This window comes from Cryptomeria japonica, chromosome 1 (genome assembly GCF_030272615.1).
Source record: "Cryptomeria japonica chromosome 1, Sugi_1.0, whole genome shotgun sequence".
In the NCBI taxonomy this organism is placed as follows: domain Eukaryota; kingdom Viridiplantae; phylum Streptophyta; class Pinopsida; order Cupressales; family Cupressaceae; genus Cryptomeria; species Cryptomeria japonica.
Window position 1 is genome coordinate 307763318 of NC_081405.1, and position 72089 is coordinate 307835406.

A 72089-nucleotide genomic window follows, 5' to 3' on the forward strand; every position below is an offset into this window, starting at 1 on the left:
CATTAAGAAATTTAGTTAGATATGTGCTCCTATGTTGGAGACAATCAAAGGTGGACAAAGATGTAAGTTTGCATGGATAGAGGTTGCAGGTGTGGCATTTGAACTCTTGAAGAAAAAGGTATCAGAACAACTTGTCCTTACTTTTCCCGATTTAAATAAGATATTCACCATTGAATGTGGTGCTTCTAACATGGATATAGGAGTAGTCAAGAGGGCAGGCCCATTGCCTTCTTTAGTGAGAAGTTGAATGAGGCTAAGAGGAAGTAATCCTCTTATGACTTGGAGTTGTATGCTCTTGTACAAGCACTCAAGAAGTAGAGGCACTATTTGCTACCCAAAGAGTTTGTGGTATACATTGATAATCAAGCCCTAAGTTATCTAAACAGTCAAGACAAACTGAACCATAGGCATATGAAGTGGGTGGAGTCACTTCAAGCCTATAGATTCACTATAAAGCATAATAAAGGACAGACCAACAAGGTGGTAGATGCGTTGAATTTTCTAAGTATCTGCTCCAAGATGGGTTATTGTTTAAGGGCAGTCAATTGTGTGTGCCCAAGTATTCCATGAGGGACAATATAGTGAAGGAGAAATACTATGGAAGTTTGAGTGGCCACTTTGGCCTAGACAAAACATTGGAGCAGGTGAGGAGATACTATTATTGGCCAAGAATGCAATCCGACATTAGGAGATTCGTTGAATCTTGTGTCATTTGTCAGAGGACTAAAGGGTAAACCACAAATGATGGCCTATACCAACCACCACATATTCCAACCAGACCTTGGGATTGTGTTAGCATGGACTTTGTGATGGGATTACCTAGGACGCAAAAGGGATATGATAGTATATTTGTCGTAGTAGATAGGTTCAATAAAATGGCCCATTTTTCTACCTTGTAAAAGCACCAATGATGTCTCACACATTGCAAGATTTTTCTTTAAAGAAATAGTAAGGATCCATGGGTTACCATCAAACATTGTATCAGACAAATATGTTAAGTTTGTAGGGCACTTTTGGAGGACTTTATGGATGAAATTGGGTACAAGTTTGTCATTTACTTCTTCCTACCATCCCCAAATAGATGGCTAAACTGAAGTAGTGAATAGGTCACTTGGTAATCTCCTAAGATGCCTTACCAAACAACATGGAGAGAAGTGGGATACAATTCTACCTCGGGCAGAATATGATTACAATGGCTCCATTAATAGGAGTACAAGAAAAATGCCTTTTAAAATAGTGTATGGCATACATCCTAGAAGAGTTTTAGAACTCAAAAATTTGCCTAATGATGGCCAGAATAGTGCACATGGTGAATAGTTTGCCGAGAGTATAAGGGAGATTCATGATAAGGTCAAGGCCACATTGCAACAATCAGTAGACAAATACAAAGAGCAGGAAGATAAAAGGAGAAGGGATGTACACTTTCACATTGGAGATTTGGTGTGGGCATGTCTAAAGAAGGAAAGACTTCCTAGGGGAAAGCATACCAAGTTTATGATGATAAATATTGGTCCTTGTAGGATCATCCAAAAGTTTGGTTTGAATGCATATACGATAGAATTACCTTCTAACATTGGAATCTCACCCATTTTCAATGTTGCAGACTTATCACCCTATAAAGGGGATGTTGTTGCAGGTGTGGAAGCAAGTATCCATCAAGAGGAAGATGAAGAATTGGTCAAGGAGTTCCCACCAAGCAAACCTTTGAAACTTGATTGCATTTTGGATACAAAGATTATCAAGAAGACCTGAAGAAAGATCTATAAACAATACTTGGTGAAGTGGCAGGGAATCCTTGAAGAAGAAGTGGTGTGGATGGATGAGGCAGACATCATCAAGCATGGTAGTATCCTAGAGGAACTCATCTCAAGAGAACTTGAGATCAACCCACTCGAGGAGTATGGTGGAGGAGCACCTTCAAACCAAACCACCACTCATGGTATGCCGTGAATATAAGGATGTAACTAGGTGTTTAGATGTCAAGGTACTATCACCACTCATGGTAGGCCATGAGTATGAGGATGCAACTAGGTGTTTAGATGTGTCAAGGTCCTATGGACAATTTTTGAACTTTTTGCTTTGTAATAACACCCACTTTGTAAGGCCATTGACATGTTTGGCACTTATAAGCCTACATGGTCAAATCTGGACAATAGGGTAAAAAATGAATAGGACTAGGAGTTTTGAGTCTTTTGAGTCACTTTGGACCATGTGGAATCCAAATTGGTTGGGTTGATAATGTGGATGATCAAAATTTTCAAGTTGGCAAGAATGTTGCTTGGCAACATTCTTGACAATACAATGTAACCTTTGTCTTTCGACCAACCACTCCTCCCAATGGTCATAAAATTTCAAAAATAACTTGGGGGATTTAGTTGATACTTATATAAGGCCCAGAAGACCGAAGACATGGTGGTGAGAGAAATTTGGGAGATTGAAGTTGAATGAAAACACACATTTTCCTGCAATTTCACGTTCTTTGTGCAATTCTTGTGGTGTTATCAGATTGAGGATACAATAATCTGTGTATAGAAACATATTAGGATGTGTTAGAGTCACTTTGTCTTTGATTGAATTCATTTTGGTGGAGTTTGTGATGTTCTAGAGATAGATCTCTGCTACAGGGTCTGAAACCCTCCCCTTACCTAGGGTTTTATGTTCAAATGCCTCTAACTTGACTCTCCCTTGTGGAAAAATTTCAGCCCTTGGGGAAGAAAATTTTAGAGGATGTATTTTAAGATTCTGAAATCCTTGTGCAAGAGAGTGTGGGTAGGTGTGAGAAAACATTGACCCTAACCGGACATGCTCATGTGACCGACCTGTGTTAAGGAGCAAATTGATGCATACAGTGCAGATTTGGGATGGATCAACCAAACCAATGCTTGAATTGGGGTTTTTAGAGTAAAAAATCAATTAAAAAACCATAACTTGACTTGGGTAAGTTATCAGTGGTGTACTTCCTTTGCAAACCTGTCCAATTAGGCCTATAGACCTAATAGGACTGATTTGGGATTCAGACATTTGCCTTGAGGTTTGGAACCTAAAATTTTGGAGTCTTGAAGAAATTCCAAAAGGGTATTTGAAACCTCCATGTGTTTTGGAATTCTTTTATGATTTTGGAGAATTAAGGTCCAAAAACCAATTAGGTCGACCTAATGCAATTAGGCCTTCCTCACTAGCCCATCTCAGACAGTCATGGTTATCGGACTCATGGGTTGTTAAAACCTATTGAATTGGTGTATTTGTGTGTTGAATAAACCCTCCTATCCATCCCAAAAGTTGGTGAGTTCATTTCATGTGTTTGGTGATACCCTAGCCTTGTAGGTGTTGGGCTTAAGGGGTTGATAGATGGATCTTGTTACACAAATTTGGTGTGATGTCTTTTTATTGCATTAAGAAACCTCAAATATTGTCTTGAGGGGTAAGTGGAGCCTAGTGTGTGGGCCTAGGCCTAATAACACCAAGTTTCCCTGTTGAATCTGCATCATTTGGGATTCGTGACATGCGCTTCCTCCCGCCTCCCGTGGTCCTTGTCTCTGGCCCCTCTCATGTTCATTGACAACCTGAGCTTTTGGCATAATGCCAATGGTGATTCCAACAAGTGGAATTAGAGTGTTGGGTTATGGGTTCGAATCCCAGGAGGCCTCCTTCATTTTGTCAGTGCGAAACCCTCAGTCTATGTTGAGGGGGAGATTGTTGACTTGGTCAGCACCTCCTGTGGGATTCGCAACATGTGCTTCCTCTCACCTCCCATGGATCCTTGTCTCTGGCCGCTCTCTCATCCATTGATAGATCAAGCTTTTGGCATAATGGAAACAATAATTTCAACACAGACATCCTCAAGTAACATATGGAGCATGTCACAAAAGATGAAATCAAACTAAAGACTTGCACAAAACAACCAATTAGATCTTCTTGCACATATGTGTCTTGCCATTGCTTGATTTGGTCCTACTAAAGGATGGATAGTGTTTAGGCAACAAGATTGTCATGCGAGATAAGTCTTGGTCTGGGTCAAAAAATGATTTGGTTAAAGCACAATATTGCATAGGTCTATCAAATATCTCAATCCTAAAAAAGGATGTTTTATTGCAAAGAAGGATGCAAATGTTTATTACAGATGGGTGGCGATTGTGAAATTTTATTGTGGATTGTGAATGAATGAGAAGGTGGGAAGAATTTTTCCTCTTAACATGTTGTGTCTCAAATTCAATTCCAACATTAGGTCGAGGAGATGTCCCTAGTTAGGGATAGGACCTATTTATTATGCATGAAGCAAAGGTGGCGAAATGTTTTATTATGGGTGGATGGAAAAGACCACAAAATGATGGGGGATGGCAGATTATTTATGAGATGAAGGATAGTGGATACGTAATGGAATGATTGGGTGAAATCCTAAAGGAGGGAGAAGAGAAGTCCCTACACATGGCGATAGTTAACAAATTTTCACCGTGGTACTTGCCAAAGCTTCCACCAAATGGTTTTCACCACAGGACAAATTATTTCTCTTTATTTTTTCCAATTTTTCATTTTTTTAATATATATATATATGTTAAATCTAGAAAGTTTGAGATTTAACTTTTTGATTGTAACCGCAACACATGGATTGTTGATATGCTCTAAGGTGATTGAAAGCATGTTGTCAACACTCATCCAATAGCTCTAGATCCTAAAGTTTGGAGACTTTATATTCTTTATCATCAATGAAATCATGATGTAGACACCTAAAATTAATATTTAATTAATTTAATCCTATCAACATAATTAATTAACTTAATTGTGGTATCCTTATTCCTCTCAGAATCAATTAAATCTAATTTAATTAATCCTGTCACTATAGTCCAATAATTAATTTATCAAATAAATTAATTTCCCCTATTCTTCTAAACCCACTCAGTTAATTAATTCTAATTAATTAACCTAGTCATGTGATTCCTACAAATCACTTTTCCTAATCCCACTCAACCTAATTAATCCTCTGTGAATCTCTCATAATCATGCTTATCATTATTCTCCAATTTTTAATTCCCACTCATGTCACATCAAACTTTGAATCTCTCAAAGAAATTCAAATTTCTTTGAATCCCTCAATGCATCTTTATTTTGGAATTTTTAATTCCTCAAGTTTGAAATTCAAATTTTTCCCCCCTTTTTCCAAAAGAATTTTATATTCCTGTTTATTTTCCCAAGGCACCCTTGATCCATGCCTTCTATCCAAAAACAATCTTGACCCTTTGTAATCAAATCAATCATGGCCCTCCATTGGCCTCCTCCAATCTATAAATTGGAGTATATTATCCTCACAAGAAGATCGACTTCTCATAGCATCCTCATGCTGCTCTATTCTCCTCTCTCTCTCTCTCTTCATAATCCTCTAATCAAATCCCTGCATCCTTAATCTTTCAATCCAATCCAATAATCCATTAGTATTGTTGAGAAAAGGAGAGCATTCCACATCAAGCAATCAAAGGAGAACATCAAGTGGAGCATCATCAAGGGGCGCCTTCACTTCATCAAGCTCAATCTGAAGGGGAAAGTAAAATAGAAAGGTGAAATGATCATTTGATGTTTTTAGCATTTTCATGTTTATTTCATCATGTTTTGATCATTTGACCTTCTAACCTGTTTTCCCCTCTTCACATGAAAAGAGACTCGTAGGGATGGTAACTCAACCTCAATGGGTTATATGGCTTCAAATCCATAGACAAGTGAATATGGAGTGGCACCTATAAGAGTTTAAATACTTGTATGATATGTCCACAAGGCAGGGTGAGTTAGATGTGCCAATTACAACCAACCTCATTGACTGTCTTCTTAAGGATTTCAAGAATAATTTTATTAGAGGCCTCTACTTGAACATTACCTTGGGGGTAGTATGGGGTGGAAAAGCGATGTTGGATATGAAATTTATCACAAAGTTCACAAACATCCTAATTTTTTAAGGAATGCCCCTTATCTATGGTGATGGAGATGAGAACACCATACTGCCATATGATGTAATTAACGATAAATATGGTGATCTGCTTACCGATAACTTGTGTGAGGGGAATGACTTTGATTCATTTTGTGAAATACTCAGTAGTGGTGATGATGAATATGTGGTCATTAGAGGACAAAGGTTTAATCTTACTCATGCGATCGAGTCCCCACTAGCAAAAAGGTCAAGGTGTTGCAATTAGTTGTAACTCTTGTGTAGATGCATGTATCAAGTCCCCATCAATCTGACACTTCTTACATTTATTGACACAGTGTTAGGTGTCATTTTCTATGGTGGGCCAATAGTATCCAATTCTCATTAGTTTCTTGGACAAGGTTGGGCCACTTGAGTGAGGCCCACATATACCCTCATGGACTTCTCACAATGTGGTTTGAACTTCCTCATACTGTAGACCTCTAGAGAGAGTACCATCAAGACCTCTTCAGTAAAGGATGTTTATAATGATTACATGAGAGGAGGTTTGGTGGATGAAGGTGTAAGGTACATAATCCAATTCATCACATAAATCCAAATAAATATAATAATACCATATTGACATAATTTATTTTCAATTACATGAATTTAAGAGAAATATCTCAATACATGCCATCATCATCACATGTCATAATATCCAAATCAAGAATCATAAGTGCATGATTAAATATGGTATGATAATTGACTTCAACAGTCCATCACCAAGTAGCCAAATGATACAAGTAAGAATACAAATAATGTATGCATCATTGAAATCTCTCATAGTCCCAATTCAATACTCTTTCAGAATCAAGACGAAAACATGGTCAAGGTGCTTTTACCACCCAACCATGAGGCTTACAATTCCCTAGAGAATTATTCATGACATGAAGAATCATCGACCCTACACGAGATGCTTAGCAAAAAAGGAATCTATGAACATGAGGGAATCTGGTGCATGCCTGATATTATCTACGTGCATAATCCTATCATTCGAGAACATTCTATGATTGAATATCAGGATATGGTAGTGAGCAATATAAATAAATAAATCCATATATTTCAATGGTCTAAAGTAGCTTGGCTAAGCATATACTGTATGATCAACCCAACAATAAGAATAATAACTCTAGTTGAAGTCTCAACCCGAAGTTTGGACATTCACTTGGTAAAGTCACTATTTCCATAGCTAGTGTTCATTTGATTGTCAACCTAGGGACGTAATACTTGAAATGGGTCTGCACTATATATGCACTAAGTTCCTGCAATAGCTACCCTGTAATACTGCAGCAACTAACATCTATGTAGAAGAGATAAAGACCTTTATTTAAAAAAAAACAATTATTTCCTATTACACAGATTGCGCCGAAAAGAAGAGGCGGATAACTAATCAAGAAAGGAAACGACTGGAGTTAAGTCGTTGGTAATGTGGATATAAACCAAACCATAGTCATAACACATCATGGTGGTATTTTCAACACTAATGTCTACTTGAGTAATACATCAGTAAACTTTGCGCAATTACTTTTCTTCTGTCGTTCCTTATGCTCATCAACATTTCTACTGATTCAATCTTTCAGTCTCCTCCTTGAATATCTCCTACTACAACTAGCGCAACAAGAGAGCCTTCCCAACAACATCAATTTATTCCTACAATCTCAAAAAGAAAGAACATACAAGAAAATCCACATCTATTTTAATTAATCAAAACATCTATTAATTTCACACATGATATTGCCTAAACAATCCGCATGGCAACAAGAATGAATAACATGGCTGCAGGAATAAACTGGCAAAGACAAAACATGTTTTAATAGGTTCAAGCTAACATCTGAAATACATATAGTAAACTTTTGATACATCATTACTATTATGTAAATTAAAATATGAGAAAAATTAAGAGTTCTGAGGATAAAAATTTGGTAATGTCTCAACTCATCATGCCCCCCAACTTTAAGGTCTTGTTGATCCTCCAGCAAGAGGAAAATTCTTGATTCTGGCACTAACTCTTAAGTCACCAATGGTTCCTTGACCTATTCCTCCTGAAGGAAAATTCCAATAAAACCCCTTCATCTATTCTAATATAGACCATTTGGCCTCCTCTATAGGTATGTCATATGGGTGATCTGTAACCTTACATCCCAACAATGGCCACATAAGTATAGGGGGCTGAAAGATCAAAGGTAACCAATTATTGGTTTTCATCCCGCCCAGTTGGATATATTTAGGGGCTCTTTGCATAGCTGCATGAAAATTTGGCAGTGAATGAGGTTCTCCTTGTTTCAATTCTTCTAGAAAATTATTCCAACATTGAGTTAGGCCTTCAATTGCAGCTGCACTTTCATTTTGAACTAAATGCTCATATGCTTGGAATATTTCTTCCCTCATTGGCAACACTTGATTCTTCACATCTTGCCTTACCAATAGCTTTTGCCATTCATAATAGAGAACTCTTGGCTCTTTTGCTTCTTTCCTCAGTGGTAATGGACAATCAAATTCAACATCCCTATGTGTTCTAGCCTGTGCTCCCATGCTGATCTCATTTTGAATCCATGACATTAAGGCTTTTATGTGGATATCCCCAATGTATAACAAGGGATTTCACTCACTATCAGAAGCTAAAAGATAGTTATGCAAGTAAAGCTCACACAATAAATTTTTCACAGTTGCTAGGGAAGTCTGATAGGCATCATAAAATTCCTCAGGGGTTTCTAAAGAAGGGATAAGGTCCTTGACAATGTAGTTTAATTTAAAATTTAAATACCACTCTTTCAAATGCAGAGCATAAACTCTTGGTGGTGCCCTACATTGCATTAACTCTAGGACCATAGTAGTGATTGTATCTAATTTGGCTTCTAATTCTTCAATTTTATTATCCCTTTTTTCAATTTCCTTCTATTCTTTGTCAATAATCCCTTGTAATCTAGCCCTTTCTATCTCCCACTGCCTATAAAATGTTAATGCAATAGATAAACTGCTGAGAGATGATGGAGGTCTAATAGCTGTTACCTTTGGACGTAGAATTTCTTCAATAGGTTCCTCAAGCTGTCCTGCCACATATGCTAGGCTTGAAAGTCTGTCTACATCATCCTCCTTTTGAATTTCAACCTTTGTTGGGCTCTCTTCTTTTGATGCTTCCACTGAAATAACCTCTATTGCATCACTTACTAGACAAACTTTTTGGGTAGTACTCCTAGTTCTTCTTGCATAAACCTTTGGAGTGGCTGCAGGAACAGTTTCTACCTGTGGCTTTGCTACAAAAGTATTTCTCTTCGGTCTACACCTCTTGGTTGTAGGAGAAACTTGAGTTTCCTGCGGCTGAACCATAGGTTCATCTTTTGCATTAATTCCTTCTAACTCCTTCCCTTTTCTTTTAGAAGATGTTGTTTCTCTTTGAAAAGAAGTGGAGGGCTACTCCATGTTTGTCTCAACCATCTCTTCCTCCATAATAGTCACAACTCCTTCAGCAATGAGCAATTCATTCTCTGCAAAAATTATGGGAGAAGAGGGTTCTCCAATTTCCCCCTTTTCAACTGCTAACTCATCTGCAACAGGAGCATCTTCAACCCTAAACTGCAATATGTCTTCAAATACCCCCCATTCCATCTATGAAGCATCCCTAAGGGAACATTCTACCAGCAATTTTATCAAACCATGATGGCTGATAGAATGATTTCCATTCTTCTGTGTTTCTTTGGCACTTGTGGAAATGAGGTGATACAAAAAATTAGGAACATTCACCCTCCAACCATGCTGTAAATGACTAAGCAATTTGAAATGGGGTGAATGTAAATTTGAATACCTCCCTTCGCAAGTAATGTACTTCATTACATATAAAGCCACCTGGGGCCACTCTGCTGGAAGGGAAACCCTCCTGGTTCCTTGCTTGTCTACTATTAGTGTTCCATCTATGGGGAGTGTAAATTCTGCTCTGGCGCTTCTAGCATCTTTTGGTTCTGGAAACAATTCTCCTTCCTACAACAACCCTGTAACTTTAGCTATCCACTGCTCTGTAGCAATGACCCTTAATCCTTTAACAGTACCCTCACCTTCATTGAATTAATGCATAAACTCAAAGGTAATTTCTTCATTATAATCCCTTATTTTCAGAAAGTAGACAATCCAACCATGCTGTCGGAAATAATGCTCACAAAGAGCATCCTGTAGAAACACATCATGGATTATTGGTTCATGGCTAATTGGATCTCCACCTATTTCTTAATCTGTTAATGTAGAAAACTTTGCAGCTGAGAGACGAAGAACCAAAATACTCTACAGACTGAAAATTGAAACTTCCTTACCTATTTCCAAATTTGGCGGCAGAGTTCATTACTTTCTTATGCCAAAGAATATCTCATGAAAGGAATGATGGCAAGCAATCAAATCAAGGTACCGAAAAGGATGAGTAATTACTAATTTTGGAAACTGAACCATAAAACACCCCCCAACTTTCTTTGGCATGTGTCCACACAGGCTGAAAGGATTTAGGGAAGTGTAAGCGGATTTATCAAAGGAAATAATCATAATGAAATCATAAATGCCTAATTAAAATAAAATAAAATATGTACATACCTACAGTCATGCGAAATGAAATGAAATGACAGATAAGGAAATGAGATGGGATGATGTGGATGGAAAAATTTATTTATGGAGAATAATATTTCCATAAGACATGGAAATATTGTTGTGAAATGATGCGCGAAGAATTATGAAGTGGCAAGCATGTTCACTGCAGAGGCTGCGGGAACCTTACCTCCAAAACTTTGCTCAAATGCAGAAGGAACTTGATTAGTTGTTGCAGGGACTTGATCAGTTGCTGCAGGAACTTGTGTTTGATCCTTTTTAGCAAATTGTTGTAGAAACTCCTCTTTGCTGGCAGGCTTATGATAAAGACACAATCTGTAACCATTTACCAAAATCTTGAACCGAACCGGGTCAATTGTGGTCAAACGAACAACTCCATTGTTGAAAACTTCCTCTATCTCATATGGACCTAACCATCTGGTTTGCATCTTTCCCATAGTATCTTTATATCTTGAGTCATATAGTAGTGCCCAGTCACCTACTTTGAACTTTTTCTCTTTGGTGTATTTATCATGCCACTTTGCTCTTTGATTTTGTATCAGTTCTATCTATTGGACAACCATTTTTCTCCATTCATCCAAAGCATTCAATTGTTGAATACATTCTTTTTGTGCTTTAGAAAGTGTCATATTTAATTGCAAAGTTGTCCTCAGAGTTTTGTGCTCAAACTCAATAGGCATTATTGCTGATTTTCCATACACCATCTCAAAAGGTGTAAAACCAATTGGTGTCTTCCAAGTTGTTCTGTATGCCCAAATTGCTTCTGAAAGTCTATGAGACTAGTCTTTTTTATGAACAACTATTATCTTGGTAAGAATAGCCTCAATCTCCCTATTTGTAACCTCTACTTGTCCATTAGCTTGTGGATGATATGGGGTAGATTTTATGTGCCTTATATTGTATTCATTGACCAAGGCTGCAATCAATGTTGAAGTAAATTGTGGGCCTTGGTCTGATACAATTTCCCTTGGTACTCCATATCTTGTAAATATCTCCTCATAAAGGAACTCAGCCACCTTATTATCTCTTGCATGTATCATGGCGCGAGATTCCACCCATTTGGTTACATAATCAATAGATACTAAAATGCAAGATTTTCCATTAGAAGGGGGATCAATTGGGCCAACAAAATTTAATCCCCATTTATCAAACGGTGCAACTAGTATTTGTGGATACAATGACATCTCATTAGATTTAGTAGGTCTCCCCATGCATTGGCATCTGTCACATTTTCTTGTATACTATGCTGCATCCTTATATAATGTGGGCCAATAATATCCTGTATTCAATATTTTGAGTGTTGTTCTTTTAGCAACAAAATGTCCTCCACACGGCTTATCATGACATGCATGCATGATATCATATGTTTCATCCTCTCTTACACATATTCTCATGACTTGGTCAGGTCTAGTATAAAACAAACAATCAACAATCCATGAGAAGTTAAAGCTTTTCTCAACTAACAACCTTCTTTCTTTAGGAGACAAATGAAGTGGCATTTTAGCAGCAGCTAAATAATTGGCAATATCAGCATACCAGGGAGTGTGGGCTTGTATAAGGAATAGATGTTCATCCAGAAAATAATCATCTATGGTTGTAGGATCTTCCTATAACTAGAGTCTTGAAAGATAATTTGCAACCACATTGGACTTTCCTGGTTTATCAATAACTGTGATATCAAATTCCTGCATCAATAATAACCAGCGAGCTAATCTACTGGTAATTGAAGGCTTATTCATGAGATATCTGATTGCAATATGATTAGTATGCACAAATATGGGATACCCTGTTATATAGTGCCTGAATTTGTTGAGTGCATATATAATTGCTAACATTTCTTTTTCAATGATTGTGTAATTTAACTCAAGCCCCTATAAGTTCTTGCTAATATAATATATTGCACTCTCCAAGTTATCAATCTTCTATCCTAAGACTGATCCTATTGCATAATCAAATGCATCTATATGAATTTGAAATTGTAAAGACCAATTCAGACATTTAAGAACTGGTGCTTGGGTCAAAGCGTGCTTAAGCTTCAAGAAAGCTTCATTGCATGAAGAAGTCCATTTAAATTCCATATCCTTGGTAAGTAGAGAATATAAGGGACTTGTAATTTTGCTGAAATCTTTGATAAACCTTCTATAATATCCAACATGACCAAGGAAACTTCTAACATCTTTTTGCTTTACTGGTGCATTGATATTTTGAATAACTTCAATTTTTGTTGGGTCAACCTGTATTCCTTTTATAGAGATATGATGACCAAGGACTATTCCTTCCTGCATCATTATGAAGCACTTCTCACTGTTTAATGACAAACTATAGTCTTCGCACCATTGCAAAACTTTCTTCAGGTTCCCTAATGCTTCTTCAAATTCAGAACCATAAGTTGTAAAGTCATCCATATAAATTTCCATGATGTCTTGGGAAATATCTGAAAATATGTTGATCACTGCTCTTTGAAAAGTGGTTGTAGCATTACACAATCCAAAAGGAAGAACAAAATATGCATATGTTCCCCAAGGACAAGTAAATGTAGTCTTCTCTTGGTCCTTTGGGGCTATCTGAATCTGGTTGTAGCCATTGAATCCATCAAGAAACAGAAAGTATCTCTTCCCAGCCAAAGAGTCTAATACCTAATCCACAAATGACAATGGAAAATGATCTTTTACTATTGCTAAGTTCAAAGATCTATAATCAACACATACCCTCCATTTTACCCCTTTCTTAGGAACTATTACCAAAGGTTATACCCATTCACTATCAGAGATAGGATAGATAAACCCAACCTTTAACAACTTCTGCAATTCCTCTTTAATTATTTCTTTGGATGCAGGATTGATTCTTCTTTGTGGCTGTCTAAGTGGGAAAAAATCTTCTTTTATATAGATACGGTGGGTACAAACTGTTGGATCTATTCCATGCATGTCCTTGTAGTCCCATGCAAAGGCATGTTTATGACATTTAAGCAAGTCCATGAGTGCTACTTTTTGAGTATCTGCAAGATCACTATTGATAGTCAAATATTTATTTAAATCAACTTCTATTTTGATAGTAAGATCAATCTGGAATATATTAGAAAAATGAGAAGTACAGACTTCCCGTGGCAACAAAGTATGCAATATATCAGTGGCTGCAAGAAAGTCTAAATCTGCAATATTTGGTACCAACTCCTACAATTGTTGTTCTTGTTTTAACTCATTTGTCAGAATTTTATAAAGAATTGAGTCTTCATCATGGAATTGCATGAATGGTCCTCTATTAATCATCATAAGGTGATTAATAGAGTCAACTCCCTCAGATTCTTCTCCCAAAGTAGGCCAAACGGCTTTTTGCTGATCAAACTGGTGCTGAGCAGGAGAATACAAAGCTAATGTTTTTGTAGAGTTCCCATATGAAATAGTCATATCCCCTGATCTACATCCAATATATGCACCAGCTGTGGCAAGCCAAGGTCTTCCCAAAATCACCGGATATCCTTCCAATGTCGCCTTTGGAGACAAAATCATAAAGTCTGCAGGGTATTCCCAGGAATCCAAAGTAACAACCACATCTTCAATCATACCATCAGGTGGAACTGTAGAGCTGTTAGCAAGCTGTAGGACTATAGGTGTAGGTATGAGACTATTGATTTCAAGCTGCTGCATTACTTCTCTTGTCATCACATTAATGGCTTCCCCTAAATCAACCAAAACATTCCTTATCTGAGTGTAATTAATGACTATATTCACAAAAGGACTACCAGGATCAAAATATTTAGGAATTGAAACCTTTCCTAGCATAATATCTGCCAGTTGACCCATCACATGCACTGTTTGTGGATCCTTCTTCTTCCTGCCAGGTTTTTTTAGACATGCCTCCCTAAGTGCCTTACTATATATAGGAACATCTTTTATTGCTTGCAACAATGGGATTTTAAGACATACATGTTTCAGTTGATCTATGATATCAAAACCTTGCTCCTGTTCTGTAAAAACTTTCTTTTCTTGCAATCTTTGGGGAAATGGGGGTAATCTTTGTTTCTTAGGTATTGTGGCCATTGGATTAGAGATTTATTGTTCTTCTTGCACCTCAGTTATAACTAGAGGAGATGGATTAGGTAGAGTTGTCCCAGATCTGAGGTGAGTATCACTTATAGATAGAGAATAGGTTGGGTATTGATTAGGATCAACTGAATAAACTTGTTGTTGTTGTTGAGATTTAATATTAGGATTTGGCAGTAGCTGAGTGGGCAACTGCATTGGTTTGGGTGGAACAATAGTGGTTGCAGTGGGAGGCATTATTACAGATGGTTGTGGTTGTTGAATAGGCTATTGATATCCAGAAGATTGGGTAGTCCATGGTTGACTCCCCCTCCATTGAGGAGTAGGCTACCAATTCCCTTGAAACTGGTTCCCTTGTGCCTAAGGTGGATACCAATTTCCTTGTGGCTGCTGCCACTATGAAATTTGACTAGAAAAATGTTGCCCTTGGCCTTGAGGACCATACAAGTTTGGATAATTACCAAAATTTTGAGCATATGGTGATTGCCATTGATTATTTGGTACATAAGAATTTCCACTATAACTATAAAAAAAAAGTGGATCCGGAGGCATACCTTGTCTTTGGAAATTTAGCCTTCTTTGAGAAACATAGAAAACTTGTTCATCCTCACCTTGTATTGGCTTGAAGTCAGGAACCTCAAGATTTACAACCATTTTACATCTGCAGTCCTTTTTTCTTTGTCTACAATAAGGGCAAAATTTTGCAAGAAATGCATCAGCTTCTTCATGCTTCTTCTTAGTTGAGAGTGTATCTAATTGAGTAGCCATATTATTTATGATGTCCTCCTTAAATTCCTTCAAAAAATGGCTAAGTTCCATTCTAGAAACTCCAATACTAGATGTTGATGAAGGAACTCCTAGCTTGAAACACCTATTTTTTTTAGAAGTTGATCTAGAATAAATCTTACAAATTTGTCCTATTTCATTCCATGTAGATTGTGTAATGTCACCTCCTCCCATAAGATCCAATGCATCAATGCATTCATCACTGATTCCTCTTAAAAATATCATCTTGAGGGAATCTTCATTTAGAGTGCTATGCTTGATCTTTCTGAGACTAAACAGAAACCTTTCCAAGTAATCTTCAAGACTCTCATCTTCTTTCTGTGTCATTCTAAAAATATCGTCCCCATGGCGATCGGTGCCTCTACAATAGTTTTTATACTTTGCAAGAAAAAATCGTTTCATCTCATCCCATGTATTGATTGTCCTACCACCCAAACTCATAAACCATCTTAAAGATGATTCTTTAAAAGTGGCAGGAAATATTTTGAGTCTATGGGAATCTGTAGTATAATAAAAACTCCTACAAAGAACATTAAACTCAAATAGAAATTTGTCTGGATCCTCTGTCACTAGTCCATAGAATTTAGGGAGGGAAGAAGCTGGAATGTTCTTGAGATTAGCATTATCATGCTGATTTGATATGGGAAACTCAAATGTTGGGTCCAAAGGTGGATTATTCCCACTAGGAGGTGGATTTCCTTGCATTGAACTTGTGGGGGGAGTTACCAAATGAAATTCTTCTTTTGGTGGTCCAAAAGGAAATGAAGGCCGCCTTCAGGAAATTCAGATTCAGGGTGGTTCAAGTTCTCTGGGGTTTAATAAAGTTTAGCAAAAGGATTTATATCCGGGGAATTAATTTCTGCATGATTAGGATGACTAGGTAGAAATCTACCTAGAACATCTCTTCTTCGCCTATGCATGCAGGTTCATAAATTTTTTCGAACAATCAGGTATGCCAGAAAAAAAACAATTAACTGAAAACTGAAGAGACAATAACCATAACAGGTTCTTAGTTTGACACCATCCCCAACAACGACGCCAAAAATGTTCAACCCAATAATAAGAATAATAACTCTAGTTGAAGTCTCAACCCAAAGTTTGGACATTCACTTGGTAAAGTCACTATTTCCATAGCTAGTGTTCATTTGATTGTCAACCCAGGGACATAATACTTGAAATGGGTCTGCACTATATATGCACTAAGTTCCTACAATAGCTACCCTACATTACTGCATCAACTAACATCTATACAGAAAAGATAAGAAAGAATTGAAACTATTGAAAGGCTATAGGAAAACTTCTGCATTAACATAAATTCATTCAAGCAATACTGGCTAAGTTCAATGCTGCTAAATAGAAATTATTCTGTTTTGGTTTGGCTGCAGAAATAGTCAATGGATCTGTTTCCAATGGCTGCAGGAACAATCAATGCAAGAATGTCTACTGCAGCTAAAGAAGAAAACTAATTTTAACAAAGGCACAGGAACACTCACCAAGTGGGCCCCCTTGGATGAGTGATTCCAGGCTTCCCAAAAACAACTCTAAGTGCTCAGAATAACATATTTTTATTCATTGTTCTTTGGAAGTCATTACATGATTCACCATCAAAAGAAACTCAAAACACTTGTAATTTTATTTCTAAAATCCTCTGCTCTACTTTCTCTCCTTTCTATCTAACCTCTGAAAGGAGATAAAGACCTTTATTTAAAAGAAAACAAGTGCTTCCTATTACACAGATCACGCCGAAAAGAAGAGGCGGATAACTAATCAAGAAAAGAAACAACCGGAGTTAAGTCGCTGGTAATGTGGATCTAAACCAAACCACATTCATAACACATCATGGTGGTATTTTCAACACTAATGTCTACTTGAGTAAGCCATCAGTAAACTTTGCGCAATTACTTTTCTTCTGCCGTTCCTTATGCTCATCAACATTTCTACTGATTTGATCTTTCAGTCTCCTCCTTGAATATCTCCTACTACAACTGGTGCGACAGGAGAGCCTTCCCAACAACATCAATTTATTCTTGCAATCTCAAAAAGAAAGAACATACAAGAACATACACATCTATTTTAATTAATCAAAACATCTAGTAATTTCACACATGATATTGCCTAAACAATCCGCATGGCAACATGAATGAATAACATGGCTGCAGGAATAAACTGGCAAAGACAAAACATGTTGTAATAGGTTCAGGCTAACATCTAAAATACATATAGTAAACTTCTGATACATCATTACTATTATGTAAATCAAAATCTGAGAAAACTCAAGAGTTCTGAGGATAAAAATATGTTAATGTCTCAACTCATCACCGTATACGGTAAAATAAAAGTAGAACTGGAAAAAACAGATTCTATGCTTCTATAAACCTATATTCGACACCCATCCCGAAAGGTAAACTTTCCACAAACACTCATAAATACAATCTTTTCAAACCCAACAATCACTCAAAATTGATGTATGCATGATATCAATAAATTTGCACATAAAATATAACTAATTGAACAAAATATAGCTAACACCTTTGAAAAATTAAAAAAAACTTAAAAAAACAACTTTATATAAGACTTTTAAATGTAAGAATTTGTATAAATTTGAGTATTTTGGTAATCAATTCCTCTTATCTATTATTGCACTATTGCCAAGGAAAATAATTATTACTCATTAATGAAATGGCATACCAAGATCATATTTAAGCATTATGTACAAAAGTGATTAAGAGGTCTATATTTATATAGTTATGTACCCAAAATCAATAATAAGAAGAGAGATTTCTTTAGGCATAATATGCCAATATTTTAAACTTTTAAATTTAAATTTGTATTATACTTGCTTAGAATGCAACTCATTTTTCCATTTTAATGGCATTCAAAATAGAAAGATATGTATAAATTATTTTCAGATTTCAATAATATTTTTAAAAAGAAACGAGAATATATATATTCATTTTTTAGATTGATATATTATTCAAACAATATTTAAATCCATTTATAATGTATATTTGCATACATACATACATACATACATACATATATACATACACTCACAAATTATTTGAAACAGAGATGAAGAGATCAACTTGGCTGAATCCATGTATGGAAGAGACTCTTAAACTCACAAATTATTTGAAATAGAGATGAAGAGATCAACTTGGTTGAATCCATGTATGGAAGAGACTCTTAAATTGTCTTAATGTCCATGCCCTACCCTATTTTTTTCTTTTTTGTTGTTCTTGTGATCTAAACAAAACCCCCTCTTTTAGTATCAACTTCATGTCCTCTCAATTTTACCTCCTCCTATGTATGCTTTTTCTTTTATTATTTTTTTGCCGTAAAATTAATAAGTTAATTCCCCTCTTAATTATCCAAACACGTTCTTTATGCATGGTTTCCCTTTTTTTCTTAACAGAAAAGATTACTAAGTTTAAAACTTCCCAAAAAAAACTTACCACACACATGCAAAATTTATCTTTCTAGGAAGTTTAGCCTTTAGTATGTTTTAATATTATTATTTTTTAACAAAAAGAACCTGACTTGGATCGAAAGTATTTTCCTAGGCAATATTATGGTATCCATGAAGTGCTTTAATCATTTAGTTTGCACCAATCAAAAGTGATTATTATTATTATTTTTAAAAGAAACTTGGATTTGGATTTTGTAAAGTTGAGATTTAAATAATTTTTCTACATTATGATTGGTTTAAAAAATTTGATGTTATAGGAGCAAATTTTTAGTGATAATAGATTTTTTAAGTTTTTTTCTTAATTTCTTTTTATTTAAAAAAATGAAATATCTATTTTAAATATTTTTTTCAATTTTTTATTATTTATAATATTGTAAATAATTTTTTTTTCTAAATAGACATATAAATTTTAATAATTTTTTTTGTTTGAAAATATAGATAATAAAACCAATTATAAGAACTTTGATTTAGTTTAAATTAAATTAAATATAAATATTTCTATTAAAAAATAAATATAATTATTATATGTATTCTTATAATTATATTTTATATATTTTTTAAAATCATTCTATTTTTAATACTTTTTGAAAATTATAATTTTCTAATCATTTTAATATATACAAAATAATTTAATAACTTTTAATCATAAATTTAAATATTTTCATTAAGTTATTCAAAAAATGTTTATTTTCACTTTTATAATTATTAATAGTTATTTTATTAAATTCAATTATAATTAATATTACATAAATATGAACATAATATAATATTACACTACAAATTAATAATTAAATTTAAGATTAATTTTATTATTACAATTATATTTATATAAAAAAATTAAATTAAATTAGGATTATACTTTTAAGAAAATAATATTTTTTCATTATAAATGTGTAATATATTATAATCATAATGCCAAAGCCATTCCCTATATGAAGTGAACTACCTACTTATTGAAATCAATGGTTCAAAATTGAGAAGATAGTCTCCTTAATTTTGAACCATTAATTTCAATAAGTAGGTGGTTCAATTCATATAGGAATGCCTTCAATATAAAAATATGCATTTTAATATTATTTATTAGAAAAGAATACTATATTTTATTATTATTACTTTAGTCGAAATATCTCTTAATATTATTTCTTTTGTTAGAATACTCTATCTTTTCTAAGTTTCTAAAAAAATAAAAGAAAAAATATTGAAAAAGAAAGAATTAGCTTTATTTAATTCTAATTTTTCATCTTCTTTTCTTTTTCTTTTTTCGTTAAGCTTAAAATTATTTTAATTATTTATGTATTTCTAAAATTATTAAAAATTATTATAACTAATTAAATATATAATTATTTGCCTTATTAAAATTTTAATTATGATAGAAGAATTATAATTTAAATTAAAATCTTTCTTTTATTACTATTTTCTTTTGATAAGAATATCTTTTAAAATTATCTTCTTTTATTAGATATTCTATTTTTTATTATTTATTCTAATTCTTCCACTTCTTTTAAGGATTAATTATTTTATTAAGTAAAAATTGTATTTAAATTATTTGTGTTTTTTTATGAAATTATAAATAATAATTAAAAGATATTAGAATTTGTACATTTTGTCTTATTAAAAATTTATTATTATAGAATAATAATAATTAAGTTTCATTCTAATTTATATAATAAAATAAATTTCAACTTAACACCTAAATTAAATGTTTAGAGCGAGAGAGCAAAAAGGAGAAACTAATTTTTTATTACTCATTTCATGCCAATAATTTAATGTTAGCATGTCATTTATTATTGTCTCCATCTCCATCTCTCTCCCTTATCTATATCTCCTTACCTCTCCCTATATCTCTCTCTTTCCCCCTTCTATCCTTCCCACTCTATCTATCTCTCCCTCTCCCTCTCTCTCCCCCTCTCGTTCCCTCTTTTTATATCTCTTGACTTCTATATCATCTCTCTCCCTCCCCCCCCTCTATCTATTTGTATATCTTTCTCCCTTGTTATATCTATCTCTATATCTCTTTTACTCACACACACATTCCCTCTTTCTCCCTCCTTATCTTTATATCTATATCTCTCTCACTCACAGAGACACACACTCCACCCTATTTCTCCCTCCCTATCTCTACTCTATCTCACTATCTCTCTCACTCTCTCTATATCCCTCTCTACCTCTCCATGTATCACTTCCTATATTTTTATCTTTCTATCTCTCTATCTCCCCCTCTTTAATTCTCACACTCTTTCTATCCCTATTTATCCCTCTCCCCCTTTCCCTCTCCTTCCATCTCTCCCTCTTTCTTACCCACTTTATATTTTACAAATTATATTCTCTCTCCCTCTCTCTCTCTCTCTCTATGTGTGTGTGTGTGTGTGTGTGTGTGTGTGTGTGTGTGTGTGTGTGTGTGTGTTATCTCTCCCTCTCCCCCCATCACTCCCTCTTTTTATATCTCTCTACTTCTGCTCTCTCTAATGTATATACACATACTCTCTTTCTCTCCCTCTCCCTCTCTAAATTCTAAAGCTTTCTCTCTATTACTTGTTTTTGTTAGCTCATCTCTCTCTCTCTCTCTCTCTCTCTCTTACACAATGTCTTTTTCTATATTTCATCTCCATCTCTCCCTAGCTAGTCTATCTATCTCTTTTTATACATATATCTCTATCTCTCTCCTTGTCCCTCTCTATCTATCTATTTTTTCCTCTATCTATATCAATACCCCCCAATCTCTCTCTTTGGGCCAATCCCTCTCTTTATTTTACCCTCCTTTCTATTTCTCCCATCTCTCCCTCCCTCATTCCCTCCCTATCCCCCCATCTATCTCTTTATCTCTACCTCTCTCTCCCTTTTTCTCCCTGTATATCTCTATATCTGTCTCTTTCTCTTCCAATCTATATCTATCTCCCCTATTCTCTCACCCTCTCACACTCTCTATTTGTCCATTTATTTATCTCTCTCCCTCTTCCCCTCTCTCTATATCTCTAACTCTCTAGCTCTATCTCACCATCTATATATATGTATATATATATATGTATGGATATGGATATGGATACATATTGTTAGAAAAAGACTATGCATAAAAAAAACTATATTTTATTATTATCCACTTTTAGTCAAAATATCTCTTAATATTATTTCTTTTATTAGACTACTCTTTTTTAAGTTTCTAAAAAAATAGAAGAAATAAGCATCTTTATTTAATTCTAATTTTTCTTCTTTTCTTTTTCTTTTTCTTTATTCGTTAAGTTTAAAATTATTTTAATTATTTATTCTTTTTTATAATAATTAAAAATTATTATAATTAATTTAATCTATATTTATTTGTCTTATTAAAATTTTAATTATGATAGAATAATTATATATTAAATTAAAATATTTCTTTTATTACTATTTTCTTTTGATAAGAATATATTTTAATATTATCTTCTTTTATTAGATATTCAATTTTTTATTATTTATTCTAATTCTTCCACTTCTTTTAAGGATTAATTATTTTATTAAGTTAAAATTGTATTTTAATTATTTGTGGTTTTTTATGGAATTACAAATAATAATTAAAAGTTATTAGAATTTATATATTTTGTCTTATTAAAAATTTATTATTATAGAATAATAATATTTAAATTTTATTCTAATTTATATAATAAAATAAATTTCAACTTAACACTTAAATTAAATGTTTAGAGCAAGAGAGCGAAAATGAGCAACTAATTTTTTATCACTCATTTCATGCCAATAATTTAAGGATAACATATGTCCTTGGGGATTTATGTTGATGTTAGCATATCATTTGATTACTGTCTCCATCTCCATCTCCATCTCTCTCCCTTATCTATATATCCTTATCTCTCCCTATATCTCTCTATATTCTCCTTCTATCCTTCCCACTCTATCTATCTCTCCCTCTCTCTCCCCCCCGCGTTCCATCTTTTTATATCTCTCAACTTCTATATCATCTCTCTCCCTCTCCCCACTCCCTATCTATTTTTATATCTTTCTCCCTCTTTATATCTATCTATATATCTCTTTTACTCACTCACACAAACACATGCCATGAGTTGCTGAATTTAATTTAAAAAATAAATGTATTTATTTTATTTGACATGTTCGTCCACCGCTTAAAACTCTTTCTTTTTCTAGATGTTATAATTAAAAAATGTTAATGAAAGATGACGTAGTTTCTAGTAAATCAATTTTTTTAATTTTTTTATTCATTCTTGTACACATTCTCTCTCTCTAAAGTCTAAAGCTTTCTCTCTATTACTTTTCTTTGTTAGCTCCTTTCTCTCACTCTTGCCACCCTCTCTCTCTCTCATTCACTCCATATCTCTTGCACAATATGTCTTTTTCTATATTTCATCATCTCTCTCTATCTAGTCTATCTATCTCTTTTTACACATATATCTCTATTTCTCTCCTTGTCTCTCTCTATCTATCTATATTTTCATCTATCTATATCAATACCCCCCACTCTCTCTCTTTGGGCCAATCCCTCTCTTTATCTTACCCTCCTCTCTATTTCTCCCCATCTCTCCCTCCCTCATTCCCTCCCTATCCCCCCATCTCTCTCTTTATCTCTACCTCTCTCTCCCTTTTTCTCCTTATACATCTCTATGTCTCTCTCTTTCTCTTCCAAATATATCTATCTCCCCTATTTCTCTCACCCTCTCTCCATCTCTATTTTTCCATTTATTTATCTTTCTCCCTCTTCCTTTATATATCTCTCTATCTCTTCCTCTTTGTCTCTCCCTCTCTATCTCCTCTCTTTCTATCTTTATCTCCCCCTCTCCCTTGCTCCATTTTTTCTCTCCTCTTTTTCTCTATCTTCATCTCTCTCCCTAATCTCTAGAAATGCCTCCTCCTATCCATCCATCTCTCTCTCATTCTCCCTCTTTTTGGACCTCTATATCCTTCTTGTTTTATCTCTATATCTGTATCTCCCTATCACTTCTTTCATCTATCCCTCTATCTCTTTCTCCCTCTATCTCTATATCACTTCCTATCTCTATCTTTATCTTTCTATATCTTCATCTCTCTCCAACTATTTATTTTTCTCTTCCATATCTATATATCCATCTCCCCTCTCTCTCTTACTCTTTCATCTCTTTCTCCTTCTCTATCTTTGATTCCATATATATCTCCATCTTCTTCTCTATCTATATATCTATCTCTATATCTATCTCTTTACCCATCTCTCTTACTCCTACCCCTCTACATATACCTCTTAACCTCTCTTGCACACTCACCCTATTGCAAACATAACATGAGCCTGTTTCTAATAAAACTTGATTATCTTCTCAATTCAAAGGTTTTATTTTAGTTATGATTGAGTCCTTGTAAGTGGATGCATAGTTGATTTTAAGCTATCACCTCTCAATTATGTCCTTTGTTGCACAAACAACATCATGACCACAAATTGAGCTCATGAACTACTCAAGTATATATAGTAAAAAGACCAAATTTTCCCTAATTAACCTTCCTCACCTCTTCAACATACCCATTGCAAACCAAAGTGCATTTGCTAGTTTACAATATTTTATTAAAATAAGACTTGTGGTTAATATTATGTAAATATAATTATTCTAATATAATTTTAAATTAAATGATTCAAAATTATAATGATTGAAAATTAAAACAAATATTTTTTTTACAATTTAAAATTATAATAATTAAAAATTAGAACAAATATTTTTATTACAACACTATGACGACAAGTACTCGCCACTACACGACACTTGTTTTATTTAGTTTATATAGTACATGCTTGATAATTATCTTTTAGAAACATTTACTTTTTTAATAAGTAAAAATTAAGATTATTATTATTTTTTTAACACACACACACACACACACAAATTATAATTTTAAATATATTAATTTAATAGTAAGATTAATAAATTAATTTTTTCATCTAATTTAATTTAATTTAATTTAAGAATTACTAATTAAATAATACAATTCAATTTAAATATATTAACTAAAGTAAATTATTATCTTATTTTCTACTAATAATAATCAACACAACAATTGCTTTTGTTTTTTTCTAAAATTTATCCAAGGTAGACATTTGAAAACATTTTTTATCAACAAAACAAACATCTAACCTTCTTAATTTAATTTTTTTGTAATATTCATTTTCTTTTAATTCAAACTAACATATTTAAATGCATAAAGACTAACTATTTTCTAAATTTGAATTAGACACAAAGCATATGAAGAGGGGAAAAACTAGCAAGGTGGATTAGTGGTGGTTAGCATACAAATCAAACACTAAAATCATAAGAAGATGAAATATGCATAAAACCACATAAAACTATGAAAATAATGCTTATACCTTGCAAACCTTTGTTGGCAATATAACAAGGATATTGAGAAGGTTGTTCATGATTATGGACATAACTGATTAAAGATGTTTTACTATCTTGATATTATTATTTTGTCATTGATGTCAAGAAATTGATTTTCTAATTCAGTATGATGTTGCCATATCTTAAGAAATATGATATGAAGATTATAAAGTAGTCGGTAAAGACACAGGAAAGAATATGATGAATAAAGGGATAAGTTATTCAATGGACAACTCTACCGAGTCAGACAATGATGAGATCTTGATGTTTTAGATTGTTTTAACATCATACATATGTTGTAAAATATAAAGGTTAATACTACACTATGTTATCAGGCAAAGAACCTAGTCGGTAAACCCTAAGGTTATCGCAGTCGGTTAATGAAGACAGAATGTCTACCGAGTAAAGTTTAGTATTCACTGAGTTGTAACCGAGCTATAACAGAATGCATTAAATGTTTACATGTGATATTTAATGAAAGAAGCTGATGAGCTAGAGCGGATCAATGATTGGCAAGCCGTGGAAGAAGTTTGTTAACAAATCTAAGGCAATGGAAAGTCGGCAAGAAGATCTACAACTCAGATTGAACCGCATTACCCTAACACAAGTTCCAATATGATTGTGCAAGTTCCGAGGCAGGGTAAAACATTTTTCAGATCGTAAGATACAATGAACCTAGACAAGATTGAAGATCTGATGGCTATGATTGATCATGGGAAATGTGATCAAGGAGATTAAGCGTTTAGATGATTGTTTATAAATAAGGAACTGTTGATAAACAGTGTATGCGGGCAAGTGTATGCACAGGGATGCTACATAGTGATCACTGAGAACATAAGCTTGAAGACCTATTGGAATAACAGAGTATTGATGCCCAACAGATAGACAAGAATAGTTCTATGTCTTGATTGTATTGAACAAATAAGAATCTGCTTTAGCATTTTAGATGTAAAGTTGCAGATAGATTGTATTATTATTAGCTTGTGAAAGTAACAGGAACTCTCTTAACCGAGTGGACTTAACAGTCTTATAAGTAAATCCCCTAACAAGGTGACATTCTAAATGAGTGTTTGAAATCCTTTGACAAGGTCACTTCTAACAAAGTGAAGATCCTAACAGATCTGAGGGAAATCCCTTAACCGGGTCACATCTAGCAATGTGTTTTGTAATCTTTAATAGGATTGGCTTTTAAACCGAGCATACTCTAGAAGAGTATATTTCTTAGTGGGTCCAAAATCCCACAGTGGTTTTTCCCTATTTGGGTTTCCACGTTAAATCTGGTGTTATGAGGTTTATATGGTTCATATGCTTTTGAGTTTGCATGTTTGACAATTTTTATTCTATGACTGATATATGTTACCGAGGTTGAATCTAATGTTTTTATTAATGATTAAGTTTGTATGATTCACCCCCCCCTCTCATCTTGTTGGGTATCAGATCTGTACTTATATTAAGTATCAGAACTATCAACCTTTACCTCTCCCTCAGATTGAGCCTTTGGTGAAGTTGAATAGCACCTCTCTCTTCAACTTGATTGGATGGGCTCCTCTTGCTTGCTTGATGTGGATGGCTCTCCAAATGTGCACAATATGATTGATAGGAGGATGAGATGGATGGATAAATGACTAAGTGATGGATGAGTATGGATTTGGCTATAGTTTGGATGCTTTGATGGCTTTTTTGAACTCAAATGGGCAGCATAAGATTGTTAAACTTGGAGATGATGAATGGAGGGATGAAGTCCTCAATTTATAGGAAGAGGAGAGGAAGAATGAATGGCTAGGATGGATTCAAGATGAAGGGCTAGGATTGCTTGTGATCTCACACAAGACCCAAGAGAGGGTGTGGAGTCCAAGAGATATGCATTAAAGCCATTTCTTGTCTCCACACTCCACAAGGTGCATTGGGAAGACTCCCAAGGTACCTTGGGAAGAGCAAAGTGCATTGGGAAGACTTCCCTGTGTACTTTGAGAGGAGCAAGGGATGTGACATTCCTTGGAGAATGGGGAGGAGGAATTAAAAATTCTCCAAAAAGGGGCGAGCATAGGGATTGGAGGAATAAGAAGGAATTAAAAATTCCTTGGGAGAGGGAATGCCTAGAGGAATGTGAGATCTTGAAAATCTCACATTCACCTAGGAAAAGAGCATTAAAAGCTAGTGGTTGGATGGAAGAGACAAGGGGTTGACTTTGTGACTAATCATGATGATTAGTCACTAGCAACTCATTATGAAGGGGATTAGAGGAAGTGTTAGGTGGGATTAAGATTTGTAGGAGGTTTTGACTAGGAGAGAGAATGAGTGGAGGGAATTAAAAATTGGAAGAATAAGGTTAAGTGAGTTTAAGAAGTTTCTAGAAGACTTTATTAGGTCAATGATGAATTAAGAAGATGATTTGTAGGAATCATGCAGGTTAACTAATTAATTGAAATTAATTAGCCAAGAGGAGGATTTGTGACAATTCAATTTTTAGAAGAATAAAGAAAGGGATTGATTTATTAAATAAATCAGTCACATACTATAGTGACAATATCAATTATATTTAATTAATATTGAGGAGAATTTGAATTAACATAATTAATTAATTAATTATGTGAGGAATTAAAAATAATTATTTTTAAGTGTCTACATTTTGCCCCTCTTTGAAGCGAGGTGTGATGACGTGTTGATTCAAAGAATAATCTTGTTTGATTCAATTGATAAGGTCTGGATTCAGTCCAGTTTCAGGAAGGATTCATCCTGTATAAGACAAAGATGATCAAAGCGTCTGGTTTCAGGAAGGATTCATCCTGTATAAGACAAAGATGATCAAAGCGTCTGGTTTCAGGAAGGATTCATCCTGTATAAGACATGATTGATCACAATGTCTGGTTTCAGGAATGATTCATCCTATATAAGACATGATTGATCATAACGTCTGGTTTCAGGAAGGATTTATCCTGTATAAGACATGATCAGAGCGCAACATCTGGTTTCAGGAAGGATTCATCCTATATAAGACATGACTGATCACAACATCTGGTTTTAGGGAGGATTCATCCTATATAAGACATGATCAGAATCAGAATTAATTATGTGAGGAATTATCAATAATTATTACAGAAAATAATTATAATATTTTTGGTGGTACGTAGAAGATAGAAGAAGAAAGGGATGCCCCAGCGTAAAGCATGAGGGAGTGTATGCCCCCTCGAGAATTTTTTCAGAAAAAAACTGGCGAAAAATTCTCGAAAAAAATAAAGAAAAAAAGAATTTAGGATGGACAAGATGATTGAGGAAGAAATATGAAGCATTGGTGAGGAAATGGAGGGAGAGAAAATAGGATATGCTAGACTGCGGAGGAAAATGGGCCCTCCTGGGGGCCCATATAAGCCACCATGGGCCCGATGAGGGGTCATCTTCACACACAAGCCTCGGAGCCACTCAGAGCGAAGAAGAAAAGAAGGAGAGATGGACTGCACTCTTGTTCGAGATCATCGCGCTGAGAGGATTTGACGATTCGATCGACCGACGAGCTATGGACCACTGGTGAGTAGGACCATCCCTCCTTTGGAATTTTGATTTTTTGCAATTGTTTAGGGCTAGAAATAGGGGGTAAAATTAGGCGAGGCGCACGCGCTGATCCCTTTTTCAACGTGCGCGCCCCTAGACTAGCGTGAGCGTTCACTATCAGCGTGAGCGCTTGCGAGAAGTTGGTCAAGTTAGGGGAAATTTGGGAGGGCTATGGTGAACCGGCATGGGTACTCGTGCTTCAGCGTGGGCGCTCACGCTTTGGCATGGGCGCTAGCACTTCGGTGCGGGCGCCCAAGGGATAACGTGGGTGCTTGCGCTAAAGCGCGAGCGCTCGCATTAACAAGGGGAAAAGAAGGAAATAGAAGAAGGGGGAGCTCTGTTGGCATGAGCACCTGTAGAATGGCCCATGCGTCATGGTTTTGGCATGAGCGCTGAGTAGATCAGCGTGTGCGCCTGGGAAAAAGAGGGAGGGATGCGTTTTTTTCTTATCATTTTTGGCACGAGAGAAAGCGAATGATTGGTTGGAGGGATGAGGAAAGAATTTTTGAAATAATGCTTTGGTTTAATGGATGTAGGTGGAGAGGGGGCCGCTGTCCTCGAGGGAGCATTGGCCTCCCATGATGGGTCTCTATCGCGAGTTAGGTCGTGATGAGCTGGAGATTCTGGATGCCTTGGGATTACATTATGTAGGTAGATGGCCGAGGATTCAGGCACATACTGCTATGATGACTGCGCTAGTGGAGAGGTGGGATAGTCGATATAACACCTTTCGTTTGCTGACTGGAGAGGCGACAGTCACCTTATTAGATGTTTGGAGGATCTTGAAGATCCCCATTCGTGGCATGATCCCAAAGTATCAGTTGGATGCAACTAATTTCTATTTGAGGGAGGTGTGCGAGTATGAGATGCCACCGATGCTGGATAGGAGCCGGATGCACTTGGGTCGAGCGATGGCCATTCGCCAGATTCCTCGACTAGTTTTGGTGATTTGCGATTTTTTGAGTGGGCAAATGTTACCGGACTTAAGTGGACACGGATTTCCTCTGGGGTGGAGCCGATGTTTATATTTCATGATTCATGATGGTATTCAGTATGCGTGGGGCTCAGCGATGCTATCCTAGCTCTATCATGACATGCACCTAGTGACTTACCGAGAGTATGCCAATTTGTCTGTGGGTGTTACACTGTTACACATCTAGGCGTGGGAGCATATTGCAGTGACTCGGCCAGTGGGTGTTCAGGACAAGCGGCCATGACAACCATTTATGGACAGGTACAGGGGGCTGCTGCACTATACATAGACAACATCCGTGTGGTTTTGGAGGTGGATTCTAGATGAGTTGGCGCAGTTTACATGGAGGCCATTTTTGGGGTGCGAGCGATAGAGGGATGATTGGCAGCTTCATTGGGCAGGAGTCAAGATGTGGATTTTTGGCAGGTCAGTGTATATTATGGAGTATTATGCTCCATTCAGGGTAGCCTGATAGCTTGGATAGGTACAGGACATAGTGGGGGATATTCCATTGTATCCCCGAATTACCCGAGAGGCGAGGTATTGGGGGCCTACAACGAGTCCCTTGGATGGGAGACGAGCTTTCAGACAACTTCTCACATAGTCTGGGATGAGCAGATGGGTGTAGGGGAGGACCCAGGGGTGATAGGTGGTTATCAAAGCTGGTGGGAGGGGCACTTGCCAGTGCGGCTTACTATTCCAGGAGTTTTGGATGATGAGGAGCTAGAGGCGGGGGTTGACCAGGTGGTAGGTGGGGAGGATGATGGTCTAGGGGAGAGAGTTGTAGTTTGGGCAGGTCGCGGTGTGGGCGGAGAGCAGAGGAGAGTCCGGGTTGTATGGTGGAGGGGGCTAGCAGAGGAGGAGGGAGATGGAGGGGGTGCCCCAGTGGGAGATGTTGCAGAGGCCGCAATTGGCGAGAGAGAGGAGGTTGCAGTTGGAGAGGGAGAGACTGTGCCCATGGATATTCCTGAGGCACAGGCAGGGGAGAGGGGAGGACCATCACAAACTGATTTTGATAGATTACAGCAGGAGCGGGATGACTATCGGACGAGGCTTCATTTTGTTGAGGATGAGCTGCAGGTAGAGAGGGCTCGAGGGGAGAGTCTAGAGGCAGAGGTGGCGCGACTGACTCAGGAGACATCTAATCTAATAGAGAGTCTGCATACTGCTAGGATGAAGGTGGATGCCTTGAGGGTGGAGGGGGAGGAGGCAGAGAGGATGCTAGAGGAGGCCCGAACAGGGACAACTATAGCAGGATTACAGGATGCTCTTTGTCAGCAGGATGCCGAGTTGATAACTCAATGATGAACCACTAGTACCAAACCGGTACTGAGAGGGGGGGGGTGAATCAATACAAACACCACATATCACACAAAACCGGTTTGACAGCAAATACTCTAAAAGACTAACAAACAAGAATACCGGTAAAATAGAGTGCAACCGGCAACATCCAGTATAGCTCAACCAGTCATGAACCGGTCACTCAATAAGCTTTCCTCTTGGCTCAATACCACAGTATCATTATATTCTCATGCATAAATAGGTAAACTTAACCATCAGATCTTCACAACAGTGAGTTCAATGTGTTTTATAGACAGACATAAAACATAGAACCTTCATATGCTTAACAAGTAAGACAAAGCATCACAAGACAAAAGCATTTCACATGACACACATATTTTTCACGTGGAAACCCAATTGGAAAAAACCACGGTGGGGATGAATACCCACAAGCTAATTTTTGAACTCTTTAGAAGTTTGCTCTGTTAGGAGCCTTGTCCGGTTAAGGACATTACAATAGGTTCTGGTAGGAACCGATCCTATTAGGGATCACCCGGTTAAGGGATACCCGGTTAAGGGTTAAACTTGGTAGGGTCACCTTGTTAGAGGATTTCAAGAACTCAATAGCTAAAAGGATCTCCTAAGCTTCTCAAGCTTCTCAGAACTCGTTAGCCTCGAGTTACCCAGTTAAGGGATTTGAAACAAGTCGGTTAAGACCACCCGATTTAAGGGATTTTGAATCAAGCCAGTTAAGGCTACCCTGTTAGGGGATTTTACAGCTGTTGAAGTGGTTAGAAATCAACAGGTATTACAATGATCTGTTAACAACACTTAATGCTAATGCAGATCCATTTAGGCTCCTCTTTTCCTTCTGAACATTCACTTTGCAGGTATCTCTTCTCTCCTATGGTCTGGCAAGAATCTCATATCACTTTCCTTGGATACACACTCACAACTTTTGCCAATAGCCTCAGATAGAAACCCAACATCGACCTTATAGGAAACATACAGGTTGGTAGCAAAAACCCTAAACCCTAAACCTGTTAGGTTAAGCAATTCAAACAGTTCGATCTTGACCATTGAATCATACTACATTAAATGCAACAATCTTGAATCGATCTCAAGACATTCTCCATCGTCCATTATCCACCGTTTTCATAGCGACTGATAACCCATCACGCATTATCACCATTTGATAGACTTCGCACTTTCCCGAGGTGGATAGGAATAGTCTTCTTCATGCAAGATCCTTCATGTGCATACAGCTTACATGGCAACACGATCTGTCCTCCATCATACTGCTAACTCATCACACGAAGATTACTGATTGAGTCACTTGAGTTGCTCCAACCGGAAACCTTGAAGTGGAAGCTACCTACAACCCAGTAACCATACAGTGCTTCCATGTGTCGATTCACATAACTACATGCTGGTTCACCTTGAACAAATGTGCCGCTTCACTTTGGCATATAAATTGGTTCATACATATGTCGGTTCCTCTCTCTTCACCTATCACATGTGTCGGTTCTTACCATGTCTCATATTGACATCAATGACAACATACAATATCATTATGTCTACATGCCAGTTTACATAAGGCTCATGCCGGTTCACATAATGCCAACATGAGTTAGGGGGGTTACGAGCCAGAGTACAGAGGGCAAAGGCAGATGCGACACGACTGCGGGGGGAGAGGGATGCAACCCGACAAGCATTGGTTCCGACAGGATTGGCATAGATATTTTTTGATAGTCTGCAGTAGCGGGAGAGGGCAGATAGATTAGCCCGAGAGGCATAGTATTATCGGGGGCTTTATCATGGGGTAGTGCCTACAGGGCAGTGAGCAGCCTCGTACACTGAGAGTGTATGGTCTCAGAGGACTCATAGTCAGCGACTGACTCAGAGTCAATAGATAGGGGGATCAGTGGGTTTTCGGCCACTAGGTCGGGAGGTAGGAGGATCAGGGGGAGGAGGTACAACAGAGGGAGGTACAATAAAGGGAGGTGGAGAGACAGGCAGGGAGAGCTAGCTCCCCGTTTTTGCTTGTGTATTATATATTGTCCCTTCAGGGCAATCATTGTATCGTGACAGACATATTTTCCTCTTTATATATATATATACATGATTTTATTGGTGGCAGATGACATGTGACATTTATTGTTATGGATTATTGTTATTTTTCTGATGATGTCATGAATGGATACAATCATGGATATGCTGACTTATTTTGTGATGCAGAGTGGATGCTTATATATGTATGTTTATGATGTGTTGCTGACATCATAAACATGAATATGCTGACTTATTTTGTGATGCAGAGTGGATGCTTATATATGTATGTTTATGATGTGTTGCTAACATAGTTTTTGGATGCAGGATGAGTGGTTTTATGCTTTATGTATGCATGTGTGATGGATTTACGGATGTAACATGATTTATAATGCAATCTAAATGTGATGTTATATGAATGAATAAATATCTTTTATTTATGTGATGCAATCTTATATGGTAAATGTTTTGTGGAAAAAAAATGACTGTCTAAGAAATGTATTCTACATGATGTGAATGAATTAATAAAAAGAGGGAATATGCCAATAATAACGCAATGATCTTAGATAGATGAATATGGAATAGATGGGAAGTGGGGGAAATTGAGAACTCCATGGGATTATTGAGTTTAGGATTTGATGGGATGATGGTGAGATTTTGTGCACAACAAATGTGGAGAGCCAACCTAGTTTGATGTTGCCCTGAGTGGCTTGCACCACTGATTATAGAAATTAGGATGCCATGAGAAACCCAGGGCGTGGACTAACTCTGCAGACAAGCGGGAATTTCTTGCACACAACAATACAAGTGTTAAGAAATACTAGTACAAAGTTGTGGGTTGGTGCAAGGAAACCCTCAAACACATTGATACCTCTTGTACACGAGAAGATAAGTGTTGATAAACACTAGTACCAGGTCTCCGGTTTATACAAGAGGGATCCAAAACATGCCATACTATAAAATATGCCTCAGTATGCACCTATCTTAATGTACCTGGATATGGAAGAACCCAGGCAGTCGTAAATAGTGGCAGTCGTAGGGAAAAATATGCAAGCCTATATGAAAAGATCTAACAAAATCTAACAAGTCCCTTCCTTGCGACCAAATGATACCTCTTGCCAAGAGTAGAACTAGGATGAAGGATTAGGTTTCCAGGCGAGGGAACGAGTCGTGCCTAGGTCAAAGTGGGCTTTTGGATTAGGCAAGTGATTCTATGGTTTTGGAGAGTGACTAGTGGATTTGGGATTGTTCCTCAAGACTTCTTAAAGTTTACAGACAGGCGTAGAAGCTCAGTTTAATGGGACATTCCTTGTTCATGACTCAGGCGAAGACTCATCATCATACGCGCATTTTATTAGGAGGTGAAAGAGAAGGAATGCTGTGAATGGGTGGAGTGGATGGCGGATGATTTGTAGTATCGACATGATAGATAGTGGATCCGGTTATTTACCTTGGTGCATGTGCAGAGGTTTTCACCAAGGTACTTGTCCATAGCACCACAAAGTGGTTTTCACTAATGGACGAATTGTTTTTCTTTTTTCTGATTTTTTAATTTTTTTGTGTCATAAGGTGCTTGTTTGCTAGGTTTTCACCAAAGTGATGATTTTTTTTAGGATCTTTTTCTCATTTTTTATTTTTATTAATTTTAAATTTTTTTCTTGATTTTTTTGACAATTTAAGACTTTTTGAGGACTAAGCATAAAATCTTTTGAGGTGCATGATATTCATTGGATCATCTAAAGGATCGCCTTCAGGAGTAGCCAACTAATAAGCTCTTGATCCATATTTTACTGTGATTACATATGGTCCAAGCCAATTAGGCTCGAACTTGCCTTTCTTTTCTCTTTCTTGTAGATTTTTTTGATTCTCCATGAGGACAAGATCACCAACTTGGAATTCCCAGGTTCTGACTCTTTTGTGATAACTCATTTGCAAGTGGTTCTGATATACCCAAAGATGGTTCAAGGCCTTGAGGCACCTTTCATCTAACAATTCTAGCTCTTGTAAGTAGGCAATTCTGTATTCTTCCTCTAGTAGGATGTCTTGCAGCGATACCCTTAGCGAGGGGATCTCGATCTCAAGGGGAAGGATGGATTCAGAGCCAAAGACCAGGGGATAAGGGGTGGCACCTGTGGGGGTGCGGATGGAGGTGTGGTAGGCCCACAAAGAGGGATGGAGTTGGAGGTGCCAATCACGACTAGCTTCATTGACTGTCTTTTTGAGGATTTTGATTAAGGTTTTATTAGAAGCCTCAGCTTGGCCATTGCCTTGGGGATAATATGGGGTGGAGAAGCGATGTTGGATGTTGAATTTTTGGCAGAGTTCTTTGACATCCTGGTTTTTAAATTGTTTGCCATTATCTGTTATAATAACTTTTTGAATGCCATATCGGCATATCAGGTAATTCAGGATGAATTTGGATATTTGCTTGCCAGTGGTGAAAGTAAGAGGGATAGCCTCTACCCACTTGGTGAAGTATTCGGTGGCAGTGATAATGAATTTATGTCCATTGGAAGATGAAGGGTGGATTTTCCCAATGAGATCGAGCCCCCACTGCGAGAAGGGCCATGGTGTAATGAATGGCTGCAATTCTTGTGACAGTGCATGAATCTTGTCGCCATGTTGCTAGCAAGGGATGCATTTCTTGACATAGTTATATGCATCTTCTTCCATTTTAGGCCAATAGTATCCTGTTCTCTGAATTTTTTTAGCCAATGTGAGCCCGCTTGAGTGTGCCCCACAAATACCTTCATGTAATACCCATTCTGCCTCTTGTTTATCTAAGCACCTTATGAGGGAACCATCAAAATGTCTTCTGAATAGAGTGTCTTCAAGGATGGTGTAACGGGCACATCGGCGAATGAATATTTTTTGTTGGGTTTTGGTGAGGTGTGGGGGAATGGTGTTGTTGTTGAGGAAAGTGAAGGTTTCTTGGTACCAAGGGGACTCGGGACCAATGAGAATACACACCATTTCAGAGTCTGGTAGGTCATATGCCGATACAAACAATTGCTTGACCAAGAACTTGCACTTCTGACTATGTGCTGGCATTTGAAGGAGGGAGCCAATAGTGGCCATTGCATCTGCAGCCCTGTTGTTTGTTCGTGGGATTTGATCAAACTTGATTGTCATGAAATGTTGCTTAAGATCTTCAACCATGGTACGATACGAAAGGAGTTTATCATCTTTTGTCTGGTATTCATCATTGACTTGTTTTATGACAAGCTGGGAATCGCCATAGACTTGTAATTCCTTTATTTTCCAATGGATAGCCAAGCATAAACCTGTGATGAGGGCCTCGTATTCTGCTATGTTGTTGGTACATGCAAAGGCTATCTTGTATGATTTTGGGATGCCATCTCCTTGAGGTGCGACCAATAATATTCCTGCCCCCGATCCATTTTGGGGTGCAAGAGCCATCAAAGTATAATTGCCATGTGGAGGATGTGGAAACAATCATAATAAACTCATCTAGTAATTCTGTGAGAATAGGATGGTCACCTGGAAGTGGAGATTCAGCCAACTAATCTGCAATGACTTGTCCCTTGATTGCCTTTCTGTCCACATATTTGATGTCAAACTCACTAAGGAGCATGACCCATTTGGCGGTTCTACCAGTGAGAGCGGCTTTTGACAAGAGATATTTAAGTGGATCAATTTTAGCAATTAATTTTGTCTTGTTGTTTAGCATATAGTGTCATAGTTTTTGTGTACTAAACACTAATGCCAAACATGCTCTTTCAATCGGGGTGTAATTGAGTTCATATCCTACCAATGTCCGACTGATGTAGTAAATGGCGTGTTCCTTCCCTTGATTATCTGTTTGCACCAGTAATGCCCCCAATGCCACTGTAGTAGCACATATGTACAAAATGAGGGGTTTTCCAGGGGTAGGTGGCATCAAAACTGGAGGTGATGCTAGATATTCTTTTAATTTCTCAAAGGCCTTTTGACATAAGCAATCTCATTTGAATTTTGTGTCTTTACGCAACAGGTGTGCAAATGGATGGCACTTGTTTGCTAGCTGTGAAATGAAACGCCTGACAGAATGGAGTTTTCCCTGGAGACTGCACAGTTGTCTAAGAGTTTTTGGCAGAGGCATTTCCATGATAGCTTTTACTTTTGTAGGATCAACCTCAATGCCTCTACGGGAAATAATGAATCCTAATAATTTTCCCGATGTGACTCCAAACACACACTTTTTGGGATTCAGGCGTAGTTTGTATTTTTCTAATCTTTCAAAGATCTGCTTTAGAATGGGAATGTGTTCTTGTCTTGTCTTAGATTTGCCTAGCAAATCATCCACATAGTCCTCCATAATTTTGTGTAAGAGGTCATGAAAAATTGTTGTCATGGCACGTTGGTATGTAGCTCCAACATTTTTGAGACCAAAAGGCATGACCCGATAACAGAAAGTACCCCATGGTGTTGTGAATGCAGTTTTATGCTGATCCTCATTTGCTATCCTAATTTGGTTGTATCCGAAAAATCCATCCATTAGCAATAGCATTTCATGTCCTGTTGTAAGGTCCACAATCATGTCTATATTGGGGAGCAGGAAATCATCTTTAGGACAAGCTCTATTTAGATCTCAGAAATCTGTGCAGATGCGGATGCCCCCGGTGGGTTTGCCGACAGGTAAAATGTTAGAGACCCATTCAGCGTAGTCTATTGGTTTGATAAATTCTACTTCTAACATCTTTTGGAGTTCCGCCTTGACCAGGAGTGCAATATGTGGGTGCATTTTGCGCAATTTTTGCTTTACAGGTTTTGCGTCTGGGCGGACGACGAGATTGTGAACCACCAAGGCAGGATCCAATCCTGGCATATCGGAATAGGACCATGCAAAATTGATTTTTACCTCTATAAGGAAGTTGATGAAGTCTTGTTTCTCTATTTCTGTGAGGGATTTGGCAATGAGCACATTTTTTGGAATGACTTCGGTGCCCATGTTGATGTTGTCTGTTTCTTCTATCAGCAAATTTGATTTGTCCTGTGGAAGATAACCAATGGTAGGGAGGTCAAGACCCTCATCGTCAAGTGCCTTTTCTGAGTTTTCACTTTCGGATACGCTCTTTGTTTTTATTTTTTGTTCATCCAAAGGTGCCTCTAGGAGGTTTTCACTTAGGGAATCATGTCTTTTCCTTTTATTATCTTTTTTGTGGCTAAGGGCATTGACCTGACTACCAAAGTATCCCTTTTCGTGTAGTTGAATACCTTCGATTCTGTTACAATCTTCCAGGTTTCGCATCATCAGGAGAGCAATGAGAGCATTATCGTTGACACAGATATCTAAAGTGGGTTTGTCTCATTGGCCCCAGTCAATGAGTTTAGGATGGACAAGATGTAGTTCGTGTGAAGTGGAAGGGGTTACGGGGGTGATGGTATTTATGTAAGTGTCAAAGAAGATATCTTTCTTGTATTCATAAGGCATTTCATGGAATTCCTCTTCATTAGCACTTTCGATATCCGAAGAAGGACTAGAAGGGGCACCAATGATAGTAATCTTAGGTACCAGGGTGTACCCCAAGCCTCTGTTGTATCTGTAGGAGATAGGATTTATGGGTTTTTTTCTTCCTTTCTCCTCTGGTCCCAAACCGTGTCCTTTGTAACCCATTCTTTCAACCATGGCAGATGCTTTTGGGTACATTTTTTTTGGATATTTTCTCTGGATCATCATCCTCTTCCTTGTACAACCAGGAAGAGACATCTGCTTCAAGCATCTCCTCATTAAGTGGGCCCCATCGCTGGAAGGTGGTATTTTGCATTGCATGATTGGTTTCGGGTCCTTTTTGAGCTCCTTCGATTTGCCAAATGACTTAGGAGAGAGAGGGAGGTTTCCTATTAATAAGACACCCTCCAATTTGTATTCTCCAGAGCCATTGTCCAAGATCTTGATTTGATTATCTGGTAGTGATGAAGTGGAGGCAATATTTGATGTGTCAGATGGAGGCGTTGGCGAGGGTATATTTAGTGGGCAATGATACGGATGCTTCCCCTCTAATAGTTTGCAATATTGAAAAGGTTGGGGATCACCTTTGATAGTGATCTCTCTTCCATTATAGGGGAATTTGATGCATTGGTGATAAGTGGAGGGTACGACCTGCAAGGAATGAATCCATGGCCGCCCGAGGAGAATGTTGTAAGGGAGATCAAGATCTAGTACTTGGCAAGGGGTTTCAATTGTAATGGGGCCCATTTGAAGAGGTAAGGTGATCGTGCCCTTTGAAATTCTTTCTGCATCATCATATGCCTTTATTGTGATCCTTCCTGATGTGTCTATCAAATCCTCATAAAGTCCCAATTGTTTTATTAATTTGTATGTACATAAATTAAGCCTGGATCCACCGTCTATCAGGATACATTTGACCTTATGCTTGTGGATAAGAGCTTCGATGTGCAAAGGTTTGTTATGGTCTTCCTCTGTGGGAGTTTCCTTGGAGGTAAATACAAGGTGCTGCTGGGCAGCAAGGTTTCCAATGAGGGCTTGGAATTGGGCGGCGTTGATGTTATCAAGAACACGTGATTCAAGAAAGGCTTGTTCCAAAATTTCCTTATGGACCGGGGAAGTCTTGAGAAGTTCTAGAATGGAAATCTATGCAGGGCTCTTCCCAAGTTGGTCCAGGAGGTCATATCGGCGGGTGGAAGACATGGGCGGGGGGTTTGGTGGGGGAGGGATTCCTTGGATGGTGACCTTACCTCGGCATGTAGTTACATTACAGTCATTCTGGAAATGGGAGGTGGAAGGCGTGGCGCCTTGAATGACTATCCTAGTAGGGTTTGGTTACTACTTTGGGAAGAAGGAGGATTAACTCCTTGGATGGTTATGACATTGACATTAGTGTCTGCGAGTTCAATGCGGCCTACTAAAAAATCAAAGCCAGTTATGTGATTAGCGTAGTCATAACCCATTGCGTTAGATGATGAGCCTTTTCCTTTATCATGCTTCAGGAATGGTTCCTGGTAGATTTTAAGTTTGTCATTGTTATTACCAGGTTTCGTGTTTGCTACTTCAATCTCACCCCTATCAATGAGATCTTGTATGTAGATTTTGAGTTTCATACACTTTCGTGTATCATGTCCCTTAATACGATGGTATTCACAATACTCATTTTCATTATACCATCTTCGTTTAGGTTGATTGGGGTCAAACGGACGAGTGATTGGAAAAACCACTGCACCTGCTTGGACAAGCTTTTGAAGCACCATTTCAATAGGCTCAGCCAGAGGAGTGAAGTCTCTTGGAGTCCTATTATTTGATCGGGGTGGTCGTCCCTGGATTGATATATTGTTATGAGGTTTTTGAGATTGATTTTGGTTGTTTTGATTATTGGTGGTGAATTTTTGGGGAGCAGACACTGTTTGAACCCACTTTGCATCAGTTACACCATCGTTAACCATATTTTTGTTTTTAGACCAAAATTTTGGTTTATCATTACCATAAGAACTTTGTGTCGATTTCTGGTAATGTTTGAAGGTCCCTTCCTCCAGCAAGACACGTTCGAGGGCGAGGCCCTTATCGGTCAATTTTTGGAAGGATTTGATACATTGAGATATTAGGGGTCTCGAAAGTTCAGGCACCAAGTTATTTTGAAATAGCTCAATCTGATGTTGTTCTGGCACATTAGTGTCTGCGAGTTCAATGCGGCCTACTAAAAAATCAAAGCTAGTTATGTGATTAGCGTAGTCATAACCCATTGCGTTAGATGATGAGCCTTTTCCTTTATCATGCTTCAGGAATGGTTCCTGGTAGATTTTAAGTTTGTCATTGTTATTACCAGGTTTCGTGTTTGCTACTTCAATCTCACCCCTATCAATGAGATCTTGTATGTAGATTTTGAGTTTCATACACTTTCGTGTATCATGTCCCTTAATACAATGGTATTCACAATACTCATTTTCATTATACCATCTTCGTTTAGGTTGATTGGGGTCAAACGGACGAGTGATTGGAAAAACCACTGCACCTGCTTGGACAAGCTTTTGAAGCACCATTTCAATAGGCTCAGCCAGAGGAGTGAAGTCTCTTGGAGTCCTATTATTTGATCGGGGTGGTCGTCCCTGGATTGATATATTGTTATGAGGTTTTTGAGATTGATTTTGGTTGTTTTGATTATTGGTGGTGAATTTTTGGGGAGCAGACACTGTTTGAACCCACTTTGCATCAGTTACACCATCGTTAACCATATTTTTGTTTTTAGACCAAAATTTTGGTTTATCGTTACCATAAGAACTTTGTGTCGATTTCTGGTAATGTTTGAAGGTCCCTTCCTCCAGCAAGACACGTTCGAGGGCGAGGCCCTTATCGGTCAATTTTTGGAAGGATTTGATACATTGAGATATTAGGGGTCTCGAAAGTTCAGGCACCAAGTTATTTTGAAATAGCTCAATCTGATGTTGTTCTGGCACATTAGTGTCTGCGAGTTCAATGCGGCCTACTAAAAAATCAAAGCCAGTTATGTGATTAGCGTAGTCATAACCCATTGCGTTAGATGATGAGCCTTTTCCTTTATCATGCTTCAGGAATGGTTCCTGGTAGATTTTAAGTTTGTCATTGTTATTACCAGGTTTCGCGTTTGCTACTTCAATCTCACCCCTATCAATGAGATCTTGTATGTAGATTTTGAGTTTCATACACTTTCGTGTATCATGTCCCTTAATACGATGGTATTCACAATACTCATTTTCATTATACCATCTTCGTTTAGGTTGATTGGGGTCAAACGGACGAGTGATTGGAAAAACCACTGCACCTGCTTGGACAAGCTTTTGAAGCACCATTTCAATAGGCTCAGCCAGAGGAGTGAAGTCTCTTGGAGTCCTATTATTTGATCGGGGTGGTCGTCCCTGGATTGATATATTGTTATGAGGTTTTTGAGATTGATTTTGGTTGTTTTGATTATTGGTGGTGAATTTTTGGGGAGCAGACACTGTTTGAACCCACTTTGCATCAGTTACACCATCGTTAACCATATTTTTGTTTTTAGACCAAAATTTTGGTTTATCGTTACCATAAGAACTTTGTGTCGATTTCTGGTAATGTTTGAAGGTCCCTTCCTCCAGCAAGACACGTTCGAGGGCGAGGCCCTTATCGGTCAATTTTTGGAAGGATTTGATACATTGAGATATTAGGGGTCTCGAAAGTTCAGGCACCAAGTTATTTTGAAATAGCTCAATCTAATGTTGTTCTGGCATGTCCCACTAGAATTTCTTGATAAGATGTCGCCATCTTTGCAGGAAATTGGTGAAGGTTTCTCCGGGCCTTTGTTTTGTATTGCATAGGTCCATCATAGAAACATCATTAACCATGTTGTAAGCATAGTGGGCCACAAATTTTTCTGCTAAGTCTAAAAAGGAGACAATGGAACCTCGTGGTAGGGATGAGAACCATGCTAGGGCGTCTCCCGTGAGACTCTTGGGAAAGAGTCTGCGAAGATAAAGGTCACTATAGGAGACTTCTTGGCATAGGATGTGGAATTCTCGGACATGATCGCGGGGGTCTCCTTTGTCTTCATACTTGGTGAATTTGGGGATCTCAAATCCTAGGGGGTAGGGTGCAACTGATATAGATGGGTCATAAGGACAAGGGAAAAACTCTTCGAATGAGTAAGTTTTTCTCTTATTAGTCCTTTCTTTCATGTCCTTAATGATATTCTTCATGTCTTGAATTTCTTTGATGAGGTCTTGCTGTGGACTTTGATAATGATGAATTGTATTTGTCCCAAGAATTGGATGAGCCAAAGAAGGTGTACCACCACCAATATATTGATATGAGGAAGAGGTGGGAATATGAGATGTGAGGACCAATGCCGCGGGTATTCGTGTGATAGATGGTTGTGATCCGTGAACTGTTGTGACAGGATGGAGTACGGCCTGGATAAAATTTGCTACATTGTTGGTAGGAATGGAAGTTAGTGGAATAGAAATGCACGATTGAACGGAAAGAGGTGGTACAAAAGCATGTTGGAGAATAGATGAGATTGGATTTGATAGTGGTATAGATGGTAAGGAGGAAAAAGGTGAAATGGGGACCACGGTGGGAGGTGCTATGGATGGTATTGATTGGGCTTGGATGATTGATGGGGTTGCATTTGATTGAGCTTGGATAATAGGTGCAGCACTTTGTGAGGGAACAAGATCTCCTTGTGGTTGTTGGGTGAGAGTGGATCTATTGAATTCGGGTGGAAGTTGAGCTCCATTTTCAAAGAGAGTTCTTAGAAGTGCGGTAGGATTGTGTTGAATAAATTTTTCCATCATCTCTTGGTTATAAGAATCTGCTATAAAAGTTTGCATTTATGGAGAAAGTTCATCCTGGCTAACCATGTTAAGATTTTGGCTTTGCTCTTGATCACTAGGTTTCCCACTTTGTGTAGGATCTTGTGTGGGGTCTTCATATAGGACACTAATGTCCGGCATGCCATATTGTTGTTCAGCCATCTTTCTCTTTTGGGATCGAGTTGTGACCATACACGAATAACTTTGGAAAAGTTTTGGAAGAGGAAATTTATGATGAAGGACTTAGCAAGATATTTGTGGAATTAGGATTTTGTCTCTTATGATAAGGATTTTGTTGGTGACCAAGTTGGGTAAAATTTAGACCTTGGATTGATGATTAAAAGCCTCTCTTATACCAAGGGTTGATTAATGACCCTAAGCAAACCAAAGACGTGGGTTAGGAGTCTTGGTTGTCTCACAAGGGGTTAGGCAAAGGGTACTTGGAGAGAATTCTCCTTCAAGCATGAGAGCCAATTGATTGATGATGAGGTCTAAATGGAATTTCATAAGGCATGCAACCTTAACGTGAGGTTAAATTGGATTAGAGGATGATTAGATTTGGATTTTGATAATTGATTTGATAGTGGAGGGAGATTGATTTGATGTGCTAAGTCCTTGGGAAATTTGAGGATGATTGATGGAGGAGGTATGGTAGTGATGGCTTAGAAGAAACTTTGATGACTAGGTTGTTCTTGGCATGAACATGACTCAATGGAGGGTCGATTCGAATAGCAAGTTGTATGAAGGGATACGACCACCCTGATTTGGACGATAGTAGGTGTTTCAAAGAACAAACTTGAATGTTGATGGAGAGGATGAACTCTTAGCTTCTCTCTTGGGCTTATGAAACACGGGACGGACGGAGTTTTGATGCAATTTTGGACTTTGTGTGGGTAATGACTTGGACAATTGTTTGTGTCTTGACAAGTGTTTTGCAAAGTGTTTTGGGGATAGTGATGTGTTTTTAGTCTTCTCTTGGCAAGTATGTATCAAACAAATTAAACAAAATGATCAAATGCATATTATCTCAAAGACACTCATGCTCATATACAACATTCTTAAGGCTGGCAAGGACAATAGTCATTGGATCCCAATTGGTTTCCCAGCTATGCTTACCCAAAGCGGACACTTCGATGCTTGACCCCACTAGCTCCCCTCCACGGTACTCACTTCTCAGGGCAGCCAAGCATCAATTCCCATGAAAACTCCTCATGGCAAACTTTGTGTCTCTACTAAGGGCCATAAAAATATGGGCGACTTCGGAGGTCTGACCTCCTGCACCAATGACTAGAAGGTTTTTGGCCACTATGAACAAGGTGTTTAATAAGTCTTCCCGTGAGGAGCTACCCTTTAAAGTTGTACAAGTGCAATGGAGGCCTATAGCCCAACGAAGCACCAAGAACTTAGTAGTCATGCAAGCGTGATTGAGATCTCTAGGATCCTACTAAGCACCCAATGTGAGAGTGAACTCTCATATAGCCCCAACCATTAACCCTTTCATAGTCAATGGCCTATTTATTATAGTGATTTGGGAACCCCAGGTCCAGGTGTACTCACTTGGGTCATTCCCCTCTTACCTTCTCAAAGAGAAAGTTGGGAGGGCAGGCCCGCTAAGGGTAAGCATGCAATCAAACAAGAAAAGGTTCGAGGGTTGGGATTTCTGATTGTCTATGTAGACAAGAGCATACTCTCCTACCTCTAGACTTTCCTCAAACACAAAAAGAAAGGGTTCTTTTACCTCTAATTAAGATCTAGGTGCCTAGAATAAAAGATTAAGAAAACACAATGTTTGGTCGGATTCCTTAGGCAACCTGCAAAACAGTGAGATTAGTAGTTTTTTTTTTTTTTTGAGTCTTGGACGATCGGATTAACTGCAAAAACTAAGAGATTGAAAATTAGTACTAACTGTACTGCACATGCAACGCACACGTTGAAGTGTAGTCAGCCGCCCCAAAATGCTTGCGCAAGCGCTAAAACGCCTACGTTAGCGCTGAACTATATAAAGCAATAAAAAAAATGCCAGAACCCACAAAAACCAGCAAGGATTTTTATACCTGTCTATCACGTTGTTTGGGATCGCTTGTGCTGAAACACCTTTAGTCACAGTGAGACGCTTGCGGTGGTGCTAAAACGCTTGTGGTCGCGCAGATAGGCGGCCACGCTGATGTGCCTTCAGTCGCGCTGATGCACCTGTGGTTGCGCTGATACGCCTGCGCCCGTGCTGAATTTTATTTTTTCTGTCGCGCTGAAATTGTGACGCTCGCGCTGGTTTGCAGTTGCTCACACTATTTCGAAGCCTGTGTCTCACAACTCACAAAAACTTGCAACAAACGTTAGTCTTTAGGGACGTGGGTCCCATCGGGTGTGCCAAAATGAAGAGGGGAAAAACCAGCAAGGTGGATTAGTGGTGGTTAGCATCAAATCAAACACTAAAATTATAAGAAGATGAAATATGCATAAAACCACATAAAACTATGAAAATAATGCTTATACCTTGCAAACCTTTACCTCTCCCTCGGATTGAGCCTTTGGTGAAGTTGAATAGCGCCTCTCTCTTCAACTTGATTGGATGGGCTCCTCTTGCTTGCTTGATGTGGATGGCTCTCCAAATGTGCACAATATGATTGATAGGAGGATGAGATGGATGGATAAATGACTAAGTGATAGATGAGTATGGATTTGGCTATAGTTTGGATGCTTTGATGGCTTTTTTGAACTCAAATAGGCAGCATAAGATTGTTAAACTTGGAGATGATGAATGGAGGGATGAAGTCCTCAATTTATAGGAAGAGGAGAGGAAGAATGAATGGCTAGGATGGATTCAAGATGAAGGGCTAGGATTGCTTGTGAGCTCACACAAGACCCAAGAGAGGGTGTGGAGTCCAAGAGATATGCATTAAAGCCATTTCTTGTCTCCACACTCCACAAGGTGCATTGGGAAGACTCCCAAGGTACCTTGGGAAGAACAAAGTGCATTGGGAAGACTTCCCCATGTGCTTTGAGAAGAGCAAGGGATGTGACATTCCTTGGAGAATGGGGAGGAGGAATTAAAAATTCTCCAAAAAGGGGTAAGCATAGGGATTGGAGGAATAAGAAGGAATTAAAAATTCCTTGGGAGAGGGAATGCCTAGAGGAATGTGAGATATTGAAAATCTCACATTCACTTAGGAAAAGAGCATTAAAAGCTAGTGGTTGGATGGAAGAGACAAGGGGTTGACTTTGTGACTAATCATGATGATTAGTCACTAGCAAATCATTATGAAGGGGATTAGAGGAAGTGTTAGGTGGGATTAAGATTTGTAGGAGGTTTTGACTAGGAGAGAGAATGAGTGGAGGGAATTAAAAATTGGAAGAATAAGGTTAAGTGAGTTTAAGAAGTTTCTAGAAGACTTTATTAGGTCAATGATGAATTAAGAAGATGATTTGTAGGAATCATGCAAGTTAACTAATTAATTGAAATTAATTATCCAAGAGGAGGATTTGTGAGAATTCAATTTTTAGAAGAATAAAGAAAGGGATTGATTTATTAAATAAATCAGTCACATACTATAGTGACAATATCAATTATATTTAATTAATATTGAGGAGAATTTGAATTAACATAATTAATTAATTAATTATGTGAGGAATTAAAAATAATTATTTTTAAGTGTGTACAACATACATTCACGATCATTCTTGGTCATCTATATACAATGGAAGAATGAATAAAATTACATGGTGTGTGCATGATTCCTTCATATTCAAATATGCCAATTGGCTAAACACCCCTACCTTGGCCATGTTTTCATGTTCAACATTTTACCTGCATTCATTCACACTCAATTTCACATCAATGGGATTAGTCCATAAACCAATAGACAAAATAATACAAATGCATCATATCATCATATAATCTAACATATGCATCAAAATCATATACATCTATCATCCATAACGTCACATGTAGATAAAAAAATGTTACTATTAAAGGTATAAACTAGTTTTCATCATCATATGATCTAACATATGCATCAAAATCAAATACATCTATCATCCATAATGCCACATGTAGATAAAAAAAATGTTACTATTAAAGGTCTAAACTAGTTTTCATATAATGTCATAACTATGAAAGAAAAAGGTTAGTATGTGATAGAAGGTACACCATTAGTTATTGGAGATGTTAGGGGAAAGTATGTTGTTGTGGAGGTAGTTATAAATATCGTCATACTAAGAGGAATCGAAACCAACAATTTGGCAGATGAGTTCAGACGGAGGGACCTCATAAGAAGGGACCAAGAGATTCTCTACCAAGAACTCACAACATGCAACATTTTTTAACATATCAATGAGTGAAGCAATGGTGGCCATAACATATGCAACTTTGTTTAGCCTCTAGGAATATGCTCAAATGTGATCCGTGTGAAGTATTTCTTGAAATAATCAGCCATGTGCTTGTAGTGTGTCAATTTTTCATACTTTTTTTTATGACCATCATTCACCTATCGAATGACCAACTAAGAATCACCATAGATATGTATCTTGTATTTTCTATGAAATGACCGATCTAAGTATAGTAACGAGTTCCTCATATGCTGTGCTATTGTTTGTGCAAAGGAACACTAACCAATATGATCTAGGTACACAATCCCCTTGAGGTGTGATAAACAAAATATCAACACCTACTATGTGTTGTGTGAATGACCCACCACAGTAAAGCTACTATGATTATGTATGAGTAACTACGAAGATGGACTCATCTAAAAAAAATTAAAAATAATGGGTAGTTGTCGATGATAGGTATGTTAGCTAGTTGATTAGCTATGACTTGTCTTTTGATGGATTTTCATTCAATATACTTAATATCAAACTCACAGAATCATGACCCATTTCACTAAGCATCCTATAAGAGTTGCCTTATTAAGTAGATACTTTAAAGGATCAATTTTTCCTATGAAATCTATTTTGTGACTGAGCATTGTCGTAGTTTCTACGAGGCAAAGACCATGACAAGACATGCATGCTCAATAGGAGTGTAATTAAACTCATATCTAATTAAAGTATGATTGATGCAATAGATGGACCTCTCATTTCCAACATATTCATGTTGTGCTAAGAGTTCCCCCAGTGTTGTGGTCATTGTTGATATGTACAAGAGTAGTGGTTCTCCATCAATAGGAAACAAGAGGACAGGAGGAGACACAAGGTAATCCTTAATTATTTGAAATCTTATTGACATTTAACATCCCACTTGAAAGATATTTTATGTAACAAGTGTTGTAAAGGATGGCACTTGTTGACCAATTGTGCTATGAATCTGTAGATAGATTATAACTTTCCTTATAGTGATCTCAGCTGATTAATATTCCTAGGTGTAGGCAATTCCAATATAGATTTAACCTTTGTGGGATCAACTTAGATGTATCTTTGTGAAACAATGTACCCCAAGATCTTCCTTGAACTTACTCCAAATACACATTTCTTAGGATTCAAGCACACCTTGTACTTCTTGAATAGTGTAATTTTTTTAACAAGGATGTTTAGGTTATTCTCTATTGTTACTGATTTTCCCAGTAGATCATTAACATATTATTCTATCAAAATGTGTACCATGTCATGGAATATAGTGGTTATTTCCCTTTTATATGTATCTCTTGTGTTTTTAAGTCCAAAAGGCATGGTGTTCCAATAGTAATTTCCCCAAGGCACATAAATATTGTCTTATGTTGATCCTCGAGTGCAATTTTGATTTGATTATAACCAAAGATGTCATCCATGAGTGATAACATCACATGTCCAGTTGTTAGATCAACAATCGAGTCTATTTTTGGTAAGGGAAAAACATATTTAGAAAAATCCTTGTTTAGATCCTTGAAGTCTGTGCATACTCTAATAGTTACATTAGGCTTTATGATTGGTACAAGATTGGAAACCCAATTTGGATAGTCCATAGGCTTGATAAAACCCACACCAAGTAGCATCTAAAGATCTACTTTAACTAGGAGGGTCACTTGTAGGAGCATTTTTTGTAAATTTTGTTTCACTGGTTTAGCGATGGGTGCCACTGTTAAGTGGTGCACAACAAGATTAGGGTCTAACCTAGGCATATCATCATACAACCACACAAAGTTAATCTGATTCTCTTTAAATAACTTGATGAAATTAGGACACTTTTCTTTTGTCAAGAAGGCAACCAAATGAACAATGTGAGGGTTATCATTATGCCCAATATTAGTTTCAGTGATTTCCTCTATTAGCATAGGAGATCTTTCACAATATGTTGTTAAGGGAAGAATATTAAGCCTTCCATCCTCAAGTGCCTCAAAAAGGTTTTCACCCTTAGATACATCATTTATTTTTATGTTTTCTAGGTCTAAAAGCATCACAATAAAACTTTCACTATAAGACCTTTGTTTATTTTTATATTTTTTGATTGAAAGGATTGGCATCCTCTCTGAAGTAAGTTGTGCTATTGAGTTCTATGAAAAAACCCACTCCATGGTCCTCTAGAGGATGGCCATCTCTAAGTTCTAGATATTAATAATAGCCTTGTCACTCTTAAATGTATCTAACTATGGAGGTCCTTATTGATCCCAGTCTATGACTTGAGGGTTAACAAGTGGAAGGCCATCAGCTTGGCAAAAATCAAAGGTTGTGATGTTGAATACAAATGAGTCTTAAAACATATCAATGAAATTGTTGAAGTCACTAGTACTCTCCATGTTAGTTTCGATGGCAAGGGAAGTCTATTACTTACTATGAGAAGCACAGTTGGTACCCGTGTTTGTCAACTCTTTTGGTTCATACCCTAAACCTTGAGATATAGAAGCATTGGGATCCCAAAACCTCTCTATCCAAGCTCAACCATCTTCATGTTTATCTTCCCAAGAAACTTATTTACATGTTTCTACCTATGTATGTGGTTTTTTTGGGTGTTTAATATTAGGACAATGCAACTTCAAAGGTACAAACCCCAATCCTTTGTTCCTTTGTTTCTTGGGTGCGAGTATAGGTTGAAGAGGTTCAAAAATGCCTGGTTTTTGTAAGCCAATGGGACCATGGCCATTATATCCCATTTTTTGTAAAAAATTGCATCCTTTACCATAGTTCTCAACAGGTAGTTTGACATCATGGTTTTCTTTCTTGGATTGTTCCTCTTCACTTTGCACAATCATTTAAAGAGATCCTCATCTTTGAGCTCACCCCGTTTTATAAAAGTGGTCGAATCCCATTTGGTAACAACTTTAGAAATATTGTGAGGTTTTTGTGATTTTCCATAAGTCTTAGGAGATTCCATGAGCTATTTGAGATATAAGGATTGTTGTATACTAGATTCTCCCATTCCTTGTTCCTTAACCTTAACCTTAACCTCGATCTCAAGTGGTTTGGAGGTGGATGGCTTTAGCAACTCAAGATTGATGTAAGATATAGAAGAAGTGGCTTCTCTATTAATGGGAATGGTGGATTCAGGTTTGGGTCAAATGTTATTGTAATAGAGATAGGGATTTGGGTCCCTAAGGATGGTGATCTCCACTTAGTTATGCAAATATTTGGTGCATTGGTGATAGGTGGAAGGTACTACTTGCATGACATGAATCCATTGTTGGCCTAGGAGAATATTGTGGGTAAGATCAAGATGTAAAACTTGGAAAACCACATCTTTGACTATTAGCCCAACTCTGATTGGCAACGTGATAGACCCTTTGGATGAGTTCTCTTCATCATCATAGGATTTAATTGTTATCTTCTTCTTTGCATCTAAAACCCCTTTAGAGAACCCTTATGTTGTAACCAATTTTAGAGTGCAAATATTTAGGTCCATTCCTCCATCTATCAAGACTCAATTTATGGGATGTTTGTGGATGAAGGATTTGATATTTAAGTGTGCAATATGAGGTTGTTGGGTAGATGTGTCATCAAGGTCGGTAAATGTGAGATAGTGTGGTGATGAAAGGTGTCCCACCATGAATTGAAACTAATCCACATGTAAGTGTTAAAATTTGAGAAACAAATTATAACCCAAAATCAAATTAAAGAGATAGATTAAATAAACTATAAATGAAAAATAAAATGAACAACATAATAGTGATACTGAAAGAAAACTGATGTGAAGTGCTCCAAGTCAAAATAACATCAGATTACTATCTCCAACTATTTGAAAATACAAGCAAGGTAGCATGTTTATATAGACTCAAGTGAGGGGTGGAGGTGACAATACTAACCAATGAGGAGAGACCACCATGATGGTCTAAACATAGTAAATGCACCCCCTCATAGCATGGTGACACCTCAATACCCACTTGTCTTAAGTAAACATGATTTATTAACCTAAGAAAGGTTAATTAAAGTGTAGGAAAAACCTAGGAAAAGGGAAAATAATAAACCCAACTAGGAAAATAAAAACCTACACTAACACCCCCCCTTAAGCGTAGCTTAGGTGGGTGAAAATATGGGTCCTGAAAAATGAAGCATGATGAGGTACCCATGTACATAGTATTCCCCCCCAACAAAAGAGAGTATGCTCCCCCCTGAAAAAAATAGAGAGAGAAGGAAAGAAGGAACTAAGAAGTCCCCCCAAAAGAGGACACCTGTTGCATCCCTAGCAAAACTCACAAATGAATGAACTTGCTCTCAGTGAAGGGTTTGGTGAAGACGTATGCAATCTGATCTGATGTCTGACAATACTGAAGATCAAGAACCTACTCATGAATTAGCTCTCGAATGTAGTGCATATGAATCTCAATGTGTTTGGTCCACTGATGATGGACCAGATTGCGAGAAATCTAAATGGCACTTTGGTTGTCACAAAAGATGACTGTAGGCTTTCAAAAGGAAATATCAAACTTAGTGAGAATGTTTTGAAGCCAAATGGCCTCAGTAGAAGCATTAATGGCTCCTCAATACTAATCCTCAGTGGAGGAAAGAGCAATAGCAGACTACTTCTTTCTTGACCAAGAAAATGGACCAAAACCAAGAGAGAAGCAATACCTTGAAGTAGACTTGCGATCCTGAGAATCGCCTGCCCAATCTGAATTTGTGTATCCCACCAAGTCAATATCCATGTCTTCTGCATAGTGAATCCCATAACTATGAGTGCCTTGTACATAGTGAAGAATCTCCTTAGTTGCCTTCCAATGTAGCTCATGTGGCTCCTGCATGAACCTAGAGACCAAGCCCAAAACATATGAAATATTGGGCCTCGTGTGAGTCAGATATATGAGGTTGCCAACCAATTGGCAATACAAGGTAGCATCCACCAAGGGTGAAGAACAAGAAGCCTCAAGTTTGACCCCTAACATAAATGGAGTTGGTGCAGGCTTACAATCAAGCATGCAAAATCTGGAGAGCATATCAAGAGCGTACTTAGGTTGTCCAATGAAGATACACGAAGGTGACTAAGTGATCTCAATCCCTAAGAAGTAGTGGAGTAGGCCTAAGTCAGACATCAAGAAACAATCATGAAGAGCATTTTTGACTGCCTTGATGTGGGATGAGTGACTCCTTGTGATCAAAAAGTCATCAACATGGAGAACAAGGAACGTGAGAGTATCATCTTGTTGTAAAAGGTAGATGTTTGGATCAGAATAACACTAAGTGAACCCAACTAACAGAAGGAAGGAATCCATCTTGGCATACCAGGTTCTAGGGTCCTATTTAAGGCCATAGACACTTTCAAAGGCGGAAAACAAGTGAAGGATCTTGGATGAATCCCTGTGGCTGCTCCATATATATCTCCTCCTGAAGGTCACTATGAAAAAAATAACTCTTCACATCCATTTGATGAACTTCCCAGCAGTGAGATGCAATAATAGCAAGAACAAGTCGGATGGAATTCATCTTGGCAATTGGTGCAAAAGTCTCAGAGTAGTCAATCCCAAGAACCTGAGAGAATCCTTTGGCGACTAGGTGAGCCTTATACTTATGTGTGGTAGGATGGAGTAGCCTATAGCCTTTGACACCATCTGGATACTGCAAAAATATGCAAGGATTTCTCCACGGATCCATACCCTTGTGTTTCTTTGTTGGAATGTGGGCCCATGCAAGAGACCCAAACACTCGAAAGTGTTTGACTGTGGGTTTTCAACGAGTCCAAGCTTGAAAAGGAGTTAACCCCTTTACAACTTGATGAGGAACCCGATTCTATATATAACATGCACAGTTGATGGCCTTTGCCCAATACTGAGGTGCCAATGATCTGGAGTGAATCATACAATTAGCCATTTCTTTCAAGAACTGATTCTTACGTTTTGCAACTCCATTTTGTTGTGGAGTGTAGGTAACTGTGTTGAAGATCACTTCCTTTTGAGATACAAAACTGCTCAAATATCTGGCTGACATAATCCCCCCCATTATCGGTGCATAGAACCTTGATGGTTTTCCCTAATTGTTTCTCTACAAAGGCCTTGAATTCTTGAAAAGACTTAAAGACCTCTAACTTTTCTTTGAGAAAATATACAAAGGTGTATCAGGAAAGATCATCAATGAATGTTAAGACATATTTGGCCTTACTAAAAGAAGGATGTGGAAATGGTCCTGCCAAATCATTGGGGACTAGCTCCAAAAGCTATGTGGCTCTCCATGCTTTGACTTTATCAAATTTTTCTTTAGGATGCTTGACAAGAATGTATCCTTGAAAACCTCCATCAGAAAATCTAATAGAAGGAAACCCTATAACCATGTCATTTTTACTGAGCTACTGCAAGTAGCAGTAGTTCAAGTGGCCAAATCGCTGATGCCACAAACAAATCACCTCATCTAAGTGGGTGAGCAATGCAAGTGAAGGAGAATTAGGAACAAAGTGAGAAAAGTGATACAGTTTGGACTGATGATCTTCCTTTCCCACTACAATTGTAGATCCATTGTGCATCTCACTGATTACCATTATGTCTAGAGTGAACTCAACCTGCTTGCCAGAGCCAGTGTGAGTGATCTGATAGACATATAGGAGATTAGTTGGCAAAGGTGGAACACAAAGGACATCCTGAAATGTTCCTTCACCCACGTCAATAAACCCTCTCCCATGCACTTCAACAAGAGTGTCATCACCCAATATAATAGATGGCATAGAACATGACTCCAAGGAGGAAAAACTATCTTTCGATGAAGTCATGTGGTGTGAAGCACTTGAGTCAATAATCCAAGAATTAGGTTGTGAAGCAACAAAACTAGGGCCTTGCCCTTTGCTTTCCCCTTACTTGTGTCCTCAGAAGATTCCTGAGATGAACTCGGTTTGACAGAATCAGACACCTTGATGTTGTTCTTTTCAAGAAGATGAGACAAGTGATCAATTTGCTTCTTCAGGCATTTATGTTCATCATGACCATTTTTTTTACAGTAGAAACACTTAGTTTTCTCCTTCTTGGGCTTATCACCTTTTGAAGAAGATGCATCATTAGCTATTTTTGGTGCAACCAGTTTTTGTTCTTGCATATTTTCTCCTTGGCTCTTTTGTTTCTTTTCTAGATTAGAAGGCCCTTTTTGATCTTTTGTACACTGATTTGCAGCCAAGGCATGAGATTTAGAGGGCTTAATTGTGCCCATTTGAATTAGCTTTGTAGACACCCAAAATTGTTCAGTCTAATTAAATAAATATCTTATTTATTTAATTATCTAAGCCTAATTCTTCTATTAATTAAATAAATCTTTATTTATTTAATTAATTCATTTATCCTCTTCTAGCCTTATTTCTCATTTAAATAAATACATTTATTTATTTAAATTATCCTTTTCATAAATTAAATAAATATCTTATTTATTTAATTGATCCCATTTCTTCTATTAATTAAATAAATCTTTATTTATTTAATTAATTCATTAGCCTTTTCTACCTATGACACATGTCATTCATCTCTTAATTCATACACTACCTACCCCTTTCATTATTTTATTATTTCTTCTACCTACCCTCTAATCATAGCCGACCTCCTTTTACACCTCTCAATCTTATCCCTTCATTTCTTATAGTGTCTTCTATATAAGGAGATGCTTCCTTCATTATCAAACCCTAATCAATCATTCTAATCAATCATCTTAATGACTTGACTACACTACGATCCTACTTGCAACCACATTCCGTTCTTTGTTGAGCTCTTGTGCACATATAAAATTTGAGAGCAAATATATCAAGCAAGATCAATGGAGATAGGAAGAATGGAGATCCAAACCCTATTGGACATGTGATGGTATAATCTTTGTGCTTTCATTTGATTTGCATTGTCTTAGGTAATCTTCATATGTTATGGTGGATCTTTGTTGTTGTTAGGCTAGGGTTTTGTGGTTGAATTCATTTAGCCTTTCAATATTGTTATTATTGTTATCCATTTTCACCATATACATTTTGGCACGCCCGGTGGGACTCTTGTCCCTTTTTGCATTTAACATCCTTGTTGCAGATTTTGTGTTTTGAAGTTGCAGATCTGATGTTTTCGACAGCATTTTGATATTTCCGCGTCTGCGTACTTTCAGATCGTGTTTTTGATTTTTTGGCGCATTTGCGACATCTGGAATCGCGTCTGTGCTATCGGCAGTATTTTATTTTGCAGGTTCCGGAAATCGCGTTTGCATTCCTCAGTCGTGTCTACGATGTTTTTAGCTGCGTCTGTGTCCAGAGGTTGCGTCTGCGTTTTAGAGCCGCGTCCGTGTCTCACAGAACCGCGTCTGCATCACGAAGTCACATCTATGTCGAGGGTAATCGCATCTGTGTGCACCGATTTCAAATTTTGAGTTATTGATTTAGTTTTGGGTTTTTGCATTTAGGGTTTCAGATCTGGTTTATTTCGAGCTAACATTTTCAGATCTAACGAAATTGGTGCAGCTTGTCTTGAAAGTAAAATCATTTGGTTGAAGGCCTCTATTTTTCACAAAGTCTTTTGGATTTAAAATTTACCTAACTTGTGTGCTTGCAGGAAGGGGTGATTATTTGAAACAATCCAAACTACTAACAACTCTTTGTTGCAGGTCCTTGGCAAGGGTTTTGATTTTTTATTGTGTGCCTTGTTTTCATAGTAGCAAACACTTCAATTGGTGCACTAAAATTGAATCATTGTCTTTTGTGTCTTGAGAAATAGGCTCTTTTTGTTTAATCTTTAGAGGGCCTATCTTCCTGTGTGGTCATTAAGACTACTAGTGAGAAGAGAACGATCCAAGTGGTAGCGAGGAAAACCCACCTCTTCCGAACCACTATAAATAACTGTATTCATGGTGAAAACTATGAATAACGTGTGCTGATTATTTCATACCAACACTGTCTCCCCATAAACCCGTTTGATCAAATTTATTTGATCAGTTGTAGGGCGTAACCCCTACCGGCTAGGAGCCTTCTATATTTACAGAGCTGAAAGTGCCACATGTATGGCCACACAAGCGGATGCCCTTACTAGCACCTTTTTGTTTTAGAAGCCCAAATCCTTCTAGTTGTTGGGGCAAGAGGTCAGACCTCTGGTAGCGGCCCACACACATACAGTTTTTAGTAGAGATACAAAGTTCGCCACGGAGAGTTTTTGTGGGGACTGATGCTTGGCTGACCCGAGAAAGTGCCGAGGGTGGAGCCAGTGAGGTCAAGCATCTAAGTATCCGCTCTGAATAGCGTAGCCTCGAGGGTAAAACCTTATGTGGGATCAACAACTATTGTCTTGGCCAGCCATAAGAATTGTGCTTGACTTATGTTAAACATTCAGAACATTCAAGACCAAATAGCAAAACATTGTGTCTTTTGTGTCTTCAAGTGTATGCGAAACATTTTTACTTCAAACAACACACTTTTTTTTTTGAGTCATTTTGGGAGTCTAGACACTTGAAAACATTGGGTCTTCATCAACACTGTGTCCTCTTGTCACGAAAAACAGTCAAACAGTCAGATTTGGTCACAACAAAACGACTTCACAGATTGGAAAAATTTGCACAAATTTTGCAGAAATGCGTCTGTGTCTAACATAATAGCATCTGTGTTGTATAACCACGTCTGTGAAGGGCAGAAACGCGCCTGTGTTTCCAGAATCAACATTGCAATTTGCACAAAAATCTCAGAAACACGTATGTGTTAAACAAAACCATGTCTGTGTCAGGAAATCATGTTTGTGAATTATACAGGCGCGTCTGTGATCAGAATTGAAAAACTTTTACAGTCCAACAAACAAACACAGTCAGTTTCAAAATTCTTGAGCTTCCTAGGTCATTTTCTATAGGGTTTATTTAGCATTCAACCTGTCTTTGGGTCTCACAAACTCCATCATTGCTTTACACCTTACATTACATTCACATTTGTCTAAACTTGAGTCAAAAGGTCACTTGCTTGTCCTCATCATACTTTGTCAACACACTACATACAACAACATTTTGCTAAGTGGTCCCTCATCAAGGTCTCTCACCTTTGGGTCTCATTTGGTCTTACTTAGAGTCAAGGTCAACTTACCTCATCAAGAGAAACTATCCTCTCTTTGGAAGCCACACCTACTCTACTACATACATACTTGGTTTTACACTTTGGACATTGCAAGTACACTTCAGATTCATTTACATTCCATCCAACTCTTGGTCTTCCATACTTTTTTCATTTTCATCTAGTCTAACACATCTCGGTCAATACCTAGTTCATGGTTGAAATCCGTCTTCAAAAATATAGGAGAGAAACTAAAGAGGCTCAAGAGTCTGCAAACATGAGTGTCTATGAGTATGACAATGATGTCTTTTTCAATTCTGATCATACTACATTACCTGACATGGATGCCTATAGAAACATTCCAAATGTTAAGAACATGGACACTACAAACAACAATGATACACATAATGACAATATGGACAACTTTTCCGTACATTCAGCAGATGTGGAAGAATCCATTATGAATCCCCATTTCAATCGATTGGTTGAGGAAATAATGAGGGATAGACAATATTTCTTACAAATGATGGCACAAAGTGGAGCCAAGATACCTCATGATTTTGACATGTCTCAAATAATGGAAAATCGACCTTTGCAACAAACTCACTCCAACATGGATCAAAGAAGGCCTAATAGTGGAGGCAATAGAGGACCACATATGGTACCTGAATCACCATCATCTTTATTTCAAAAACTAGAGGTCCCACACACACATGGTCAAGCATATGATACTCACCTTCGCAGACCATTATGGAAGTCTTATGCAGAAAGATATGCTTAGTCACATACCAATGCTAAGGATCAACCACCAAAGCAATTGGATATTCAAAGGCATGCTCAAAATTTGGACACAAGGAAACCCCCTGTCAAATTTGGGGGAAACACATTAGAACATGACATACCTGTAGAGTATGGTATACATGGACAAAATAGATATGGTGTTCCTCAACATGAATCTATACCAAGTGGTCCATATACACAACATCATTATAGACCTCCTCCATATGAACATGTGTATGATCAATATCATCCATATATGCAACATTCTCCTCCTCTAATTGGTGCCTCAAGCATGGGGTATGGTCCAAGAAGTTGATCCCCACCTAAGAGCAATTTGGAACAACAAATCAAGGACTTACAAAAGAAAATGGAGGACATAAATACACCGAAGCCAACATACACAATGAGAGACATATGTCCTTATCCATTTGACAAGAGCATTCCAATGCCTCCTTTTCCTACACACTTTGTGATGCCTAAATTTGATAAGTATAGAGGAAAAGGGGATCCTAAGGCACACATAAGATAGTTTTTCACAGCTTGCATTGAAGTAGCTTCAGAAGAGACATATTTGATGAGATTATTCTCACAAAGCTTAGGAGATCAAGCTATGGAATGGTTCTCTCAACTCCCACTTGGAATTAAGTCATGGGGTGACTTAGCAGAGGCATTTATTCAACATTTCTCCTACAACATAGAGACAGACATATCAGTCACTACTTTGTGCAACACCAAGCAAAAAGAGGGAGAGTCTTTTGCATCATTTTTACAAAGATGGAGGAATCTAGCCAACAGATGCTCTTGTGAAATTCCACAAAAGCAAATGGTAGAGATGTTCACCCAGAATGTTAACAAAGAGATTGGTTATGACTTAAGGAAAGCTTGTTTGTCCACCTTCAAGGATGTCATTGAAAAAGGCTTAGCGACAGAAAAGGTCCTAAATGAACAAGGAGTCATTAAGATATTCAAGGAAAACAAATATGACTTTAAAGGAAAAGACAAGCCAAGATTTTGGAATAGAAACAAGAACACAGTCAATGATGGTGTTGTTGACGCCAACACAGTGCGACCCAAATTCATTTTTTCGGGATCAAGTTCTACAAACAATCAGGTGAATACTCAAACAACTTCTAAATCACGAAGGAAGTATACTCCATTGGGAGAACCACTTGAGTCAGTTTTCAAGAAACTAGTGGCAAACAAGGTAATCACAGTTCCAGATTTTCCTCCATATGAACCAAAGGTTAAACCAAATTGGTGGAATGATGATGAGTATTGTGAATTTCATAAGAGCAAGGGTCATAAGACAGGAAATTGTCATTGACTGAAGAACATCATACAAGATCTCATTGATAGAGGTGACATTGAGATTGAGGGACACTCATCCAATCAAGAACATGAGATGTTTAAGGAACCATTCCCAAAGCATGACAAGGGAAAAGCCAAAGCCATAGATGACCAAACCAACTATACTAGAGCAACCTATAACTATGATTCAACTATCAATCACATCTCGATGGACAATTATGTCTCTACCATTATCATCAAGGACAAAAACCCTGAGAATTCTACCCGGAGACCCAAGATTGTCCTAAAAGGTGTTGGATCTTCTTCCGAACCTACCTCTAAATGTCATGTTACAACCCGTCGAGGTAAATTCACTTTGCAAGGTGCTCCAACCAAAAAAACCGCTTCCTCATCAACCAAGCCTGAGTATGACCTTGTAGAATAGTTAGGGAAGACACCCGTGCTCATCTCCATCCTTGAGCTATTATGCATATCCCCCGCACATAAAGCTATTCTTGACAAAACCTTGAGAGACACTGCCGTTCCTACTGATCTGAATGTGGACCAGTTTCAAGCCATGGTGGGATACCTTTCCATTCCACACTCTCTTACATTCACAGAAGTCGATGACGCCTCCGTAAGTCAACCACATAATGCACCATTACACATTGAAGCCTTCATACACAAACATTGAATAAAACGAGTCCTGATAGATAGAGGAGCAGGTCTAAACATTTGTACATTGAGCACAATTAAACAATTGGGATATTCTGATAAGGCTGTGAATTCTACAAATCAAATCACCATCAAGGCATATGATGACGAAAAGCATTCGTCCAAGGGCACAATCACCTTACCTCTCAGAGTTGGGCCAATTACGAAGGATGTGGTTTGTCAAGTCCTGGATCTAGATCTCACTTATAACATATTGCTAAGACATCCTTGGATTCATGAAATGAGGGCAGTCCCATCCACATATCACCAATGCATTAAGTTTCCTCACAATGGAGTGGAGGTAACAGTTAACGGTGATCCTAATCCGTTCATATACTGCAATAATCTTAGATCAAAAACTGAGACCATCATTCCCATTAATCGTGAAGTTGTTCCTTCCCCGGCATACATTGATCCTGAGTCATTAAAACCTTCGACATCAAAACAAGGTGAGCTTAAAGGCAAGTTTCAGGACAAGGGCATGGGGGAATACACTTTAAATCAAACCATGTACTTACAACAAGTCATGAGTTCCCCAAAAGAATATGGAAAACCACATCCTAACAAGCAAGTATCCATCATGGTACTCAAATGGGACCCTACTACCTTTCAAAGATGGGGTGAATTGAAAGAGGAAGACTTATACAAAATGCTTTACAAAGACATTGAAGATGACACACAAGATCACATCAGTCTACCATGTGAGAAATATGGCAAAGGCTTCAAGATTCTACAAAAATTCGGGTATGATGGAAAAAGCCCTCTGGGGTTACGAAAGGAAGGCATCATTGAACCTTTACAACCTGAATTGACTTTCAAAAAGGAATGCTCGAAAGGACTTGGTTTCTTGACTTCCAAGGTCCACACTCAAAGGACAGAAGAAGCCTTACAAATCAAAGCTGCCAAAATTCAACAAGAGGATTGCTATTCCATAGACTCCAACGAATGGGAATGGGGTTCAAACAAATCCTCCAGTGACTACGAGCTCACCGAGACATTCAGAGAGCCAGATGAACCCACAGAAGAAGAGGAATTTTATAAAAGATTCAAAGTTGGTCAAGAAACAACCCATGAGGATTCCACACAGTCCTTGTCTCAAGGTTCTAGGTTGAAATCACATAGGATGAGAACCCCTATCCCAGAATGCGCTACTAGTGATGATAATTTGGATTCGTTCGCGATCGAGACTGATGAGGAGAGTGTCATCGATGACCTCGATAATTACCTTGACATACCCAAATATAACTGCATCTTCACTCTTAGCCCCGCTACCTTCGAAGACATTAAAGGCCTTCCCCTTGTTCACCACCAACTCATTGACTGGGATCATGAAGGACCTGCACAGTTTGACACATTCCAAAATGATGAAGCTTTTATTGACTATCTTGGCATACGAGATGATCTTCCCCCTGGGGACCATAAAGTAGGATACACTATAGAACTCAACAATGTGGCATATTTTGGTGAGGGTGTCGGACCTTCCAGTCACAAAAATGTGAAAATAAGAACAAACCAAGGGTCCTATGGTGAAAACCACACTGTGGCGCTGTCTGACCCCAAAAAAGTAAAAAGAAAGGACGTATCTGAGGGCAAAAACCTCTTGGAGGCACCTGAAGATGGAAGGCTCGACATTCTCCCAGCATCATATGAGGAAAAGTCATCCATATTGGTAGAAGAGACTATCAAAACAAACATTGGTACAGAAGAGGTTCCACACAACATATTCCTGGCTCAATCGTTGACAGAGTCAGAAAGGTCAAAATTCATAAGTTTCTTCAAAGAACGACAAATCAACTTTGCCTGGTCATACGCTGATATGCCTGGATTGGTTCCGGATTTGGTAATGCATCATTTAACAGTTAAACCGGGGGCAAAACCAGTGAAACAAAAATTAAGAAAGATGCATCCATAGGTGGCATTACTAGTCAAAGCAGAACTTGAGAAATTATTGGATGTCGGATTCATACACCCAATTGATTATCCTGAATGGATCTCCAACTTAGTGCCTGTCAGTAAACTAGATCGTAGCATCAGAATATGTACAAATTTCAAAGACATCAACAAATCTTGTCCAAAGGATGACTTCCCATTACTAAATATTGACTTGATTGTCGATCTCACAGTAGGTCATGAAATTTTATCATTGATGGATGGATTCTTTGGTTATAATCAAATAAGGATCACGCCCAAGGATCAACACAAAACATCATTCACTTGTCCTTGGGGAACTTTCTGTTGGAATGTCATGCCCTTCGGGCTAAAAAATGCAGGTGCTACATATCAAAGAGCCATGACTACTATCTTTCATGATCTCATGCACGTAACCATGGAAGATTATGTCGACGACCTCTTGGGCAAATCAATAGACAGAAATACACATTTGGACATACTTTCAGTCGTCTTTGATTGGTTGGAAAAATACAAAGTAAGATTAAACCCCAAGAAATGTGTTTTTGCAGTAACCTCCAGGAAACTCCTAGGATTTATTGTATCCAAAAGAGGAATCAAAGCTGATCCAGCAAAAGTCAAGGCCATCTTGGAGATGCAACCACCAAGAAATATCAGTCAACTTCGGTCTTTACAAGGTAGACTCCAGTCCATACGAAGATTCATAGCACAACTTGCAGATAAGTGTAATCCTTTTCAGCACTTGCTACATAAAAACATCAAATTCAAATGGGATGATAATTGTTAATAGGCTTTCCAGACACTCAAAGATTATCTTCTGAATCTACCAGTTCTGATGCCACCAGTTCCAGATCAGCCTTTGTTACTATACATATCAGCTACTCCAACAGCACTGGGGACACTCTTAGCACAACAAATTGCTGAGGGCAAAGAAAAAGCAGTATACTATATCAGTCACACATTGGTGGGATATGAGCTAAACTACACACCAATTGAGCGTGCATGTCTTGCCGTAGTCTTTGCTTTGCAGAAATTACGACATTACATGCTCACTCATAAGACTAAGTTGGTTGCAAGAATTGATCCATTGAAATACCTTCTCAATAAAGCAACACTTACTGGGCGACTAGCCAAATGGGTAATGATCCTGAGTGAATTCAACATCGAGTATGTGGACAGAAAAGCAATAAAAAGACAAGCCATCGTAGATCAATTAGCAGATGCTCCCATGATAGATGATGTTCCTGTAAGTTCAGAATTTCCAGATGAATCCATTTTAACAATGTCACATGCGAAGCCATGGCAACTGTACTTCGATGGCTCATACACACAGCATGGGGCAGGAGCTGGCATCCTCTTTATAACTCCTCAAGGAGACTCTATACCAAAATCATACCGCTTATCATTTCCTTGCACTAACAATATAGCGGAATATGAGGCATTAACAACTGGATTACAGATTGCAGTTCAGTGGAAGATCCAGGAACTTCGTGTTTTTGGGGACTCTCAACTTGTAATCCGTCAAGCAACTGATGATTACCAAACAAAAGATGAAAAATTACTGCCTTACAAACAAATGGTGGATGACCTGAAACAACACTTCACAAAGATAGACTTTGAGTAGATACCAAGAGAGCAGAATCAAGCCACAGATGCCATGGCTACAATTACTTCACTGATCAATCTACCTCCAAATGAGACCCGCTATGAGTTCTTGGTGGATAACCTTTTGGTTCGTTCATATGAGATCATTCCTACTGAGACGATATGTGTTGTCAGTTCCGAGTCCCAGTTATATGGTTCCATTTTCACATACCTTCATGACAATACCCTACCTTCGGATCTATCAAATAACCAACATCGCACTTTCGTTACACAAAAATAAAAAAAATTCAAAAATACAAAAAAATATAAAAATATAAAAATTGTTACTTGGTGAAAACCTGGCAAACAGGCGCCTTGTGACACAAAAAAAAATCAAAAAATCAAAAAAGTAAAGAGAAATAATTTCGTCCAATGGTGAAAACCACTTCAGTGGGGCCTTGGGCAAGTACCATGGTGAAAACTGGGTCACCAGCGCCATGCATAGGGACATTGCTCCTCCCTCCTTCAGGATTCACTTTCATCCTTTCACTTTGCACACACTCACAACCTATTCGTTCATAATAAACTTACCCATTCCCATCATGGCTTGTTATTGATCTACCCAAGATTGGTTAGCCATTCATAATAAACCTCCCTTTTCACTCGCTTTCCATCCATAATAAATCAGATCCTATATGTAGCTAAGGCAAATCCTACGTCTAGTGATGGGTGTGGAACTGAGAACATCACATGTTTCGCAGAGTACAGTTTCTTCCAGCTTCCTTCAGTCTATCCGTGCACAATCTGCAATAAAGCAACATCTGCATTGCCAATCCACAATAAAGTTTCATCTTCCCCGCAATAAAGTATCAGTTTCATAGATTCAGTTAGTTTCAGATGAGACACAGCAGCAACAATGGGCTTCAACCAAATCAAATCTTTCAAAAGACTCATACAACATATCGTTACGTGCTATCTATCCATTTTGTGAAAGTAAACATTGTGACCACAATCAAATAAGACTTATACAAGTGACAAGAGACACTAAATTTGAAGACTACAGTGGATGTTGGTGTTGAGTCTTGGTTTTCTTTTGATTTTATCTTTTCCAGGATGTCTCTGACTAGAGATTCTATCTCCAGGATGTCTTTGACTAGAAAGACAAGGATGGGGTATCGTCACCTATTTGTATTTGCTGTCTATGGATTGTCTCTTAGTAATGCTATGACTTGTCCAAGGATATGAGGACACTGTGAGTCTAGTGTGAATTGGGGCATTCTTTGTTTGTGACTGTCTTATCTCCATGCAAACAGGTACAATGTCAAACATATGCCTCGATTGTCATAACCTACTTGCCATAATAAAGCTCAATGAGGTTAACACACAAGAAGATCTTTCACTTTCATATCTTCTATCTTCCATCCCCTTTCTTGATTGACTTCCATCGTCCTTCTCAAGTCTGCGTAGCCTACTATCACATGACTGAGTATAATGACACACCAAAAACATTTGTATTTCATGTAGTTGCACCTGCATTACCACATATAAGCATTTCATACATACATATAGATATCACAACTGCATCACATCCTACACACAACGCCTGTTAGCACAATTTACATTTGCATTATCATATTCATCTGCATTACTGTAAAGTGGAAAAATTGAACCCTAGTTGCTCTCCCCTCTTCCAACTCCAAGGAGAGAGAAGGGAGAGTCACTAGGGTTGATGGTTTTCACTTAGGGGAGACTTTACATTCAAAAGAGGGGTTGAAACCCACAAGATCCAACCCCACACAATGCAAGATTGGATTCTATATGAGTTTCAAGGGTTGTGATAGCAAGGATACCCTCTTTTGTAAAGAAATGTAGATAGAAAGATTGAACTAGGAATGCATGTAAAGTGGGAAATAATCACTTATAAACAGAGATAGGGATATGATATGAAGCTGCGGACCTAGAATTAGCAGTAAAATGCCGAGATGGTGTTGTTCTGCAAATTTGAGTGAAAGTTGACGGGACTATGGCACCCAGCATGCACACGGTCCTCCGAAAAATCCGCGAAACAAAGGTGGATCTGTTCGTCTCTGCACAAGGATTCCAGATCTTCAATTATAGCTGCGTACTTGCAACCTACACATAGAAAAGAGAGGATGATTGGGGGGTTAGGGATGAGGGGTTTTCCTTTAGGTCAAACCCCGGTTTTGGAATTAACCAAGAAATGAGAAATTGCTGTAAATGTAAATGATTGTAATGTAAAACAAGTACTAATACCTTGTTGTAAGGATGTTTGTATCCTTATATGCGAAGGTATAGATGTTTTTGTATGTTGTATGTTGTATGTTGTATGTTGTATGTTGTATGTTGTGATCTCCTCTTCAATGGTTGAATCCTTGTCTTGAATGCAACACCTAGCCTTGAATGGAGACTTAGAATGATCAATTGCTTGAAGGAATGTTTGAATGCTTGAATGCTTGAATGTTTGAATATTGTTTCCGCCTCTTGTACACATATGTCCTTCCCTCCTCAAATGGGAGAGGAAATGTAGTTTATATACTTGTCAATTAGGGTTAAAAGACTGATTTTCCCGACCTTAGGCCGACCAGGAAATGTTATTTTCCAAATTGCAAACAAAAAGGCCCGAAGTCCCATAGGAGACCGGGCCCAAAATAGGGCCAAGGACCAGGGCGCTGGGCGCCATGGTCTTGGGGGACCAGGGGGCGCCCTGGTCTTGAAGGACCAGGGCACTGGGCGCTCTGGTCCCACCTCCCGGGACAGCAGGGTGCAAGGAGGGATCAAGCCAGGGTGCAGAAAATGCAGTTTTTGGTGTTGTAAATAGGTTTCGGGGTCTCCATTCAAGTTCAACATTGCGTCGCCATCGTGAAGACCCAAATGCAGTCAAATTTGCAAGTGTCACAATTTTAGGATGCTACATTTAGCCCCCACTTTAGCGGGAGTATAAGCGTACGCTCATACTTCCGGTAAAGTACAAGGAAACAACATTGAAAAACTTTCACCACGTCAAGAAGGCAAGATACACCAAGCCCCCAGTGGACTAAGGATCTTACGAATTCGATTGACAAAGTAAAAGGGAAGATCACGAGGGAGAACCATGACTGTCAGTAGTAAGGTTCCCTCACTATGAGTCATGCAAGAAAGATATCAAAAATTTTCAAGGCAAAGCTAAATTTGTCAAGAAATTTTCAAGTATCTTGAAAAGATATGGACGGGATGTATGCCCCCCTACGTTAAAGCGATCGCACACGCCTCACCGGGGGTGATTGCTTTAAGGTAGTGATACATATAAGAAATGAGAAAGGAGCACGTTATCACAAGGATTTAGCCCCCAAGTGTGAGATAAGCCCAAGGATAATAGACACAAAACACAAAGCACAAGGTGACTTCGCTTTCCTCGGGGTCAGTATGCTGTATGATAATTCATGTATATCATATGTATGTATGCATAATTGTTCTTCATTCCCCAATCAAGGAAGGTCACCTAGAAGAAGGGAACACATGTGTCTTTTGAGTCAACATGAGAGAGATCGAGAGATCTCAATGCTTTGCATCGTCCTCAAGTAGACTACACCAAGGACAACAAATAGAAGAATGAGAATAACACATAGAAGAAGTAACAAAAGAGAAGAGGAGAGAATCTGCTATGCTAATGAACTAGTCTAGCACATCATCTACCCCCCGATCTTGCTGATCAACATTTCGGGAAGGCAGGGAACACGCTAGAGGAGGAACATTCGACACAGCAGATGGAGCTATCACAAGATCCAAACAAGGGCTATGTTCATGTTCCAAGCCACGTTGTTCTTGTCTAGGAGCTAGGATAAGTGCTTTAGAAAATTCATTAGATAAATGGTTATCAATATCAACAAGTTCATATTCACTATCAGAATGAACAGGAGTAACATTTGCATCATGAATAACATTTTCATCTATATCATCATCAAGATTTATAAAAATAGGATCTTTAACTCGCACAGGATCAAGACCATCATGCATTTTATGTTTAGGAGATTTCGGCTCAATCGTCGGCTGAGGAGAAAATGGAATAATGCTTGTTGAAGGTGTTTTTGGGGATTGCAAAGTTTGAGAGGCAGCTGCCTAAGCTCTAAGACGACACTTTCATCGGCGTTCACGTGGAGAACGATTTCGTCTAGTCTTAGTAGGAAGTTGAGAAGATTGAGGAGGAGGAATGTTCTCATCCTTATCACTTGGGTGTTTAGGTTGTGGTCTCTTAGGTTGAACAATAGGAGAAGAGGAAGCTCTCTTCTCTCCATAAGAGGAAGGAGGAGTAACTGCTCCATATAAGGGAGGAATATTTGGTTTAGGAAGGAGACCAAGCCCATCATGACGAGGAGGTATAGGTCTACTTTTAGGAAGTTTATTAGATATAGGCATAGTCACATCCATAGGGATGGGTTGGGAATCTTCTTGAGGAAAGACATTAGTTTTATCTTTCAAAGGAAGAACTTCCTTCTCAAGAATGATAGGAATGTCAAGTTTGGGTGTTCTAGGTTCACTTAGAGATAGGATCACATCTTTTTTCCACTTTTGATAAGATTTAAAAAGATGATCACTTCGTAGAGGAAGAGATTGGAATTGTTTAGGCCAAAAGTAATCAATAGGAACGCTAGAAGTTCTTTCAGCTGGTTTAAAGAGACTATGATTGACAGTAACAACTTCACCATTATGGGGAAATATCAAACACTTGTGAATAGGAGAAGCAATAGCTTTCATGGAAGATAGCCAAGGATAGCCTAGCTTCACACGAAATTGTTCAGAAGATGGAATAATAGCAAAGTTCACATCAAGGGATTTGTTATGAACTTCAATAGGTAATGTAATAGAACCAATTGCAGGAGAAGAAAATGCATCAAATAATTTCAAAGCCACATCTGTTTCATCATAGATTACTTGATTCAATTGCAAAGTAAAAAGAAATTCTTCAGTAATGATATTAACCATACAAGAAGGATCAATAAGCACTCCACGGCAAGGTGTATTCTTGACTTTTGCAACTATGTATAAAGGACCATCAGGTGCCCTAATAGTTTCACTAGAATCAAAGGTGATGGAAAGTTCTTTAGGGATTTTCTGCTGCTCTACAAAGTTAATCACATTCGGAGTCATAGACACAAGATCATCAGGTGAGACAGAGGAATCAGTAGTATCAATCGCATTAGAGGTATGAGAAGGCAATGGATCAGTAAAAATCTAAAGATTTTGGTTAGGAGGAGCTACAGATGTATTGCCTTTATCATTCACTCCAGAAACAGAGATAGTATTATTATCAATCAAATCTTGAATTTTCCCCTTTAAAGCAAAACATTTTTCAGTATCATGCCCAGGATGACGATGAAATTGACAAAAAGATTTGTTATCGAAATAAGGTGAATTTATCTTTGCAGGATCAATTTGCCTTATAGGAGGAAGAGTAAGCACATTTTGTTCCAATAACTTATTCATAATACTATGCAATGATTCATTCAAAGGAGTAAACTTTCTTTCTTTCTTGAAAAACTTAGAAATAGGAGACACACCTGATGCTGCATTCACATTGTTGTTGATGATGTTTTCATTGAATTTAATAGACTCTCTGTTCGATTTAAACTTCCCAAATGGTCGTTGACTACTATCACCCTTATCACTCGGAGCCATAGGATGTGATTGTTCCATTTGACTCACAGTCAGTTGATAATTGTGAAGAGTTGCGCACAACTGTTGGAAAGAAGTAAACTCAGAAAACAGGAGTTTGTCTCGAATATCTTTTTGTAAATTAGAAATAAAGATTCTTTGAATATCATTGTCAGGCACTGGAAAAGAAATTTGAGCATACAAATGCTTATATCTACCAATGAAATCAGTCACTTTTTCTTTAACACCTTGTTTACAATGCATTAAATCAATCAAAGTAACCTTAGGACTTATATTGTTTTGAAATTGTTGAATGAAAGCATTTGCAAGTTGTTCGAAAGAAGTAATAGAATAGGAAGGCAACGAGCAATACCATTGTAGGGCTTTGTCTCTTAATGTTCTAGTAAACAGTTTTGCAAGCAACCTTTGGTCATAAGCAAAATCAGTACATATTGTTTGAAAGGTCTTAACATGTGTTAGAGGATCACCCTTACCATTATAAAGTTCCAAGTGCAGAATTTCAACATGTTTAGGGGGAATAGCTGGAACAATATCAAGAGAAAGTGGGCTCGCAACATCAAATGTGGGCACACTAAACTTAGATTGGTTCATAGAGGCAATTTGTTGCTGTAAAGAAGAGACAGTTTGTGCAAGATTGTTAATGGTCGCTTCAGTCGAAGAATTAGACGTGTTAGATTGTGATGGAGGTGTTATGTTATTGAAAGAAGGTAGAGAGTAAGGTGGTGGGACACTATGATAGTTAGTCATAGGAGATGATTGGACAGGAGGAACACTACAAGGAGGAATGGAAGGGTTAAATGAATTGCCCCCTTGCGTCATGTTCATTTGTGGAGATGAAATAGGAACACTCATTGAAGGAATGAATGAAGAAGTTGGATTGAATGAAGGAAGAGGGTTGATTGAAGAAGAGGGATTGCCCCCATGACTGGTGATCATAGGGGGAATGTCTTGTGTTGAAGTAGTCATTATGTTTGATGTAAAAGTAGGTATACTAGCAATAGGAGTCGTCAAAGGAATAGAATGATTGACTTGAGTAGGAGGTTGTGTATAACCCAAAGTTTCGGCACAACTCTTCATAGGAATCACATTCGAATCCACAATGTGTGCAATACCACGCAAAATATTAATTCCATTCTTATCACTTTGAACCATACATTTTAGACCCTCAATTAAGGGAAGAGCTTGACTATCGGGGTATTCTTGAGACATCCATTGTCGAAAATCATCAAATTGGTTATCCAATTTCGAAAGTTGTTCTTCAGAAATCTCATGGAGAGCTTCTTCATCATTAAGAGGATTAGAGGAATTACCCATGTCCTCATTGAAAAGGCCATTCAAATTAGGTTCCATCTCCTCGGTAATTACACCTTGGAAAGACTTAATTCTAAGGCTTCGTCTAACGGGAATAGTGTAAGTAGGGCTTATTGTTGTAAAACTCATGCACTAAAGAGAGAGAGAAGATTTTGAATTTTAGAGGTAGCAAATTTCAATAAAATCAGCCAATCTCCTAGATTTAAGCTGTAAAATGCAATCAGGACAATCTCCCGAAATTTCAGAAAAAATGTCCGGGACCGTGGCGCTCGGAGTGCACACGGTCCTCGCAACTTTTTTCGAAATTTTCAGGGATGAAAGTTATGATGATTTTAAAGCTAATCTGAAAAGATTGAGTGATTTTACGATCTGTAGATAGGCCAAATTAAAGTTGCAATCTCAAAATTGAACCCTACCAAGATTGTTGAAAAGTGTAAAATTTGAATTTTGAAAAGGAGAGGGAAACTGAAATTTTGAATTTTATGATTTTAGAGGGAATTCTAAAAGCAATGCAAGTTTTGAAATTTTTAAAAGTTGACTCGATTTCATGCAAAATTCAAATTTGAAAGTGAAAATCAAAGTTGTTGCAAAACACTTAATTTCAAAAGTCACAAATTGCAAGAATTTGAATAAGGCATTGAAATTTTGAATGAATGCTAACGCACTTTTCAGATTTAGGACAGCAAGAAACACAATTTTGATATGAATTTTAATTTCAATGATTTTTGAATGATTAGAAGCCTTAATCCAAGCAATCGCTAGACCAACTTTGACTTTAATTTTGAAAGTGTTAAAATTGATAAAATCAGCCAAAATTCTGGATTTTAGCAGAAAAATACAGTAAGATCTAGCTCCCGAAATTTCGAAAAAAATGTCAGGGACGATGGCGCTCGGGGTGCACACGGTCCTCGCAACCTTTTTCCAAATTTTCAGGGATGAAAGATATTGTGATTTTATTGCGGAATCCAAAATTACAACCGATTTGGAGATGTTTTGATCAGTGAAATTATCAGTCAAAGGTTGAATCAAGAAGGTTCTAAAAATTAGGGTTTTGACACTTAACCACTTAATTTTCAGAATTAAAGCACAAATATGAATTGATAATTTGTAATAGAAGGGTAGATCTGAAACAAGCATTAACAATTAAACATTCCACAAGTTTAATTACTAAAAAGAAAA